Source organism: Glandiceps talaboti, chromosome 21 (genome assembly GCF_964340395.1).
Source record: "Glandiceps talaboti chromosome 21, keGlaTala1.1, whole genome shotgun sequence".
Classification (NCBI taxonomy): Eukaryota; Metazoa; Hemichordata; class Enteropneusta; family Spengelidae; genus Glandiceps; species Glandiceps talaboti.
In genome coordinates this window covers 15,193,516-15,253,518 of record NC_135569.1, presented here as the reverse complement: position 1 = coordinate 15,253,518, position 60,003 = coordinate 15,193,516, and the positions used below count along the sequence as shown (strand labels likewise).

General features: G+C 35.2%; 2 protein-coding genes across 2 annotated transcripts in view; both read left to right on the top strand.

Annotated features, from left to right (window-relative positions):
* The window catches only part of LOC144451296 (transmembrane protein 163a-like), a 7,931-nt gene extending 6,937 nt beyond the window's left edge, over positions 1 to 994 (top strand). The window contains exons 6-7 of the mRNA XM_078142099.1: positions 403 to 547; positions 893 to 994. Coding sequence (XP_077998225.1) covers positions 403 to 547; positions 893 to 935 — 188 coding nt within the window. The 3' untranslated portion in view covers positions 936 to 994. The remainder of the gene's footprint in view (positions 1 to 402; positions 548 to 892) is intronic.
* A 36,763-nt stretch (positions 995 to 37,757) lies between these two features.
* Positions 37,758 to 58,947, top strand: LOC144451295 (7SK snRNA methylphosphate capping enzyme-like). Its single transcript, XM_078142098.1, has 4 exons — positions 37,758 to 39,176; positions 54,577 to 54,795; positions 57,183 to 57,309; positions 58,286 to 58,947. The coding sequence occupies exons 1-4, from the start codon at positions 37,758 to 37,760 to the stop codon at positions 58,945 to 58,947; spliced, it is 2,427 nt and encodes an 808-aa protein (XP_077998224.1).
* Positions 58,948 to 60,003: the final 1,056 nt, after the last annotated feature.

Sequence of the window (60,003 nt, the reverse complement as noted above, 5' to 3'; positions counted from 1 at the left end):
TTCAGTGGAACACCATTGCATTAATTATGGGTCTTTGCAGATATGAATATTTATTAGATGCACGTTGAATATTCATGATTCCTAGGAGCTTACTTCCTTCAGATAAAATAGTCATGAACATAACCCCATGAACATTAGTCAATGTGCAGAGCCCCACAAATGAAATTCGAAGTGACTGAATGGTGGCATGATTTAGAAGAAGTTGTGGCATTAAATAAATACAGCAAAGTGTCTGTGGTATTCAGCAAATGGCTGGATTTTTGATAATGAAAAAAAGTGTCGTTCTATCTAAAACCTTACCTTGCCCGCCAAATGACCAGCTTTTGATCATTTTACTGTTTGTGTGATGCATAGTTTTCTGGCAAAACCTTCCTGTTTTGGCTGTATGTGTTGTTCTTTTAGCTTTCAGTTCTGCTTTAGCTGCCTTGATAAGTTACAGTATTGTCATTGGTAGTATCATCAGCTTGAATTTCAACGTGTCTAGTACTACGGTTGATTCAAGCATTGGTATTCTAATATCTCCTTTGTTGGCTGGCTGGGGCATCTGGTAAGTAATTATATTATATTATGTCAACTTCACTAGACATCGCTGAAACTGTTTGTGTGTGTGTGTGTGTGTGTGTGTGTCTTGTCTGTGTTACATATTTCTCGATACAACCGTATAAACATCAATAAATTTAAAGAATTAGTTTACCGCCAAACTAGTTTGACAACAAATTTTGTTTTCAACCCCCCCCCCCATGTCTTTAAAAATATTTAGACTTGAAAAACAATTACAATTAAAAACAACGTCAAATCAAAATTCAGATCTACAGCCGATTATTTAAATTAATTTTTAAAAGTTGATAGAACTTATCCGAGTTTGTTTGTTGTTTGTTTCCTTTAATTGTAGGATGTGGACCTCTGGAGCCAACGCGTCAACAACAGTCATGTGATTTTGTCTGCTTCGATGACGTCAGCAAGATTTACTGCAGCTGCATCTGTCCAATATATCGTTATATTTTAAACGAGTTTCCGATTCGATTTTGTAAATGTGAACAGGATAGTCGTGTGTATGTCAATAGCGGCTTGCTGGTCTAAGTTTTGAGTGTGAGCCATATGCAGGTGACTGTAAAGACATTATTGAGAGTAGTACTAGTAGCCAATGAGAAACGTCGATTCTGTAGTACACATAATGGTACATGATACGTCATCGTTGAAATGACAACGAACTACCCTTTTTTCTAGGTCATGACATTATTGTATAGGTATTTCCATGAAACTGATTTTAGCAGATTTATAGCCGATACAGACCAAACTTGTTTGACGTTTGAATCAATCAAGGTATCACTCTAGAAAACAATATCTTATAATTATGAATGATATTTACTGTAAATTTACATAAAACATTATTCTTCTATCTGTAACTTTTTGAAGTGTTTCATTTGTAAATAAAGCATCGCACTTATAAGTGCATATCAAACAGAAGACTCGTATTTGTGCTGTGCTGACACCCTGTAGATCAGCTGTGCATCACACACAGACACACATAGACACACACACACAGACACAGACACACACACATGTAGTTATACTTTCCAACGTTTTGTACGTTTTAAAAATCTCATTCGATCATTGGTGGCGCTGTTTACTGTTGCGCTGGGTAGATGGTTTTATTAACATTTGATCATTGGTGGCACTGTTTACTGTTGCTCTGCATAGATGAGACCTTTGACTTACATTTTTGTACATATGCATACAATGTATGTACTGTGAAACTGACATTTCTACTTCTGAAATTAGTCATCTTGAGAATATCATACTAAAATTGTCTGTACCCGAACTCTTAATGTCATTGGCGACCATGATTACGACAATGATAACTGTCATCACTTTCCATGATAATGGTTGCCAGTAGAAACGCCAGGTGATGGTTGCCATGACAACCACAAGGTAGTGATGACGATGGTTGTTGTCGTGACTGCTACATGGTTGCCATGACTGTCATAAGGTGATGATGATAATGGATAGATGATGACGTAGTTGATTAGGCTTTAATAGGTCTGGCCAGACAAATGGTTATTTCACTATGAAACTAGCACTCCTATTGGCCAAACTATACTATCTTTTGTTTTTCTGACAACCAGACTATGACATATTGGGAGGCACAAAAACTAGTGAAGAAGACTTGAAGTACATCAGAACACTTGTTTTATTTCAAAGATGTAAAATATTGTAAATTCACAAAATAAGACAGAAAAACTTATTCCGATAAAGAGTTGTCAATGACAAGTACAGCATATTTAATTACATGTTTAATTGGCAACTGAGAACACAGCCAAATACTTTTTTTATTTCTCTTTTTGTAAAACACAAGTACTGCAAACAAAGTTATGAAATTTAATAGCTTAAGTTATCAGAGTAAAGAGCTCATAGAATTATTGTGTATGGTTTCATGACTTGGAATAAACAGTCTCCTCCACAAGTATTTCCATCTACAAATTTGTGAAGTCAATACCTTTTTCCAGTGTCCGTTAAAATTGGTAAAAGTTTAAAGTGATGATCTTTTTTCACTTCACAAATCTTCAGGTCATGTATTTAATAAATTAGAAACAAAATATGTCAATTCAAATACAGTATAAGTGTAACAATCATGAAATTTTGTGTAAAATCTGCAAAGAGGAATTTTTGGTGAAGTCTTATCAATGAATGTAATAAAACGTCAAACACAATACAAGGTATATAAATATAAAACATCTTAATGAACATTTAATAACATAGAAATGTACCATATTTCCATTACATGTAAAGTTTCAACCTCAGAATATATCATTTAAAACAGAACTGATATATTCACTAATTTCAACAAACTGTACAAATTAAAGTATTTCATTATAGAACATACAGCGGAAATAATAATTGCGTTCAGTTTCAATGGCCAAACAGGTTTGATAAGAGTTACATTCCACCAAGAAACAGCAACAAAAAACTGAGATTGCATTAGCCTGTGTATAATTTGTGTCAATAATAAACCACCATGGGTAAGTGCTACCAGATCTTTTAAACAATGAATGCAAAATTCATGCAACCCAGCTCAAGTCGCTGTGAAAGTCAGTGGTGAGTACGATGGTGGCGAAGCTTATATTGTTCATGGTCAATAAACAAGGAAAAGTTTTATCTTGCCATAGGAAAAATGTTGAAAGTCATGGCAACCAAACTTAGAATCTTTGCTGGTTGATACTGACAATGTCTTCTCAACACAAACTGAATAAATTTACTTTTGGCATCAGCCAGAAAACAGGTACAAATTCTTACTGGTACCCACTATTACAGATGATGTCAGCTGCATCCCTACTGCTGTGTACGGTAGATATCAATGAATTGGTGTCTGTAGATAGGGTCAGTCAATCACTGTGCAAAACATTTTCAATCATACTTACAAGTATAACACAACTTCAGTGATTTCAGACATTGTATGTGAAATAGTAATCATCTTTAAGTTTAGATTCTCAACAATTTGTTGTTCTCCAGCTAAGCGTATGTTGAGAGGACTGCACAGTTACAATTTTAAAGCAAAGGGTTATAAGATGTGGCTAACCATATGCAAAGAAAGAAGAGTTGTCAAGTAATTCTAATCATACAATGTTGCATCTAGATGATGTGTTTGCCTGAACTATTCTTCAATTTCAAAAGGTTGGGAGTTATCATCATCTATTCCTTCATTTGCATCTTTACTCAACTGATCTACTAATGCCATAGCTGGCACATCAATGATATCATCAATATCAAGATCAAAATCTTGGCTATCTCTCTCATCATTTGTTACTTTGACATTTTTCTGCACGTCTTCCACATCTTGGCTATCTCTCTGAGTAGCCTCACTGGTGTCTTTCTGTCTATCTTCCTCTTTGACATTAATAACCTTCTGTTTTTTCAATTTTTGTTTTTCAGTTGCTGGCTTGTCCTTTGCGGTAGATGGTTCTTTTCTTTTGACACTAAACTTGGGTTTAGATTTAGGTTTCTTAGATGATTTTGATTTAGTGTCTTCAGATGCTGTATCACTCGTAATTGGCTGTGTCACATCACCATCTTCTGTTGGAACTTTGCTGGTTTTATTATTCTTAGCATCCTTCTTGTCATCACTGGTAGATTTACTATCTCTGTGCTTTCCCTTTCCACCATCTTCCTTGTCTATCTTATTATCGATATCAAGTTGACTTCCTAATTCCATGGTGAATATTTCAGTGTCAAACTCACTTTTGTCTGTTGATTGCTTTGGTGGCTTGACCTCTTCAGTGTTGTCATCACTTTCCTTTATTTTGGTTTTACCAGGTACTTTAAAGGAAGGTTTGGTTGTCTTGACACTTTCCTCTTTTGTCTTGGTTTTCTTGACCCCGTCATCTTTTGTCTTCTTTACTTTCTTCTTTGTAGGCTTTTCCTGAGATGCAGCGTCTGTCTTTTTCTTAGATTTACTTGCCTTCATAGTGTTCTCTGTATCTAAGCTGTTATCTAACACAGTTGATTTTAGTACACCTGTTTCCTTTTCTGTTTTTTTCTTTCTTCCTCTTTTCTCTTTAGGTTTTTCTTCTTTCTCCTCCTCCTCCTCCTCCTCTTTCTCCTCCTCCTCCTTATTTACATCTGTTTCCTTACTTCTTTTTGTTGTTTTCTTTACTACATCTGGGTTCTCATCTTTGTCATTTTCTCTACCTTCTTTCACCTTCTGTTTCTTGTTCTTCTGAGTTTCTTTATTTTCTTGATCCATCAGTAATCTTTTCTTCCCTTTTTTCTTTGTCTTTGTGCCATCTTCTTTCTCATCATCATTTTCTTTGTTTTCAACCACATCATTCTTTTTAGGGGTCTTCACCATTTTTGTCTTTTTAGCTGGAATAGTCAAAACTAACAATAATCACTATACGCAAGTCAAGTCAAATGTGTTTGAACAAACACGGTATTTATACAGTGGTTGTTCTACATCACAAGAAGATGCATACATATATTCTGGCTGCATTCTTCAGTGCCCAACTATGTCAAAATACTCGTGGCCTATGGGCTCAAGTCAAAACCAAGAAGTGAACAAGGTCCCTTAGATCTCTTATGTTTTCCTTGGCTATAAAATGAAGACTACTATTACTGTTAGGAAATACTATTTAATTATCATAACCCATTATCTCTAGATAGTATGCTCATCGAACCAGTGGAATAATATTCCGTATTACGCCCAGGACCACTTTGCCCAAAAATGGCACGCTTGTTGATATATGTTCACTTAGTAATTCAGTTTTGATTTTCTCTCAATATCTTTACATTTTTGAGCATAAAATAATGTTTCACAATCAATTATGTGGTTATACACTTTAAAATGATGCTTCCATGCCACTACATAGGGTATATGATAAAACCTTTATGGCAGTTCTGTAGACCTTGGTAGTACAGCAAACAGGCCCAGGCTTTTAAAGTCAGGCCCTTTTGCCATACAGCTTAATTGGTCTGCAAAACACATATTCGTGCTGTACAGTATAGATTATTAGTCATTGCAATATACAAAACAAGCGACCTATCGGTCAGAATAGCTCCGCTGTTTTTTTTTTAATTTAATTTTTTATTTTGGTGACATGTAGAAGTGGTTCAGGTCTTCAGCTCTTCGAGTCACTATGCAGTTTTGTTTTAGCGATGCAATAAAGTGGTTAGTGGTTTCATATGATGTCTCACTATAAAACACATTTTACACAGAAGTTGGTAATGTATTGTACTTTTATACCATAGTCACCATTTTATAACAAAAATCTACTGTTATGAAAAATTGCACAAAATCTCAGAAAAAAATGACTGGGAAATGCACACAAGAAAAAGAAAAAAAGAGGATTTTGAGGTTGGCTATAAGTAATTCCAGTGTCTTACAGCTGTAACCCTGGAAAATTTTAATGAAGAATGAAATAAACTAGGGATCTAAAATAATTTTGAGGCAATTTGAATTTCAATTTTCTAACAAATTTACAAAGTCAACAACATTCAACTTGTTCTAGTTGTGGTAGATATATATAGGGAAGAAATGTATTAATCGCCATCTTAGTTTCCGTACGGCGACAATCTCAAGTACCCGGAAGAGAGTCATTCTCAGCCATACGTTACAGTGGTAACACTCGTTCATGTTCGGTTTTATACCTTTCACAAAGAAAACACAACGAAATGGTTGAAATGATCTTTTTTTAATTTCTTTTCATCACAACAACAAAATCTGCGTGATCAAAAGTGTTGTAAACTAAACCAGAAAGAATTATCGGACTGGCTAAACTTCCCGATGAACTGGAAGGTCCTACTACTTCCAAGTAAGCCTCGATAGCACTATAGTACGTGAGAAAATCGTCTCAAACTAGCGATACAACTTTCAAAATATAACTTGACATGTCTTCATTTGTTAGAGTTATACAATTCAAGACGGGTTTTCACTCGAAAACAACAATTCTGTGAATAATGACACTCTGAACGCAGCGATTTCTCGGACGATGTTACCACTGTAACGTATGGCTGACAACGACTTGCTTCCGGGTTAGTCCCTCGTGCATACGGGTGGATTGTCGGCGATTAATACATACATGTACATCGTCTGATATTTTAATTCACAGTGTTTTTTGTGACCGGCGCCTGTCAGCAGACACTGCCATTTTTTTCATCATTCCATTGTATTTAAACCTTGTACTTGACATTTCGCAATATTTATAATTCTCAACAAAATACCTCAACATGCCTCACTTCGCTCGTACTCAAAGCAGCCCCGCACGTAGTCCTGCTTGCATACGGAGGAATTCGGGACTCGATTATGACAATTGTCCCTCCCCCTCCGGTGTTTAGAGTCAAGTCAGTAATACAGACTCGTGCACCCGAGGACTACCCCGCGCGGTATGATCACTGACACTGATGACATGATGAGAGAGAACATTTTCGGATTTACATGTAAAACGGGGAAAGATACGCAAAACATAATGCAAAGTCTGAAGCGAAATTAAAGTTGTAATTATTTTAATTATTTTTACTTGCCAAATATTTGCATTTTGGAAAGGCAAGACACGTTCATGTCGTTTAACTTTACATGTGAACTGTCGGCCATATTTAAACTTCAACCGCATGCCTGGCATGCCCTTCCTTACGCAAGCTGTCTGAATTCTGGTTCACTGTCATTCCAAATTGCACGACAATATAGAATTAACCACAAGTTACATGTTATCTGAAAACATCACACTTTTATTGTGGGTCTGAAGTGTGATTTTAGTGAGTACTAAGAACGTCCTGTGTTGATACTCAAGATACTTGCTGTGGAAAATCGCTCGGTCGAATGAGGTCACCTTCAGCTTCTGGTCGAATCAGGATAGAGTATGCAAATGAGGATGTTGCGGATTGGCTGATAATGTAGAAGGGTGCAGAATTGGATTTGAAGTTTACAACCCTGTTTCGAACAAACGCTTGTCATTTGGGCGCCCAATGCGTAGAATTATGACTATAGCACATATTACATTGCTTGTTTGACGTCAATAGTGTCTTTTGAAAAGTGGCAGTTTACTTAAAGTCTCGTCGACTGATTTCCAATATGGCGTCGGTCATTATGCTCATTAACATATTCATTTTTTTTTCAAATTACAAAAAAAAAATCATAAAAAATAAAAATGAGGATGTGCTGACTTGAAATTAACAAACCTGAGTAAGCTACCCCCCGCGCATCAACACGCCAGATATCAAAGCAATCTAATAAGAGGTTTTCAAGGAGTTGATGAAAATGACATTTTATGAAAAAAAATCATAAAAAATTGAAAATGGCACAGATCAACTTGGCATGAACAAATCTGAATAGCTTCCCCCCAGGGAACATGCACACCAAATATCGAAGAATTCCGACTGTCACTTATGGAGTAGATAGTAAAAATATAAAAGTTTGACGGACACCTATGATTCACTCTACTCTCTATACCTCAATACCCACCTATACCTAAAGCTACGCTTTCAGCTTTCGCTGACAGCGGAGCTAACAAAGCATGTGTACCTTTTTTATCTGTGATTTCTTCTAGAATGGCTTCTGCTTCATCCAGTACACTCTCAGCATTACTTAGAATATCTTCCACTGACATACACGTAGCTTGACTATTTTGCTGTGTGTTGATTTCACATTCAATCTCTGTATCATTTACGTCTTCCACACTTTCCTTCTTATGTAAGTTTCTCTCATCACCTTGTGAAGCTAAAAGAGTACAAAATATTGCTATTGAAGAAATTCCACATAAGCTTGAGGATGTAAAATTTATTACATCATGCACAAGCCAAGTTATTGTCTTTGAACAGAAAATATGGATTTTATACCCTGGTTGTTCTACGTCACGGCAACCCGTGTTTACATTGCTGGTTCTGCGATGCTCAAAATATGAGTCAAAACTTTCCAAATCGCCATTATTTTCACAAACTTTTTTTTTTTTTTTTTTTTTTTTTTAAATAAATTATGCTTGAGAAGGTAAATTATATTGTTCCTCAATATTTTTCTTCATTCAGCCATAAATAAGGGTTTGTCACAACAAAGGCCACTTAGGACATTCGTATTTTCCTCAGAATGAAGAAAAATATTGGGGAATAATTAATATCTAATAAACCTTTTGCAAACCAAGTTGAACACATTCAAACAAAAAAACATGAGCTTTATACCCTGGTCATTCTACAACATAACAAATTTCAATGATAAATTCTGAATAAGCATAATTATAAGCCAGGTTTATTTCAAATCAATAAATTTATTCACTCACAAGAGTGATTTGCCGATCAGTACAAATTAGTCAAAATTGTCTTTTCACTTAAATTTGTCTGCCAAAATAAATACAATTACAGTAGTATACATAGAAAGTTACATACCTTGAGAACAATCGTCACCCCAAGAACCCTTGTATCTCTTACTAAAACCATATGTCATGACTCTGTCCTGTAAATATATACAAACATAGAAAGTAAGAAATCTAATTAATAACTTTCTAAACATTGTGCTGAATTTTATTTACAATAAATGTTCGTTTCCTTTTGTGTGTAAGTGTTTTTAGTTTTTAGTTGCACACATATTTGCATATAACTCTATTTTTTGTCTCTTTGGAGTGAAGAAGCTGAATAGAAATTTCCTATGAGGACACTAAATTTATATTGAATTGAACTGAATTCAATTGAATTCTACTGCCATGTAATCAAACAGTTAAATTAGCCAGCTTGGATTCTGTAAGTTGTGTAAGTTTGTCACTAGAATCAGACAATTGGAATTCTCAAGCCCTGGATTGCATTTTTTCATTTCCTTTCATTTTTTCCAGTGGCCCATCAGACTAGTTGCTGTCTAAAGGAGTGATCCACCAAGAAAATTAAATGGTTCACATGGGTGGATAACTGGATTTGTTTTTCCTTGCAACGGCAGTAGTTTTAATTACCTTGATTGACAAAGACATTGCCTTTAAAGCTTCTTCCTTGGCCTTCTTTATGTATCTTTTGTACTCTTTTCCCTTCACTCTAGTCTGTAACAAAGAAATCATGGGAACATCGTCAGTTCTTTTGTAGATACAAGTTACTGGAATGGGCAAATGTTTCATAAACATCGCCCTCTAGTGGCACAAGTCAAAATGATGCAAATGTGTCAGGTAAGGTTATGAACCAGACTCTCAATAAACACTTGTTATGTATTTGCTGATTTTCAAGCTAAAAACTTGCCAACTGTTTACTTATGCTAGAAAAACATAAGTTATTACTTTTGAAAAGTGTTTTAAAATTATTTAAATTTAATTATTTTGTTTTCTTTTGTTTGTCTGTACATCTTACACAACAGGGAGTTTAAGGTTACTTTTGCACTGATAATTCTCTGTCTATGAAAGACACATAAGTAAATAGTAAAAAAAGGTAACTCACAGAACCAAAGTCTGCAATGTTTTCATCTCCAGTGAAGGCTTCCACAGCATTAGAACGAACCCATGCCCTGGACACTTTATCAGCAAAGAATACCACATGGTATTTGACCTAAAATCAAGTACAGGAAATTAATCAAAACCATACCATGGACACTTTATCAGCAAAGAATACCACATGGTATTTGACCTAAAATAAAGTAGAAGAAATTAATCAAAACCATACCCTGGACACTTTATCAGCAAAGAATATCACATGGTATTTGACCTAAAATCAAGTACAGGAAATTAATCAAAACCATACCCTGGACACTTTATCAGCAAAGAATACCACATGGTATTTGACCTAAAATCAAGTACAGCAATGGCATCCATCTTTGTAGAAACTATCAATCTCCACTGATAGATTAATGCAAAAATACTCAGTATTAGTTTAGTTTGTGCTTGTTTTAGCTTGTGGATAGTGATCTCACCACTGTAGTACAGCTCATTTCAAGTTACAATTCACCAGCTCTATTTGATGTAATGGCCACAAAGAAACAAATTAAAGAAACTTGCATCAAGATAGCAAGATCACAATTTCCTGCTACATTTAGTCTAAATGAAATAAACAATTCAAATGTATTGCAACTAGAAGAAGACACATGGGTGCCAATGTCTTGACATCTACATTCAATGTCTGCATGGTGGAAATTTACTTCATTTCATTTAGACAAAATGTAGCAAGAAACTGTATTCATCAAATCATGGTATCTTAAAGTATAGTATGTGTGCTGTTCTTACTGATTTCTGCATGGTTGTATTACACAGAGCCAGTAAACATTAACTTGAAATGGGCTATGCACAGTATATAGTATTGAAAATACTGGCTGTATAGCTAGCTTATAACATTCCCTTGCAATTAGTCACTACAGCCATCTCTAGTAAAGTACATAATTATCATTTAATGCATTAAATCTGAAGACTTACAGGATAACCAGATACACCATCAGTTTCATAATAGCTATCAGTATCAGGATCTTCTTCCAGCATTCCAGGCCACCTAAGAATACAATTACATGTCAATCTATGCCACTAACAGAACACATATAAAAATTATACAGTATATATACAATATACGGCTATTCAATAAGACTTCACTTCAAAGTTTAATTGTTTTGAATGTCTACATAATTCTCTCTTAAAATACATTTTTGTTCTTATCTCTTAGTTTTGAAAAAATATATTTTGTTATTAGCAACTTATTCTTGGTTATATTTATTATTTTTGGTGATATTTGTTATTTTCATTTATTATTTCTCGGGATAGCTTATGTGTACTAAATAAATAAAGGAGTAACATACTCAGTTACAGTAGTTGAATACACCATATGCTGGGTATCAGAAAAAAACAAAAGATTGTAGAGTTTGACCACTAGGAGTGCTATTCAGAAGCAGAAGTGAGGGCAACCATAGTTGAGTCCTGTCTGTCTGTCTGTCTGTCTAGCTTTCTTTAAAAACATATTTTCCAGTGTTTTATGGCAGAGTTGGTGGATTTCAGAACCAAGATAAAAAAAATTTTGCTAACTACAATTGTCGACATCAGACCGTGGACAAACGGAACCTGTTACAAACAGGGAAAGTAAACAAATGAATTATAATAACACTTGGCTCAGTCTGTTGGAACAGCAGAGACTTGGTTTGATAAGTACAGTTTTATGGCCTCTTAATGTGTTCATGAAATGCCAGGGGAACTGGAATTTGTTTGTGAACATGAAAATAAACTATTATGTAAAGTGCCATAAAAATGTTCTCATCAAATGATAAGAGTGTAATACATGTCTCTGTACTTCCAACAACATGCTGTGCCACGTGTAATCCAATTCAGTTGATTACTTTCTTTGTTTGTAACAGCTTCCATTCGTCCACGGTCTGATGTCGACAGTTGTAGTTTCAAATCAAGTAATTTCCAAGAACTTGAGTCATTCAGGCTAAATTTTGGCCGCTGGATGTCCATGGCAAGTTTGTCAAAACAACCTACTATAGTATATGCGCAGTACACAGGGTGCAGTATAATCAGTGTCAATAAAACACATGATTTTAATGATGTTATAGAGTGGTCAATAAAAATATACAATTCACCTGTTACCATAACTACATAATCTGTTTTGTTGATGTTGATTAGATATTATGTTACCATGGCTACAGTAAGTTTTGTTGATTAGATATTGTCTGTTACCAAGACTACAGTATATGTTTTGTTGATGTTGATTAGCTATTATGTTACCATGGCTACAGTATTTGTTTTGTTGATCAGATATTGTCTGTTACCAAGAAAACAGTATCTGTTTTGTTGATGCTGATTAGATATTGTCTGTTACCATGGCTACAGTATGTTTTGTTGATTAGATATTGTCTATTACCAAGTATACAATATATGTTTTGTTGATGCTGATTAAATTATGTTACCATGGCTACAGTATGTTTTTTGATTAGATATTGTCTATTCCCAAGTCTGCATGTTTTGTGATGCTGATTAGATATTATTGTCTCTTACCATGGTTATATAGTATCTGTTCTGTTGATGCTGATAGATATTTAAACAATATGCCCTCCCAGCCCATAATGGACGAAAGCAAACTTTGAACGACTGCAAAGTTTGCTTGAGTACATTAGTGTTATTATTTTATAGTTTTGCCAATTCCGGTGAATTTGTAGACCGAGAAACTCAAAACAATGTATAATATACACAGCGCTGAACATCGTCTGCCATGTTCGGCCCGGAAGCTGAATACTAATCATAGCGACACACGTACGTACACGTACACACACATATACACTTTAATGAACTGCGCATGCTGTGAACACAAATTTGTTTCATTTTAATTTCAATCTTTTTATAAAAAATTCTTATGGTGTTTATACCCCATAATTTCCCTGTTCTTAAATACCCACACCTTTATTGCCTTACTGACATAAGCTTGTATTGTTATGCTCGTTCCGGGGCCGCGATGCCCAATAATGGAGTACATTATCAGTAATAATGTACAGCGATGACGTCACAAAATTCACTGGAATTGGTAATGCTATAATATAATGTCTGATAAACTCACCATGGAAATCCAGGCATCCGTGCCCAAACTAATGAACCAATACAATATCTGGTGAAGACAAACTCATGATCTGCATCCAATTCACCAATCTCCTGTTGTGCAATGAAACATGAATTATGGCGTTCATCTATAGGAAAAAATAAACACAGAAAAGACATTAATACACATTGGCCCTTCAGGTTACAACACTGGTTGTCAAAAAAGCCAGGGTTTTTACAGACTGTATGTAAGATATGTTGTGTTGTTCAGCCCTATCAGACGTCTAAACCACTGTAAGATATGTCATGTTGTTCAGCCCTATCAGACTTCTAAATCACTGTAAGATATGTTGTGTTGTTCAGTCCTATCAGACTTCTAAATCACTGTAAGATATGTTGTGTTGTTCAGTCCTATCAGACTTCTAAACCACTGTAAGATATGTTGTGTTGTTTAATCCTATCAGACGTCTAAACCACTGTAAGATATATTGTCATGTTGTTCAGCCCTATCAGACTTCTAAACCACTGTAAGATATGTTGTGTTGTTTAGCCCTATCAGGCCTCTAAACCACTGTAAGATATGTCATGTTGTTCAGCCCTATCAGACTTCTAAACCACTGTGAGATATGTTGTGTTGTTCAGCCCTATCAGACTTCTAAACCACTGTAAGATATGTTGTGTTGTTCAGCCCTATCAGACTTCTAAACAAAGTAAGATACGTCACGTTGTTCAGCCCTATCAGACTTCTAACCCAAGTAAGGTATGTCATGTTGTTCTAGCAGGCTTTCAAACCACTGTAAGATATTACATCATATTGTTCAGCCCTATCAGGTTTTCAAACCCTGTGAATGCAGGTTCATACTAGCATAGCAAGGCATAAATGTTGTATTTTACATACTAGGGATTTTATAAACACTTTTTGGACTCCAAGAACAAAGAGATGGAATACAGTAAAACTTACAAAGTGTCCTATAAATGTTTTCACTAAGTTTGTAAAACCTCTGACTCAGAGTCAGTAGCTGACTGGGGATCTAGTAACTTGACTACAGATTTCCAGATGTGGACCGCGTGATCTTAATGGTAAACCTGGAGAGCTAACTGACAGTGACAGGAAGAATCTCACCTACTTAACATCTCTAACAAAACCCTGTAATTCAATTGTAATGGAGAATTGCAGTGAATGGCCTTGAGCTCGGGTGGTCTAAATAAAAACACTGTAAGTGGAAGCACAAAAATAATCTTAAAAATGTCGTTGCAAATTCTGTTTGAGGTACAGTGTATATTAAAAATCTGACCTACCTAAATTCATGCTACATTCCCACTTTTCTGGTACAGTAGAAGGATCTTTCACATTATTTAACTTCCTCCATTTCAAACAGTAAGTGTTAGAACACTGTACCCAAATGTCATTCTCCTCTATTTCTCTCTCTGCAAACATTTCTTTCTTACTTTTTCTCTTTTTCTTTCTGTTTTCCTGCTTTTCTATCTCTTTCACTTTTGGCACTGTTGAAAAAAATATGTGATTTTGTTTTACATTACATCTGCACTACAGAAAACTCATACAGATTGAACAGGGATAGGAAAACATTTATCACAATCTAAAGACAAAGAAATTATAAATGTGATGTCTTTTCCTGCAGGGTTTTCCACATAACCTCTCAGGGAATCCCCAAAATGGCAGAACACATGTAAGTGAAGCCAGGCTTCTTAATTCATAAGATTTCAAAGTTGAGGAAGTCACCCAGGTGTTATTTTATCACAGAAAAATCATATTTAAGTAGACAGCAGAAATAAGTCTGACGACTTTTCTTTTAATTTATATTCACCTCTCTTTTCCTTTCCTTTACTTTGAAAATCTAGTTTTCTCGGTGTTCTTTCTTTAGCAGGTTGTCCAACTGTTGTTTTCTCTTGCGATGCTCTCTTCTTTTTCTTGGATGGTAGTTTGGAAGGTCTTGGTGGTGTTTTCTGTGAGATATCACTCATGCAGGGAGTTTCCAGATCACCAGTTCTACAGAACATGTCATATATAGCATCAGAAAAACAAAAGATTATATGGTTTGACCACTAGGAGTGCTATTTAGAATTCACCTCTAGCGCATGTACCAAGAAGTGAGCATCATGGTTGAGTACTATAGCTTCTGTTAAAAAATATCCTTTCCTAATGTGTGAGTAAATCTAACAATTATCAACTAGTCCAAAAAAGTCTGTTTACACTAATTTTAGGAACTCACAGGGCTGTTTTAACCACATTGTGTTAACTGCTGTACTGCTATGCGATGTTAGTCATTTCTTCTCATCTGTGGCGACTTCCAGCATTACTCTTTTGAAAGTGTTTTGAAGTTCAAGGTGGTAACTGGAATATGGCTTTTTGAAAGTATAATCATAATCTCATATGGAACACAAACTTGTGATATGTATTGTACATATAGGCACATATCACAGAAACTGATGACGTATGAGTGCCATAGTGGCATATTCAGGTCCAATGATCGTGTACTTATCATTTTGGTGTTATCTGTAGTCATACTTTAATGAGTGAAGCAAGAAAGAGGCAGAAAATTTCACAAGCATGAATGCATGCATGCACATACCCTGTGTACCTACATCAAGCATTCACACATCATGAGGTTCAATACAGTGCCCCATTACATAACAGTTTAGAGGCTATTGGTGACCTCAAAATGAGATCTCATTTCACAAAGTCTGGCTCAATGCAAAATACTGAACCAAAGGTTGTTCATGCAAATGAATACCTTCCCAACAGTTACAATGATGTAAACAATGTAAAAGCAGCATGCTAATATCACAAAATTTAATGTAAATCTTATTTGGACATTATGAAACTGCCCCCCACCCCACCCCAACACTAAGGACAGAATTCTTTTATTGATTAACAGTCATGATGTTAATGACTATGTGGGGCTTCATTTGAGTTTGAAATTACATCATCCCTGTCAGCTCCTCATTGAGCTAGAGGTGAGAAGAGATTCTAAGCCAAAGCTGTCCTTTAAAAATAGTTGGCATTATAGCAGTAATGAGACATACATCATATCCTCTTCAGGGAGTTGTACATCGTCACCATTATTTTGTTCCTCAACAACTCTATTGTCTGTTGGCTCTCTTTCCTCTCCATCCATGTTGTCATGGTGATCAGCCACATCATTATTTTCCTCTCGGTCTTCTCTACCAGTATGCATGCTGTTCTCTTCATTATCTATCCTAACACCCACTTCACTATCATCTACAACACCTGAAAACAGCAATAATTAATGTACCTGTTATTTGCACATCAAAAAAATGTTTCAAAAATTGTGTAACACCAATTAGCTAATCTAATATTAAGCAAAATAACATTTTCTATGAGTTAGCATGAAAGATAAAAAGACTTTCATTCAAATTTAGTCATTGTCAGAAATCATATTTTTCATAAAATAATGTGACAACTTATTACAGCCTGGACTAGGACCATCAGGCCAAGAAAAAAAAAAATCATTTCTGGCCAGGACAGTTTGTCTAAAATGGTGCAAAGATGCGTTCTGTTGTTGTTTTTTTTTTTAAATTCTCAGCAAACTTGTCACTCAATTTACTATTTATGGGAGTTACAGTTCTTTGTATTTAGTACTTTAGAGCAAGTGTGTATGTTGGGGCAGATGTCATTTGCTTGTTCATGATTGGCTCTGCAGTTATCTTCCCTGAAGTAGGGAGGGTTACTTTTGTGTTTCCCAATGGATCTGCAGAGTGCATGGGCTGGACAAACACACACACAAAATTGACCAACACTGGGGTACTTAAGTAATGCGCGCACTGACCAGAAACAATTTTTTTTTTTGCCTTATCAGGATATACACTTCATCTTTGTTCATAAAGTCTGTCTGTGTCATAGAAGAATTACAGCAGTCACTACTTACATCAGCACACACACACATATATACTAACTGTATTTATATTACAGTGCACTGCGATGAACATATTTACATGTACACAGAATCATTCAAATGCACACTAGCACTTTTGCAAAATTGCAGTTTCATATGATGATCGGATACACTAACAGAACAGCCATGTGAGTGACAGTGTGTATATACTCAGGGTATTTACACTGTCTTGTACTTGCAGTGTTTTCTGCTAAACTTTCATGAGTGAATTCAGCTGCAGAGAACACCAAAAAACAGTGCACATACTCAGAGTGTGCGACACTAAGCACCAACAAATCATTTGGTTCTGCGGCTTCTGCCATAGTATTCAGTCAAAAATTTGTAATTAGTTTGTTTTGGGGCACTAAGACCACTGAGTCCATGCAACTACAACTAGATGAGTTGTATTATATAAACACTTAGCTGTCAGAGTACATGATGAAGCAGAGTTTGAAGTTAGACAACTAAATTGGTGAAAAGCAATTTAAGTCAGTTTGATTGCAGGTGGTGATGAATAAAACTCTGTCCTACCTGTATCCTGTTCCATTCGCTTCAACACAGCATTGAAAATATCGTCATACTCACTATCAGTAAGTGATCTGACAGGAAGTGCACCCTTGTCTTTGTTTGCTTTCTCTGTTTTAGATTTCTTTAAAAAAAAAAAAAACAGAACGGGAAATTATTGATCCACACAAGACTGTGATTACAATAATTTGAGTTGTACAAGAATCCATAATGTGTGAATTCATATAACCAGGCTATCTGTCTATCGCTCGCTCGCTCTATCTATCTACCCACCTATCCATCTATCCATCCATCTATCTGTCTGTCTGTCTGTCTGTCTGTCTGTCTGTCTGTCTGTCTGTCTGTCTATCTATCTATCTATCTATCTAGATAATCTGTCTGTTTATTTACTGGATAATTAAAGAATCAAAATCTTCAATATTCAATTTCAGAATTAGTTTTTGCTATTTTCTATTATTTCTTTTCCAGTAATTCCTGGGCACCAAAATAGAATTTATACAAGACTTAAGAACCTATCTAATTTAAGAGAGAGTGGAAAATCACACAAAATTATTTGTTTCAACTATTAAATTATGAGTTGTATTAATTACTTCTTAAGAAATTGTATTTCTTAAGAAAATTGCATCTTGCAAGAATTAATGACAAGCTGGACATCTATCTCAGTAGTGATCTCTCCACTTATTAATATATTAACTTTATGGTAAACTGAGTTTATTTTGGTCAAAATTGATTCACCAACAAATTATTTGTATGCATGTATTCTGCATTATATCTATATCTTTTGTTGAGTTGCCTTTGTATTTACAGCACTAAACATTTAAAAAAAAAAATGAAAATAAAAAAACCCACATAAGGCCAAAAAAAAGAAAAGAAATGTTTCTGGTCAGCGCGCGCGTCACTTCAACACCAGCGCGTCACTCCTTTTTTTTCCCGATCTGGCGGCAAGCTAGCTTTTTGAGCTTGTTCAAAAATTGAAAATGGCCACTGGTGGCGGGCTTCATACCCCTTTCTCATAACATTCTACCCACAGTTCATCACTCATCAAGATGAATGCACACACATCGCGCACGGGTGTTAGGGAATGTTTAATATTGCAGGGTACAAGTATTACCCAAAATGGCTGTCAGACCTAATTCACGTACCTATTGACATGTTAATCTCAGTTCAGATTACGTTTGGCCTTGTCGACGCATCGCCAAATGTGACCTTACTAAGGCTGTTCCATAATGAGCAGGGGTGTTCTGAATACTGGAGATAGAATTGTACTGGAGCCAGCGTATGCTGACTTTCCCGTGGAAAGTAGCGTGAGTACGTCAATCACCAGCCAGTTTCAAACGATACCATTATCAGTGACAATGTCTGCGGTCATCGAGTTTGGAAAGTTTATCACCTTTAATTTAACTGGTGATGTTCAGAAAGAGTCGAGACCAGTACCAGTGCAGAATGCATTTCAACTGTTGATGGGTGGTGCTAGAAAAAAAAACGTGGCCAAAACAACGACAGCTTGACCGACCAAACGCACGTTTTAAACTGCACAATGATATGATACGATGGTTGCAGGGACAGAACCCCGGATGGGATTTTAACAGCAGATCACTTGGCGACCAATTTGTCAACATTTTAGGAGATGCTCTTTGGTTGATCGACCCCCATCGTTCCAAATTATCCTTACAACATCTACCCAACCTGCAGTGGTTGCTATGCAACCAAACCAAAACGACTCAGAAGAAAGAGAAAATTCTCCAGGGCCCAGGCCCATGATCACTGACTGAACACTATATGTGATATGTGAACACTGAATAGTGTGTGATGTATATATATTAACATTGAAGGGGAGGGGAAAAAAAAAAAAAAATCGCGTCGTCGCACCGTTTTTGGAAAAAAGACATGACCAGAAACATTTCTTTTTTTTTTTTTGGCCTAATGCATCATTTACATACAACAATATTTGTGAAAAGTTACCTGAGTGAATGTATGCATATATATGTGAAGAACTCATCTTGAGTACATTTCCTTAGTACTAAATTACTGCCCTCAATTAGCAAAACCATCTGAACATGTTAGTTATTTATAGAAGCGTGACATGAAATGGTTGGTACATAGCAATCATGCAATCAATTAGCAAGACAGATTAGAATAACCTTAATTACTGTCCTGTCTAAAGCCTGGATGTGGCAGACATAAATTGAATATGGATTCCTGGCTAGACATAGTATACAGTCATGCAACATCTAAATTACCATGTGTACATGTGGTAGCTACTAGCTCACCTGAATGAAAAATTGTATTGGGGTGCCTACCGTTATTAAAAATAAAATATTCTCCCTGAACAAGCTAAGGAGGATGTAAATTTTTGCACTATTGTAATTTCTTAGCACCACCCCCTCCTCTTCCCATCCACTGCACCCCCATCCCGCCTCCACCCTTGTGACATCTCCTGCTCTGAACTACAGAACTTTGTTTTTCTGTCTCTGAGTATAGCTCTCTTGTAAAAACATTCCAAGGTACACCTTTCAAAAATGATTGAAATCCAGTCATTTATACCCATGACAGTTATACAGTCTTTTATGCTATATAGCTGATAAGCATTAAACTGTACAGCTGGAACTGTCAGTGACAAATGAGTCAAGACCTGCTATGTATCCCCTGGATGTACAGTTGATTTAGAGCGTTATTACAGTCACACATATTGCACTCAAGAGTGACATGATGTCAGAGAGTGCATACGTGGAAATATTACCCAAATTCCATGGACTTTCATTAGTTCCTAGGGAACTATTTCCATGAACCTTACTAGAAATGTTTTTCCTTTCACAGGCTGTGTATATATATTTCTTTTCTGGTGAAATAAATTTCAGTTTATACTGTAATTAAAGTGATGACTGACAATAATTCTGAACATTGCTCACAAATAAATGAGATCCAGGGAATGAAAATAGAAGGTTAAATATGATGTACTGAGTACACAACACGTCTAGCAACTATAATTATTGACGATACAACAAACAAACAAACAAACAAACAAACGAATATGTAAATGAAAATGAATTGATAAACCAATAAATAAATGAATGAATAAATAAATAAACTAATTAATCAATCGATCAATCAGTCTATCAATCAATAAACCAACCAATCAATCAAATAAATAATAAATAAATAAACTAATTAATCAATCAATCAATCAATCAATCAATCAATCAATCAATCGATAAACCAATCAATCAATCAATCAATCAATCAATCAATCAATCAATCAATCAATCAATCAATCAATCAATCGATCAATTAAATAAATAAATATTAACTTAAGAAGCATGCATTATGGACTGTCACATAAAATCTTCAGATATGTGACGTGTTTATTTCTAAATATTCAAACTGACTACTGGTCAAATTGCACTGCTATTCATGGCAGCTGACAAATACAAAAAAAAAGGTTCAATAGGAAATACTCCCTCAGTGGTAGAGTTAATTGCATGTATTTTTTTAAATTTCAAAGAGATAACCAAAAGCTTCCTGAGTGAAATATGTAGTAAAATTTGTCACGTAGACAGACTGACACAGATACACCCACTTTCATCAGTACATTTCCCCTCCCATTAGCCCCCACTATTCTAAACAAATTGAACACCCTAATCACTTCTTCTTCTTCTTCTTTTTCTTTGGGTGTGTGGGTGTGTGTGTGTGGGGGGGGGACAAAATGGCAGACAACGAATAATGCAATTTAAAAGTGAGTCACTACAAGTCTGTAGCGTTACCCACTGGCAAGCACTCACTCAAATGATTTCAAGTATTTGCAAGCCTAGTGAGGCTTATCTGACTTAATTGTTTTCTAGAAAAGTAGGTCTGTTTCAATGACTACAGTACATCAGTGACAGGAAAACATTTACAAACAGAGCTTGTTTACAAACAAGGAAAATAAATAAATAAATGAATTTGATTAAAACACTTGGCACAGCACAACATTGGAACTAAAGAGATTTTTAATTTTGTAGTGCATTTTATAATTTGATTAGAACAGTTTTATGGCTTTTTTTTTTTTTACATATAGCTAAAATGATGTAGGTGTGGAGTTTCCCCTCATGGGACAATATGTTTTCTAACACAAGACAAAGAAAGACATATTTCAACTCAAGACTACCAATAACAGAGACACATAATAAACACAGCAGGACACTATAGTGCCCAATCACATTGAACACTGATAAACATTACTATTCTTTCACAGTGCAGTAGAAACATGCTTTTAATGAAAACATTACACACGCATGGACTTGATGATTTTAACGACTGCAATTGTTTATTTTCTAACTGATAATCAACATTGCAACTTGACTGCTTCTACATCCCACTGTGCACAGCACCTATGTAATTGTTTCTTTTGCATTAGAAGTTGTCTCAGGGTGTGTAATAAATATACTGCATGAGTGAAACCAAGCATACATCATTTCAACTGTAGTAGTTCACATCCACAAACAAATTTCAAGTTCCCTGGCATTTCGTGTATATGTAAAGAGGACACAAAACTGTTCTTATCAAAACATCTGTACTTTCAACATGCTACATGTCAATTGTTATTAATCCAATTCATTTATTTACTTTCCCTGTTTGTAACAGGTTCCACTTGTTAATGCTTGCCTGTCTTTGGGTGTAATTGATGTTGAGTTTAAGATTTATTCATCAAATGAGGTACTAAGTAAATCTCATCCATTATTTAAGTATCTGATATTACGTCTATTTGTCCAAATAATCACGCTCCTCAGACATCCTTTTATAATCTGTATAACAATCTTATCTTTTCAATACAATTTTCTCATTTTTTGAAGTGGTATATTTGAAGGTGCCACAAGCTGAGTTGAAAAGACCTTTGCTCAAGTGGAAATACTTGCCTTGATAAAACTATATTAGATATCATAATTATCATAATTTCTAATACTAAAATATTAATGTTGATGCATACCTTCTATGACAATTAATTTACACAATTCTAAGATTTACAATTATCTTCTAACATTTATAGAGTAGTTGAAAGCATAATATACAGTATGAATATACTCAATATTTATTTAAACGTATCATTACCAAATTATGTCACTGAATTATATCATTCTGGTAATCTGGTAATTGGCGCTTCAATTTAAGACATAATACTAGTAAAACTTTGTGGTGTTGTATGTGGTAGATTACACTAATGAAAGTGGTTTTTCTATAGTGCAAATTTAGTGATCATGTGATCAAGATAGTGTAAACATCAGAAGTCCTAAAACAGTAAACTGCAGGTTTATCGAACTATAGCAGTTTCAGAGAACCACCCTACTGAGACAATTAATTAAACTAATATACCAGCACATTCAATATAGCTTATCACTGTTGTATCAACATGTCATGTCTATCTTTTAATTTAAGAGCTTCATTTGCGAGAGTAATAAGTCATGTTTTGATACCTTGTTTGAGTTCAGCCAATTGAAAGTGATGATAAAAGTATACTTCATTCAAACAGTCGAATACTAGACAGAACCCCATGCCACAAGAATGCAAGTATGGTGTATTCAGGGTATTTGCTTTCATGAGCATGGCGAGTGGAAGTGTAGCAGAAAATGCTGTCAGCACAGATGCAACGGTATCCCTGGAACACACATGGCATGGGGTTCTGTTATTATTACATAGACTTCTCTGAAAAAGCACAATTGTGTAAAAATGATATTGTGCGATCAGGTGATTTTGTATATAAAACAAACGATTGTGCCCTCATTTGCATATCATTTGCATGCAGGTATGCAATAATTGTTTGGGTATCGCACTACATATGCAGTACAAATAACACTAGCATGTATATGCACTGGTGCAACTAATGTTTGGTACCTATTTAATACTGAGAGTACCCATAAGCAGCAAAATTACACCCAAAATTGTACCTTAGCTTAATTTGTGCTAGCCCCCCCCCCCTTTTTTTTACTAACCATTGATTTTTTTTTTTTTTTTTTTTTTTTTTTTTACAATTGTTGCTATAATATGTGTTAATTTTTAGGTAAAATTGTTAATTTCTTCACTTGTTACTCTCTCTAGGCATATGTTATATCTTAAATTAAAAAAATGAAATTGTTAGCAATAAATAACTACAAAAAATTGGCTATACCTGTCAAAAATAAAATTGTAGCCTAATTAGTGGTGGTAATGTTATACTTTTTAAATTTCTTTCACAGCAGAAGACATCACAAGCACGAATGCAGATACCTACACTGGCACTCGCACAGCATGTGGTTCTGTTATTACATGTATTTGAAATTAAATGTCGTAAAAATCAGCATACTCATTTACATACAGGTATGCAATACTGTAAATTCGTTATTGCACAGCATTGCCAATATCTAGTACAAATATATACATGCAAATCAATGCAAATATAATCATTGGTACATATAAAATATTAATTCTAAGTCTAAATACATTTGGGACATTAGAAAATTTAATGAATGGTTACCACTGAGGAAAATCTAATTAATATATGATGTTGTGACATATTTATATTTACATACTGATTCATTTCAATAATGATAGTCTTGGCTAAGTTGCCATGGTTGAAGGGACTGCACACTGTGATCGACAATTAGACAAGAGTTTTCAATCCGTTACCATCAGCTTTGACACATTATCAATGTACTAACGACAAGCGGGAGAATGTGAGAACTAGGAGGTATGACCAGATACGATGTATTTTGACAGTGTAGTAAACTGGCTAGGTTACTAATTAACAACTCCAGATATAAACTTTCAACTTTGACAACATTAAAGCTAAGCAATGGGGCTATTCACAATAAGTATCAACCATTAGCACTTATTAGTTGTAATCATGTGTTGACCTTATACCTTAGCTGACAGAGAAATCAGATTAACATTATTAATTGGTATACATGCAGTGAGCAGTACCAGGTACGTGTGACATGTCCTTTTTAGACAGCATGTCACTATAAAGTATAACAATTTATTGTGACAAATTAAAATTGGTGTTTCTTTTACTCTTAAATGTGGTGATTCATTCTTTTATCATTTCGATATACAACAAAAAATTTACTATAAGCCCCTCCCCCCCCCCCCCCCCCCCCTCCAAAAAAAAAATGGTTCTGGATACCTGACCTCACCCAGTCACCTAGTTTTTCACTGCTAAGCCTAAACTTTTTTTTTTTTTTTTACATATTCGAGTAATAAAATAACTAAGATTGTGAAGTCTCACGAGAAATAGTGAATGTGGAAACTGACATAAATATAAAAAAGACAATATAAAAATGTGCTTCCAATCTGTAATGGCTGTACACCAGGGATGAAACTAATAACACAGGGACCATATGGAAAACAATGGAAAACATAACTACCTGAACTTGACACTCACACATGAATGAAAAACAAAACAAAAAACAAAACCAAAAAAACTACCTTCCCCACCTACTCTAAAATTGAGTTTAATCGGAACCACACAATTTTTTTAGGCCTTAGAGGCATGTACAATGAGAATCATAACAATTTTTTTATTTGGCCTAAAGAGCCAGATGAGCCTCACAATGTACACAAGTCATAAACTTAAAAATTATCAATGAACAATTAAGGTATGGACATTCACTTGGTATATACTTATATTTTATCAGCTCTATTTTTTTAATTCTTGAATGTTCAATTTCCAAAATTTGAAGCTAAAGAAACAACAAGATTTAGCTTATTTTGTATTCTTATATCAGCAGATCGGTGACAATATAACTAGGTTATATCTCCAAACCATAACAGAACTGACACCTAAAACTTAAGTATACAGTATCAAAAATTCATCATGTGTAACATCACCCATGGCAAGTTATAGTAAGCATCAGAACATTGGCATTCTTTCTGTGTTTTGGTGTACATAAACATAATAAAACATTAGAATTGACACCTAGATCATTATTAAGTGTACAGTATCAAAAGTTCATCCATTGCCAGATACGTTGTAGTTAGCATCATAGCATTTCCAGATTGGCATGCATTCTGTTCTATATTATACGAGCCATCATAAAATATTTTTTAGAATTGACACCTAGATCATTATTAATTATACACTATCAAAGGAGCATCATGTGTAACATCATGGCAATTAAGATATGGAATCATTATAACATCAGCATACATTTTTTACTAATGGTTTACATAAATTAAACATCAAACAACCATGGAATTTAAAACTTAGATAATTATTAATCATATTGCACAATATCAAAAGTTCATCATGTATAACATCATCCATGATGGCCAGATAAGTTATAGTCATAACATTTGGCATTCTTTCTGTGTTTTGGTTTATATAAACATAATAAAACATTGGAAATTTACACCTAGTAGGCTAAATAATTATTATAATCATTGCACAGTATCAAAAAATCAAGTATAACATCATCCATGGCTAGATCCCAGGTCAGATAAGTTGCAGTATTAAAAGTAGTTGCTAAGTATATGTAAAATCTTCTGGGGTTGAGTCATTTTACCTGGAATCCCAAACAAAATTCACCATAGACTCTATGGGGAAACACTGCCATTTTTACTCTTGTCTCCCTTTCTGTTACTGGGTTTCCAAACCTTGGCAAAAACACTGAGTAAAAGTTACCATGATCATCATACCATCACATGTATTGTGTTGGTTTACATAAAAATATAAGTACGCTAAATCAATCATAAAACATTGGAATTTTAAACGTATGTAATGTAATTCTTAATTTCTACTGTAACACGATATCAAAAGTTCATCATATCATCCATGGCCAGATATGTTGCAGTAAACATCATCATTACATAACATTTGCATTCTGTATTTTTGTTTACATCAACTGTATCAATCATACAGCCATGGGTGCCATGGAGCTCTAATAGTCTCTGCTATTAATGGAGTGTACTGGCATTCTAATTTCTACCCATGAATGCATTTTACAGTCAGAGGTTTCGAGAGACTGAAAGATTTCTCATTGTGTAGACTCCTCACGCTAACAGCAATCATGAATTGAGTTTATGTCTGAGTTTTGCATTGGATACTTAAAGTGCAAGACTTAATAGGCCTAACAAAAAATTAAGTGGTTCTGATTACACTCAATTTTAGAATAGGTGGGGTAGGTATAGATTTTTTATTTTATTTTTTGATATATATTTTTCCACATGTGAGTGTCTAGTTCAGGTAGTTATGTTTTCCATTGTTTTCCATATGGGCTTTGTGTTATTGGTTTCTTCCCATCAGATATACAGCCATTACAATTTACAGATTGGAAGAACAGTTTTATGTTGTCGTTTTAAGTTGATGTCAGTTTCCACATCCATTATTTCTTGCAAGACTTCACAATTTTTTTTCCCCTAAAATACTTTTAAAAAAGTTTAGGGTCGGTGTGAAAAACTATGTGGGGTCTGGTAACTGGAACCAAACAATTTTTTTTTAGGTCTTACAACGTATGTACTTGAGGTAAATTTATAAACCTGATTAGGGTACTTTAAGTTCACAACTACTGAAATAAAAAAATCAATAATTGGAGATGAATTCATTGTCAGTATGAGGTCACAACTTTTGTATCAACAATTATTAATTATGGAACTTCAAGAACACGAATAACACAAGATTGGCGATAATAATATCTTTAGTATTTTCAATCAAATACATGTTATCAAACAAACTTTACATTTTACCAATTTCCTTGGAATTTTTTCAAATTCATGTTATTCATAAATTGAAAGAAAATGAGCTCAACCTTAGGTTATAATTTACATTACATTTTACACTTAGTGTGCCCTCTAAGTTAACTTGACATACTGATGCAGCAATAATTCATGTGAAGCACTACCAAAATTTGGTGTTCACAAGAAGTTAGAAAACCCACTTTTTCTTCTTCTTTTTTTTGACCCATAGCATACATTTTTTTTGCATTACTAATACTAGACAGCACCACATACTGCTTTCCTAAATAGTAACTGTTCACTTACAGGTATTTTATACTCAATGCATTACTGGTATTTGGTTATTTTATTAAATTTCAGTCAGTTTTACTTGATTTCAAATTTCACTATAAAAGCAAGGACAGAAATAAACCATTTTTGTCTGTAACAACTTTTTTCTTTTTCATTTTTGGCTTATGGCATATTTGTTAGTTTAATCCAGATGTCACCATAAGAGGGGAGGGGCAGAATCAACTAGTAGAGAACACTCAATATAGGGGAATATATCATGATATGCCAATGCTGATCAATTCCACTAATAAGCCAATTCTATTACTGTATTCATCATTTTATTATTGATACTGAAATGGAATTTTTCAACATTTCTCCTTCATTACTGATTAATTTTTCACTAATTCATCTCCCGATGATAAAGAATCCTTCAAAATATTCTTGGAACACTTGAAGATCTGGAATCTGATTTCAACAACAATCTAAGCAATTAGTCATTGCCTTGTAAGTAATCTTTCCACATAGTTCAACCTAGAATATTTTTAGATATTTTATTCTGCTAACAAACAGACAGATACAGATTAGAGTGAAAACACAGTCTGAATTTAAACATGGTCAGAAATAATAATTGTTACAGAGATATTAACTTAATTAAGGTCAGTGATGAGATATACACTCAATTGATGAATTCAGTACTATTACTCTCGCATCATCATCGTCATCATCATCATCGTCATCATCATCATTACAGCCAAATACTGTCATCATTACGCAACAAAAAATTGTGTGGTTCTGATTATGCTCAATTTTAGAATAGGTGGGGTAGGTAGATTTTTAATTTAATTTTCTTTTTTCATGTATAGTGTACAGTTCAGGTAGTTATGTTTTCCATTGTTTTCTATATGGTCTTTGTGTTATTGGTTTCTTCTCATCAGATATACAGCCATTACAAATTGGAAGAACAGTTTTATGATATCTTTTTAAGTTGATGTCAGTTTCTGCATGTGTGTTTCCGATAACCTGCTCGATCTTAGTATTCCTAGTTTAAGCTGCTGACCCTAAACATTTGTTTTAAACATTTAAAACAAAAAGATAAGAAATTCTTTGTCTTCTTGACCTTCATGCAGGTCAGTTTTCTTTCCCCAATGATGTTTGTACAATTCATAAAACTATCACAGATGAGGTATTCTGATTGACACTTTGTTTGATTTTGAGTTGAAGCAATCTATTTCAATAATAAATACACTTAAAAAGGAAATATAAAATAAAATCAACTCAAATCAAATCAAATACAATAAAATCAAATCCCAACCTACCTAACCTATATTCTGGGGGCCATGTTATCGGAAACAAACAATTTTTTTTCACCCGCCTTAATTTATAGTATGGCTTTCAAAAGCACAGAAAAGTCATCAACCCTGCATCACATGGCCTCTAAAACAGCGCTACAAAAACAGGCAATTATCATGGCTCAAAATAGCCCTCTTGTAAAGTGGACTGAGGCATCATGGGAAGTAAACAAAGTTAGGACCTTCAAACCTTTTGAACCCTTGCCCAAACAATCCTGAGGTTATATTGTTTATAGAGGTGTGAAGCTTTTGTGTACTTCCTACAATTTGCTTTAGATGTATAGTTTTATAGAGATTAATGCAGGATTAGTGCAAAATACTTTTGTGTGTCCCCTATAAATGCAGCTCAGATGTCATGGTCTTTGTTCCTCTTCAATCAAATACAAGCACCCTGGCTTCTATGAAAGTTTGGGTAGCTTAAATTTGAACAAAAGAGATTTCTATCTAAAGTTTATTTCAAAGTATAGTGAATCTACAATATGTAGCGCTTGGAGGGTTGCATGGAATTTTGTTGGAGGTAGTATCTTACCAAAATTGATGTTTGTAGTCAAATAAAAAGTGTTTACGCTGAATCAGAATATTTATCGCATCCACTGTACGAAAAGTCAAATTAACCCACCTTTACCCTACATGCATGTGACCCACCTAACTACCATCTCTGTCAAGAGGTAGTTCAAGATGAAGTGACACTTTTCACTGTTTACAGCCCCCCCCCCCTATTTTTTTACTTTTTCAGCAAATGCTACCTGTATATTACAGCTGCACTAGCTGCAACTGCAAAGTTTTAAAAAAACAAACTTTTTTGTCAAATATATTGACTTATCATAACTTATGTACATCATGAAAAATATTGAATCACCTGCCAATAAACATATATGTAACAGTACACATATATGTAGTATGCAGTGGTAGTATGATGCACTATATCATCCATTGGCAATTAAATTCATTTTTGGGTCCGCACCCAAAAATCAGCACCTGTGGATCACAATTTTAACTTATTACTATAATACTACTTATAGATAAAATAGATCTCTATTTGACATATACGATGTCTAATTATTGGTTTTTAACAATTTTAAGGCTATATATTGGAGGTTGTCTGATCAAATGAATAATACCCCAGTTACAGCTAGTACAGATTTAAGTTTTTGTACATGTCCCAAACTTTTCCGGTCAGAGATTTTTAGATTCCCTCTAGTGTTTATCATTCTTCTTCATTATCTTTACACCAGTACTGCTAAATATTTTTTTCATTACAATGTTTTCATTTCAGTACCCTGTTGCAGATTTTTATACAATCTTTTTAGCAGACTTTTTATCCTTTGACTTTTACTCTTATAGCAGTACTTTTTATTTCCACTATTATTTTATTCTTTTTGAAAACACAAGTGAAGACTTAAGCCTGTGTACAATCAAAACTGTTGGTAGAATTTAAAATGAATATTTTATTTGAAACCAGCCTTTGCTTCTTGTCTAACATAAATTGTACATAAAACATGAATCAAACACAACCTTCACACCTTTTGTTACAATATTCCTGAAACCCTAGTAACACATTGCAAATAACCCTAGAATTTTGAAAGCAAACATCAAGCCCCTTGCTCAGTAATGCATTTATCTGGTCTGATCTCACTCAATTTCCTAGGAATTCCGACAGAAATTAATTGAAAGTGAATTTCATCAATCGTGAGTTATTGCCCATGACCATATGTGTTACTGAACAGTGTTTTTGTTAAGGGCTGGGAACCCCAGTAACAGGAAGTGGGAAATCTGGTAATACTAGCATATTTCCCATACATTATACCATAATTTGGGAGGGAAACCCCGATCAAATGACAGGGGAACGCAGGTAGATTTTACCTACTAATTACCACCCTTAACAAAAACACTGGTAAAGAACCCTGCACAAATGACGGTAACTCAGGTAGATTTTACCTACTTACCACGTGCACTGCAGAGCTATACCAGGTTTGTGAGGTCACAGACATTGACATTTATAATGTACTGATTCAGTATTTTCAGTTATGAATTATAAGAAGGTAAAATCTACCAGGGTTTCCTACCAGTGTTTTATCTGTTAGATGGTAAAATCACCCAGGGTTTCCTACCAGTGTTTTATCTGTTAGATGGTAAAATCTACCAGGGTTTCCTACCAGTGTTTTATCTGTTAGATGGTAAAATCTACCAGGGTTTCCTACCAGTGTTTTATCTGTTAGATGGTAAAATCTACCAGGGTTTCCTACCAGTGTTTTATCTGTTAGATGGTAAAATCTACCAGGGTTTCCTACCAGTGTTTTATCTGTTAGATGGTAAAATCTACCAGGGTTTCCTACCAGTGTTTTATCTGTTAGATGGTAAAATCTACCAGGGTTTCCTACCAGTGTTTTATCTGTTAGATGGTAAAATCACCTAGGGTTTCCTACCAGTGTTTTTATGTTAGATGGTAAAATCTACCAGGGTTTCCTACCAGTGTTTTTATGTTAGATGGTAAAATCTACCAGGGTTTCCTACCAGTGTTTTATCTGTTAGATGGTAAAATCTACCAGGGTTTCCTACCAGTGTTTTTATGTTAGATGGTAAAATCTACCAGGGTTTCCTACCAGTGTTTTCTGTTAGATGGTAAAATCTACCAGGGTTTCCTACCAGTGTTTTTATGTTAGATGGTAAAATCACCCAGGGTTTCCTACCAGTGTTTTCTGTTAGATGGTAAAATCACCCAGGGTTTCCTACCAGTGTTTTCTGTTAGATTGTAAAATCACCCAGGGTTTCCTACCAGTGTTTTCTGTTAGATGGTAAAATCACCCAGGGTTTCCTACCAGTGTTTTCTGTTAGATGGTAAAATCTACCAGGGTTTCCTACCAGTGTTTTCTGTTAGATGGTAAAATCTACCAGGGTTTCCTACCAGTGTTTTCTGTTAGATGGTAAAATCTACCTAGTTCCCCAGTTATTTTACCAGGGTTCTCCAACTAAATTATAGTATTGAAACTACACAAGTGACAATATGCCAATATTACCATATTTCCCTATATTCCCTATTACCATATTTCCCTATATTCCCTATTACCATATTTCCCTATATTCCCTTACCATATTTTCCTATATTCCCTATTACCATATTTCCCTATATTCCCTATTACCATATTTCCCTATATTCCCTATTACCATATTTCCCTATATTCCCTATTACCATATTTCCCTATATTCCCTATTACCATATTTCCCTATATTCCCTATTACCATATATTCCCTATTACCATATTTCCCTATATTCCCTATTACCATATTTCCCTATATTCCCTATTACCATATTTCCCTATATTCCCTAGTACCATATTTCCCTATATTCCCTATTACCATATTTCCCTATATTCCCTAGTACCATATTTCCCTATATTCCCTATTACCATATTTCCCTATATTCCCTATTACCATATTTCCCTATATTCCCTATTACCATATTTCCCTATATTCCCTAGTACCATATTTCCCTATATTCCCTATTACCATATTTCCCTATATTCCCTATTACCATATTTCCCTATATTCCCTATTACCATATTTCCCTATATTCCCTATTACCATATTTCCCTATATTCCCTTACCATATTTTCCTATATTCCCTATTACCATATTTCCCTATATTCCCTTACCATATTTCCCTATATTCCCTAGTACCATATTTCCCTATATTCCCTATTACCATATTTCCCTATATTCCCTATTACCATATTTCCCTATATTCCCTATTACCATATTTCCCTATATTCCCTATTACCATATATTCCCTATTACCATATTTCCCTATATTCCCTATTACCATATTTCCCTATATTCCCTATTACCATATTTCCCTATATTCCCTAGTACCATATTTCCCTATATTCCCTATTACCATATTTCCCTATATTCCCTAGTACCATATTTCCCTATATTCCCTATTACCATATTTCCCTATATTCCCTATTACCATATTTCCCTATATTCCCTATTACCATATTTCCCTATATTCCCTAGTACCATATTTCCCTATATTCCCTATTACCATATTTCCCTATATTCCCTATTACCATATTTCCCTATATTCCCTAGTACCATATTTCCCTATATTCCCTAGTACCATATTTCCCTATATTCCCTATTACCATATTTCCCTATATTCCCTAGTACCATATTTCCCTATATTCCCTAGTACCATATTTCCCTATATTCCCTATTACCATATTTCCCTATATTCCCTATTACCATATTTCCCTATATTCCCTATTACCATATTTCCCTATATTCCCTATTACCATATTTCCCTATATTCCCTAGTACCATATTTCCCTATATTCCCTATTACCATATTTCCCTATATTCCCTAGTACCATATTTCCCTATATTCCCTATTACCATATTTCCCTATTCCCGCTTCTATTACCAGGGTTCATAAACCTTAACAAAAACACAGCTGACTTGACAAAATGTCATTTTTTAGTCCCTGAGAATTAAAATTATGTCATTAGCAATAACATATGAAAGGGTGATTGTCTTCCATGTAAGTGCAATAATTGACTATTAAAACAGATGACATTTATGAGTTTGGCATCCTGACAGTTGGTTTTTTTTCGGGGAAACTGTGGATTTGAACTTCATGTTTTAGTAAAAAAAATAGTAAAAATTCAAGGACTAGTATAAAGGAAGTACAAATTAAGGAATGTAGAGGCAATGAATAAACAAATTACTATATTATTATAAATATTATTTTTGAGAATGATTACATTTGATGACCATTAGCCTGACCTATGAAATAGATGGCCATCCCTATCATTATCCACAATTAGCGTTTTACATTTTAAATGTCAAACTACAGCAATTTTCTGACTCGACTGTCCAGGGAAATACAGGAAGTGTTAGTCAAAATAATATCACTAAAGAGAAATTAATATGTGACAATGGAAACAAACCCAGCAACCCTCAATGTTTTCACATTTCTGTATTCATTCATGAGAGGAATATTATAACTGTCAGAAAAAAAAGTGCTGAATTGACAGAATTCAAAAAACCAATCCTAATGAAGCCTATTTTGATCAATAACCTGGTTGGATGTTAGTAGCAATCATTTGCCATACTCATTTACTGATGAAGACTTGACAGAGTTTGACACCCTTGGCTTCACTTTCTCAATGTCAGTACATTAATAAATACTAAACTCTCATTTTCATCATATATCATTAGTCAATCTTCATCTAATATCCTTGGAAAGTCAAGGGCTTGAATTTCTCTATTTATTTCGAGAAGAATATTGTTACTGACAAAAAATGCTGACTTGACATATTGCTACAACCTTGGTTAATTAATTCAATATTGGTATTATCAAATATTTCATTTTCAATCATAATGAATCTTTCTTTGTCTAATACCCTTGGAATTTCTAAATATTTTTAAAAAAGTACTGAAATTTAAAATATTTACTATATAAATTACCAGCTTTACTATTTTAGTTTCAAGTTTGACACTTATTTCACCTAGTGGTACAACCATTTTCTTCCACTCTTCCCAGATCCCAAACTAAACATGGTATAATTGGGATATTAGTAGATTATTTAGATTATTCCATTCTCCATTTCTGGAATTTTAAAACAGCTAATAATAATAAGATGGTGTACACCTTTATAAAGCTCCTAACAGCAATATATAATTATTATTCCTTTTTCAGACCTGTTTATTGGCACAACGGATGTATAGACCTTCAACACCTGAGGACCACACAATCCACTGCAGCCTCATTTAAAGCACACACAAATTAATTCCAACATCAGATCGTGGATAAATGAAACCTTTTACAAACAGGGAAAGTAAACAAATGAATTGGGTTAGTAACACTTGTCCCAGCATGTTGGAAGTACAGAGACTTTTATAATACATTCCATCATTTGATAAGAATAGTTTTATGGCCACTTTAATATAATGGTTCACAGTCACAAACAAATTTCCAGTTCCCCTGCCATATTTCATATACAAGAAACTGTTCTTATCAAACCTTAACCATACTGTGTAATACAAGACTCTGCTGTTCCAATATGCTAAGCCATGTGTTATTAATCCAATTCATTTGTTTATTTTTCCTGTGTGTTACAGGTTCTGTTTGTTCACGGTCTGATGTCGACAGTTGTAGGATTAAAACATTCAGTTACCAACCTCTCTGTCCTACCAATCAAGTCCCAAATTATATAGCTGGGCTGACTGCTATATCTCGCCAAGAATACAATACATAAATAGTGATTGAAAGGACAGAGTATATGCCATACCTTTGATTTTGGTTCTTTCAAAGAACTCCTTGTCTTCTTGGGTTCATCTATATTTACATCACTTTTGTCCTGTGATGTCACTGTACCTTCACCATCTAACATATTCTGTATATCATCAGATTGTATATCTTCTGAATATTTAGAAAAAGAAATAATCTGCAAGATGTGCTGAATTTATATCCATCCATCCATCCCAGCATTCATTCATTCACCCATTCATATATGAATCCATCATTCCATCCATCCATCCATCCATCCATCCATCCATCCATTCATTCGTTCATGCATCACATTCCATCCATCCATCCATCCATCCATCCATTCATCCAATCATCCGTCCAAGTCACAATTTATGCATTTTTTCTTCAATTGCTCTTTTTGATTTTCTCATTCACTCATTCAGTAATGGGTTTTAAATTAAATTTGAATTAAATTTCACTTTTATACAAGGCTACGGTACATTTACAGTGCATTGAATTTTCTGTCATGACAGGATGTTACTAAATGTCACTTTTCTATGTGCAATTTTTTTCTTTTTAATTCCAGAAATTAAACATGAATTGTGAATTGTGGTGAATATACTGTTAACTCAAGCAAAGAGTGACATCAAAATAAATTCACTGCTTTTATAACAATCACAACATTATACTGTTATATGGTCAAGAAGGACTTGGCTGGGGGTGGGGTAAAAATGATAGGTCACGGCACATTGTATTGCATTATTCTTATTAGGTCTAAAAAAAATTTGTGTGGTTCCGATTATGCTCAATTTTAGAATAGATGGGGTAGGTTCATTTTAAAAATATCTTTTTATATGTTAGCATCTAGTTCAGGTAATTATGTTTTCTGTTGTTTGCCATACGGTCTCTGTATTATTGATTTCTTCCCATCAGATGTACTGCCATTACAGATTGGAAGAACAGTTTTATGAATTGTCTTGATGTCAGTTTCCACATCCACTATTTCTGGCGATTTTCGTGATTTTATTCATTTTTTTCTCAAATACGTCAAAAAATGTTTAGGACCAACAGAGAAAAACTAGGAGGGGCCAGTAACTGGAATCAACACTGAGGATATCGGACCTATTCACAATAAAGATCAAGAAAATAACATGACATTATGTACAAATAACAAAACAAAGATGAGCAGAAAAAAGACACCCAAGCAAGGAGTCAAAAATGGCTTAGGAATATTTGTGCATTTGTTTTCACGTTTGTAACAACGTTTCCTTACCTGTAGTTTCCTCCGTGATTTGCTCGCTCTGTACTTTTCCTGGCATTATATACTTTAGTTTTCATCAACAAACTGCGACAAAAACTTGATTTCTTTATTTCCTAGCCTGTTAAAAGAAGGGCAGTTTCGAAGTATTTAGTTATGTGTTCTTTGCATTTACGATATGTCAGTAATTTGAGTAAACTCGATCAACATTTATTTCACTTTTATAAGTTACCTACCAATAACATCGAAGTTCGAACATTTATCTTTTCAAAAAAAATTACAACATTTTTACACTTGTATCTAATTTGTTTTAGATACTATTTATTAATCTAGTATTTCTTTGGTCTCAACTTCACTGATCTTGGATTTCAAAAGTATCATTACTATCAACATAATGAATGCTACGGTGAGTCAAGACAAGACATTTTATCACAAATTTCAGGTACCATAATTTACATAATTTTGAAGTTGAACGATTGCTATAACTACTCACCTAGCTTTTACATAAATGTTCCAACATTCAGTTTTAAAGGGTAAACTGGTTTGGTCATAGAAATTGGAAGACGAACACAAACGCATACAGTAAACTTTTTTTGTGCCGCTTTTACGTTACGTAGGTAGGATCGATGGTGACTGCCGTCTGCAACTGATGATGACGTATTCGTAAGCTGTCGTCTGCTTCATTTTGGCGCCCTTTCTGACAAATGAACCTATGTGTGTTTCATGACTTCATGTTTGAAATAAACAAAGTTAAAAATGGTTTATGAACTTTTCCATTGGATGAAACGTTCAAATTTATTAACCTTTTCCTTTCAAAAGCATTAATCATTCGTCGAGAAATACTGATTTGAGAAGAAGAGATTTGAACAATATTTTGACACATAATTTGGTTAATTTGTTGCAAAGAGCTTTTCTCCACATTGGCGGAGTAATAAACCAAAGCGGAATGCCACAGGAAGTCGTAATTTTTTAAACGTCTTGCTTTACGAAAATTTAGCTTATGTCGAGTATGGCTCAAAATAACGATGATTTGTTATGCATACACGAAAATATGATCGAAACTTGAACTCTGTTGTGACTGCCATTTTGAATGCATAATAGGATCTAGAAAGAGGTGGACCCAGAGTTCCAAGCACAGTCGACGCAAGCGCCGTAAAAATCATTCGTAACTTGCACGTTGACGTGTGAGGAAGACCTCCAAAACTTTGCCTAATATTTGAATACCTTCTTGTTATATCACATCTATTTACAGCAAACAGGTTCATCTTGACTAGATTCGACAGTATTTGGAGGCAAACTGGAATTATTGCTTCAGAGAAGACGTAAATTAAGACGAAAACGGACCTGAGCCTTGTGTACAAACGAGGGCATTGCTGGTGGTCGTTCATGAATTATGCATATTTATGCTAATCACATGAGAGTTGGAGCCGTGACCCCGTTTACTGGACTTGTTGCGCTATTGTTTACATTCCGATAATACCACGTTTCGCGAACGTCGCTAGACATTTGCGGTTTTTATGGACGTTGGTTTGAGGTGGTAGTGGTTGTACAAGTATGGCATCGGACGTACAGCCAGGACCGGAAACTACAAATCTAGTAATAAGGACAGGAGTAAGTCCACATGAAAAAGTTGGATTTCCGATTCAAGATTGTGGCGCTGCTACTAGTACCAGGTCATTCGAGATGAAACGTGAACAGCATGAAGAAGAGCATGGTGATGATGTTACAGACAATAAGGACCTGAACTCAAATGCCCAAAAGAATTCCAGTGATACAGCTCAGCTGAAAATTTCCCCGCTAACTACTAGTATGCGGCCGCCAAGGAAGCGTCGCCATAGCACCAGTCTGCCGCCTCCCAGTGATCACAGCAACACAGTTCCGAAGTTTAGCAGTCCGCAACAGGTGAGAAAGAGGCGGAGAACTGCGGCAGGAAGTTTTCAAAATATGAAATTTTTATTAGGGGGGAATATTTCCGACCCTTTGAATCTGAACAGCTTGGTGACTGGCGACCCTAATGCGCCGATAGTGTCTCCGTATTGCTCGCCAGCACCGTCTCGTAATAAAGATTCTGTACCAGTAATAATACCACAGGATATCACAGATCCGTTGAACTTAAAATGTGGAGAAGGTGACGATTCTGTTCTGATAGTACCGTCTTTTACGGAACCATCCAAAATTGGAACCAAAAGAAAGAAAAGGCACTTCAGTCACAGGCGGAAGACCGATGCCCAAAAGAAAGATGGAAGTTCTGATTTCACAAGTGACAGTAGTGAAATTGAGAAAAGTGATCAAAATGAAAGAGAAGTTCCCACTCACTTGGAATTGAACAAACAAAATAATCGTCAAGATCAAGTACAAACCCAGCGAGCAGACAAAATTGTGTCACCAGTTTTAGATGCATTCGATGATACATCACCAAGAGGTAGACAGCGGAAAAGAAAACTCGACCCCAGCTCAAAAGTGAGTCGTTCTTTACTCAGGACAGATTCACTGCAACCGAAAGAGGACCAGCAGGCTCCAAAACATGTCCGGAGACAAACCAGTAATGAACAAAAAATACTGCCAAAACACAAAGGAAGAGAAAGAGAAAAACTTTTCAAATATGGCAATTACAATCAATATTATGGGAAAAGAATCGTCGAAAGTGAAAGAGATGAGCGATTGAGATGTTTTAGCAGGGACTGGTTCAAAAATAAAGATGTACTCGACATTGGATGTAATATTGGGCATGTAACAATAACAGTAGCAAGAGACTTTGAACCAAACCGTATCATGGGAATTGATATTGACGGAAATCTAATAAGCATTGCCAGGAAAAACGTTAGACATTATCTATCACCATCCAGATCCTTCCTTGGTGAGAAATTTCCAGTGTCTGCAGACAGGTGCCAGGGACCGATATCTGCCCCACCTATACAACGAAGTGGAACAGACCAATCTTCAAGGTTTCCGCACAATGTGTCATTCAAATGTGTAAGTATGATTAAAGTTAGGGGGGGGGGGGGCAGGGATGTCTTGTGACATATCAAGTTTTCAATATTACATATGTAATGAACCGTTAAATCTTTCATCTTTTTTTCTCACCCAAATTTTAGCAGGAAATGTGTTCTAAAACTTAAAAGCTGTATTTTTGTGCAAGTTTATCAACTTTTAAGAGGTGGGAGGGGCATCAGCTATCAGGCAAGGACTGATGGATGCAGTCATCTGTGCATTGATAAACATGTTGACAATAATAGCCATGATGAAATCAGGTAATGGAATGAAGCCATGGATGATCGGATCGGGGGAAGACCCAGTCTGGCAAATGTCCAAATTTCTGATATAAGTACCCACATCTTATAGTTATAGTTAATCCATTTCAATGATGTTTTCACCAGCCCTGGACAAAAGTTCTTTGGCGTGTTTATGGTGTGAACAATTTTTGTTGATTCATTTGAAGACATTGAATGAAAGATTTCAGTATAGAATTGATTCATTTGTTTATTCATTTAAAATGGCTAAACTAAACAATGACGATTGGTAACATATACATCACATCTCAGTACAGCTTTGTGTACGGACAGTACCAGTGATTCATGAAAGCATCATGGGTGTACAATACACTGTGTGTGAATCAGTCTTTAATATAAATATGTGTGATTATTATTATATACATTGGTACTTGTGTGGGTGTTGGAATGAGAAAAGTAGGTGTATTATCAGTGGTGAATTTCTTTCATTTATAGCAAACCCAGAAAGGTATATGTTTACATGCGTGTCTGAAATACACAACTTGGGGAGACCACATGTGATCTCACTAAGTTGTGTTAATTATAATTTTGTCATTTCTATAAACAACTGAACCTAAAGTGCTAGTCTTGTGGCTGTTTGTGGCTTTGAATTCAAAGCCATAGATAGCCTGTCAAGTACAAAACTGCCAGATGTACATGTATGTATTTGCACACTTGTATTATACATTTAGATGTATACATAAAATTAAATTAACTTTTCATCGCAAGTCAATGTATATAATTAAATATTGAAAGGTAACAATTGTGTAATTACCGAACCAAATTAGAAAATGTCAGTAAAATGAATCCTTTGTTTCAAAATATTTCAAAATGTCCTTACAGATGAAGTGTAGTGATTCTCCTGGAAAATATTGGTCTCCGAAAATTTTGTTTTGATTGTTTCTTTGATGTACATGTAGCTGCAATAATTGTAGTGTTTGTTGTGATTTTGAGGGCTTTTTCTTCTGTTTTTGTGCTTTTTTCATTTCGATGTTTAACTGGAAGCAAATGCTACAATTCTTGTAACGTAAATGCAAATAGACGGAAGCAATTCAGATCTAAACCTCAAAGTTGGGTAGATTTTTCTGCTAAATTACACCTTACCTGGCGAAAAATAGGAAATTTCCTAACTCCAACATTAATGACAGAGCCTTCAAGACCTGAGAAGTGCCTATGCCAACGCTAGGTAAATGTATTATTATACAATCTTCAGTTTGCCTACGTAGTGGTAAATAGTCTGTAGTGTGTTCCACCTTCTCAAAATGAAAACTAACTGCAATAATAGTAGAGTTTGCTGTAATTTTGAGGGGGTTTTCTTCTGTTTTTTTTGTTTTTTTTTGTTCCAATGTTTAACAGGAAGCAAACGCTACAATTCCTGTAATGTTAACACAAATAGACGAGATCATGCTGAAAATGTGAACAAGATGTCAGCATATTACCCATTTCAAAATGCTGATTTTGATTTGATTGGGGTACCTCAGAACATTTAGTACACTCTCATCTAACATTTGGCTATTACAGTGTATATTTGCATACTTACCATTGACATTAGTGCTAGTAATGGGCAAAATGGAAAAACACATTTAGTGGAAAATAAGTTCAAACGTTGAATATCCAAATGAACTTCGGAAGCTAAACACAGCTGAGTTTCTATTTATAGTATTACAAGTTAAATGTGTACAGTTACCCACATGATTGTCATGCAAATATAGTTTACTATTCACAGTAATCATTTGTAAATAATCTCCTTGGGTTCACTCCCTGCTGTGCATATCAAATTTTATATTGTTTTGTATACAAACATAATGGTGTCATTTTAAGACCAGTGAAAAGTTTCCAACGCAAAAAAATATTCCCCCCCCCCCCCTCCATAACAAATGTAATATGACTGATGCATTGTATTGTCAGTATCATGGATTTATCGTCATGGATATTGCTGTCTAGATAATTGACAATTATGGTTGTGAAATTGTGTTAAGGAATGTGGGTCATCTATTATGATATTTGAATAGCTTACTAAGGTTTGTTGATTCAGTGACTGTTGATATAATCAATAAAAGTGTACATTTGTACATTGATAACAACCTTGAGAAACCCATTCTTGTGGATATGCCAACAAGGATATTGTCATGGTAAATATGTTTAAGGGCTCTTTTAAATTCAGGCTTATTTGTCATTTTTACAACAATGTATATGTAAGTAACAGAACTGTTAGCCTTGTAGTGGTATTACACATTTACAGGCACTGAGGAAAGCCTGGCAGCTGTCACTTTGAATTCTAAGCATCAAGTGCTCATGATTTATTCCATGTTATTTACACATACAGTACAGTTTATATAAAAATGTAGGTTTTTTAGTGTATGGCTAAAAGTTGTAAAGGAACCCATGCCACATTGTCAGGGAAATCAAAATTATCATTCCAAATGAAAATTCGAACTCGCAGAGTAATATGTTCTTGGGACTAAATTCTAAATTTTCACATGTCTTGTCGGCATCATCAGCAGTATATTACAACGTCAGCAAAACAGTAAGGGTTGCTGTTGAGAATTTTGACTCAGTGAGTAAAAATTTCCATTTAGAACTCTGAATCCAGAGTCTTTGAACATTTAGTTCTTGCTGAAATTATCACCTTATTCACAGGTTTACCTGAAAGTGTTTGCTGAGATTTAAAAAGTCCATTTACACAGCGAGAGTAGGAGGAAATGGATGGAAATTTGTCTGGTTTCTTCCATTTTAAATGTCATATTGTGTGTCACAATTTTCAAAGCTATCCAAAAATATAAAATGACTACTCAGACTAGAGAATGTGAGGTATACATGTTGATAGTAGTTTGTACCTTTGCCCTTAACAAAATACAGTAAGTGCATTGTTGCCGTAAGTTTTGAGATATGGGTTGACCATATGGCAGCATTTATTTTGTCCCAAAATACATGTATCACAGTAATTTGTGCAAACACACTGTGCTATTCACAAAGCTGAAAAGGAAGACAAAAGAATGCATGTATTTATGATACCGTTTCTATTAAAGAAAATGATGCACTATGTAAACATAAGGCCAAAAAAAAAATATCTGGTTCTGGTCAGGGTAAGCTTTCTAAAGTGGTGCGACGATGCGAATTTTTTTTTTTCCTAATTTTTTTTTTTTGCAAATAAGTAAATACACATTTTTTTGCCAATTTACATACTCTGTTCTATCATATTTATCTCTTGAAAAACTTCCTTTTTCTTCGAAGCAGTTTAGGCTTTGCATTTAAGCTGTCTTGGCATGTAGGGTAGATTTCAGCTGCTTGTTCTCCTGATATCAGGAATAAATAAGGAACGGGAAAGCAAAAATTATCGGGGAAAAAGGATCAACGCGAGGGTATTCAGGGCACACGCACGTGCTGACCAGAACCAGATATATTTTTTTTTGGCCTAACATGACCACATTATGAAATGTTTGATATGATATGATATGATTTTATTTGGGTAAAAATTTATACAAGTACATATTAAAATACAAGGATAAAAAATCACCGAGGATAACACATAAAATAACACATAAAAGTGGTCCTCATAGGGGTATTCAAAACGCCATTGACAATAAACTTGTTCAGGATTGTGAAACTGTCAGATTAAAAGTCATACAGTGACACAGTGAAGTCATATGACAGAGGCTCATGACACATGACTACAACTAAAAGTGTGCCATACACTTGTGTACTTTGGGGGATTTGCATGAGTGCTTGTACCTATGTCTGGCTGTACTTTCATAAGCAAAGAGTGTACAAGTGCAAATATCATTGAGTACCCACACTTGAACTTGTACTGAATGGAGGCCTGTTATTATTACATCATGTTTATCTGAAATGGCATATTTCCACACAAAAAAACTAGTGTACATGTACAATCGTTTTCAGTGTGTACAACAGTTGTGTGTACCCTCATTTGCATATCATTTACATATCATTTGCATGCATGTATGCATGAAGTGCAAATACCACTAGTATGTATGCTCAGTGGTGCAAGTAAAAAATAGTGTACATGTAAGATCATTTTCAGTGTACAACAATCATGTGTGCCCTTATTTGCATATCATTTGCATGCATGTATGCATGAAGTGCAAATACCACTAGTACAATGTATGTATGCTCAGTGGTGCAAGTAATTTCTGATACATACATATGATATAGTTGTATGTAATTATGACAATAAATTACATGTACGTATTATTAGTGAAGTACAATGTAGTTTTGAAAGGGTTTTAGAACTCCAAAGGATGACAATTCTGAAACTTGTACTTTCTCATATTTCATTAAAACTACCATTAATTCTCTGACTAACTCCAGTATATTCTGACATACAGTACCCTATTATCTGTCAGTAACAAGTACTGACTGTGGTTGTGTTGTTCATGTGACTTCTTGAAATCTTATGTAGTAATTTTCTCCACAGGAGGATTTGTTAGCTGCTGAGAATTGCCCGGAGTACTAGATATAATACTCATTTCTACCTGTGTTGTTTCACATTTTACTAAAAGAAATTGGAAAAATTGTACTCATTTACTAAGATTTTGTAACCTTTAGAATGTCAGATACATTGTAATGGTACAAATCTGATGAGATGATTGGAAGTTAATGCATGATCCCCACTGCACTCACCGCTTCATGACCTGTGATCAGGTCACTGCCCCACTTTATATTCCTGATATTGATCAGACAGCATTTTAAAGGCCAATGTTTCAATCCCTTGTTTTTGTATTAGTGATTATTCTTTTGTTCTGGATTGACTTTCTGTAGCTCTGTCAGAGAACTGTTTTTCACCTAAATTTAATCTTAATCTGAACTGGCCGTTGCCTTGGTTACACACAGGTTATGTTAGACATTCTCAAAGAAACTGCAAATTTGCAAAGTACGTGTACATGCATTTTAATTTATTCATCTATCATGTATTTTTAACACTAGTCCGATGTTTTTATGCACTAGATTTATTTTTAGCTGAATATGTTTAAGCATTTTCCAAGGAAATTATTAAGTTCTGTTCTCATACATGTACTTTATGGATTGGCCAGGTCAGTGTACTTTCTGATGATAGCCAAATTTTGTTGTTGTGTGTCAAAATGAGAAAAACTGGTATTTCTTGTGAGTCATCACATAGTAAGAGATATGGGAAGACCAAATATTTGTGCGCCACTTGAAATTGCGTGTGTCAGTGGCGCATCAAATTGGCTTAGAGGGTACACTGATCGTCTTCTTTCTGTATTTACATGTGAAATGTGCCACCAGCCAGATATGTTATTTACAAATATTCAAATTTATCCTGTTTTTCCCAAACTTGTAGTCTTTCGTGTACAGACAAATACCTCCTGGGTAGAAAGAGGATTAATTAAACTGTGCCTGACAAGTTGTTTAATTGCCATTCCACCAAATTAAGCCAAAATAAATGCATTTACAGTAGTTATTTGTTGTTGATACTAATAGGAGGGTGTTTAGAATCACAACAACAATTTTTTTCACATGTATTAAAATTCATCAGGTGTGATCATCATGAATCAATAGATATTCAAAATAATATATGCAAAGTGAAATGTCTTGTAAGTTGCAGGCAATATCATTCTAGGGTTTTGTAAGGCCATAAACATCTCTCTAAATTTTGTAATGAAAGCACAGCGTGACAGTAATGGTATGTCAATTACAATGACAAAGCTATCGTATAGGTTTTACTTTGCTGTATCAGTGTATGGAACACTTTAAGTCTTCAGTTGGACTAGAAGTTTGTCCTTCGCACATCAAACACATTTAATACCCATTCAATAAACAATTATCACCAAATAGTGGAGGCCCAGTACTTACTGAGATTATGGAACTCAAAGTGACAGAGTGATACACAGTTTTAGTTTCCCTACTCATTTCAACATGATACTTAAAAGTCAATTGTGAAATTACCTGACCTTGGTTAAGTTTGTGTGTTATAATTTTTGCCCTGCAATACAAAAAGTTGAGTTTTCTTAGCTTTTGTAATTCCTGTGATCAAATATTTATCAGACCTGTACTAAAGTGATCACATCATGGACATACAGTGGTAAGTAATTGGGGGAGATACATGTAGGGTTTATAAAATTGTTGATAAGATGCATCATTTTACATGTGTGACAAGTTCCCTACATCGTTGTACTGGTATTTGACCCCCTCCCCACCCCATAATAAAGATACAATGTGCAGAAATGTATGTATAAAGTGTTAGCCCCCTCCCCCTGATACCAGTGTTCCCCACCAAAATAAGGTTACAAGACTATGCAAGTGTTACAGATTAACCACCTTGAACTAATATGTAATGTGTATCATTATTTGTATACAGCCAGGGTCTAAAGGTCAAAGTTCAATCTGAATCCTGCACCAGTGTTATTACTCTGATGATGATGACCCTTCATTTTCAATTTTGTTTGTCACTGAATATGACAAGGAATGATTTACAATCTTGTCTAAGTGGGGAAACCCATTTTTTTAAAACAACATACCTATGATTTCTTAAAAATGACCTGTTTGACCCAGTGATATGCATAAGCTTACTCCATACCACTTCCCTTTCATGCAATGGTACATATGCATACAATGTATACGTGTACATTATCAAAACTGCCACCAGAACCTAGATATTCTCTCTTCCTTGGTTCTAACCAGCAACTACATTGTATAGGTGTTGTCAATCATCTAAGCCCTCTGGTACTATGTGAACGTTATGACAGCACCCCCATGATGAGTGAGTGCAAGTGTACATGTACTTGGGGTACATGTATGTGTACAAGTGCATGCAGTATTCTCTGCGGCCGTACTTTCATTAGTAAAGTGAGGGAAAATGCAGCAGAAAACACAAAACAAATGAGTGCATATTATTATACCCCTTGTGATCATGGTTTTGAGTACTATGAATATTCAGGTACTCATTTGCATATCATTTGCATACACATGCAATCGTGTTTTCGGTTTTGCACTGCAGTGCAAATACGGCTAGTATGCACGTGCAACAATGCAAGTCACCTCTGGTACATACACACATATATATAATGTAATGATATTTAGTATATACTACAGTATAGGAATGTTTGCCTTACATGTCATAAAACTTATCAATCATTCGACCTACATATGAACTATTCAGCTCCTTTGGCATGTATTATTATTGAGCCCCATAGGACAGGAACAATTTGTTTGAGACAGACCATTAATGCAATAATCATGAGACTGGAATTTGATTTATGTGTTTCAGGAAGGGGTTTCATTAGAATAAGCATGAAATATTACAAGGTGCTGTATGATTAATAATGTAAGGTACTAGATGATTAATGTAATTATGCTGATAAAAAGACATTTCCTGAACAAACTCAAAGCAGTTTTATCTTATTTTCTCTTTGTTCTCAAGAACACACCTGCTAACCGTATTGCTTCACTGAACGTATGTTTAGATCTTTTTCAGTGCTATTTACAAAATATACTTTATAAATTATCATTCATTATTTCAGAATGCAAAATTTATTTGTTTTAGTAGCCACGAAGTGGTGGCATGATTAATTTACATTTATTGCGCATTTACAAAAATGTTGGAAATGTTGTTTCTTGGATTTGGTTTTAAAGAATTCAACCTTTACCATTTTCTTAGCCGAGAGACTTGGTTACCTGGCTCGACATACATGTACTGTTCTAGCAACCTATTCGCATCAAGCCAGATACAATGTAGACACGTATGCTACTAACAATGTATCTAGACTACCAAATTAGCAGTAGTCCCCAGGACACATACATGTAGACTACTAATCACTGTATCTAGACTACGAAATTAGCAGTAGTCCAGGACACATAGACTACTAAACATTGTATCTAGACTACCAAATTAGCAGTAGTCTAGGACACATAGACTACTAAACATCATATCTAGACTACCAAATTAGTTGTAGTCCAGGACACATAGACTACTAAACACTGTATTTAGACTACCAAATTAGCAGTAGTCCAGGACACATACATGTAGACTACTAAATATTGTATCTAGAGTACCAAATTAGCAGTAGTCCAGGACACATAGACTACTAAACATTGTATCTAGACCACCAAATTAGCAGTAGTCCAGGACACATAGACTACTAAACACTGTATTTAGACTACCAAATTAGCAGTAGTCCAGGACACATAGACTACTAAACATTGTATCTAGACTACCAAATTAGCAGTAGTCCAGGACACATAGACTACTAAACACTATATTTAGACTACCAAATTAGCAGTGGTCTAGGACACATACATGTATGCTGTCATAATGCTACGAGCGCCATAAACACCTACATGTAGAAGCATGTTATGAACACCTACATGTACTGTAGGAACAACGTACAGACATCTAGGAGCATGGAACGGACACCTAGGACCCTGCTAAAAACATGCTACATTTTGTACAAACACCTACATGTACATGTACATGTACATACATGTAGTAACAAGGGGTGCTCAACAACACACTTTGCATCATTTACACGATTATTGAAGACTTTTCCAAAGGTGAACTGTGGTGTCCTATACATTGTAAATACACCAGATGCAATGTGATGGCAAGAACCTGGTATAGGCATTAGCGCCTGCATACATGTACAAACTGTACATTTTGTAGTACTAGCGATGCAACATACATTGTATTATGTTTATCAAAAGAGGGAAATCAGTTCATCCAGAATGTGTATCAGGTACTGCGTAACCAGCTATTGGTGCCGATTTTATCATGTTCACTTCTCAGATGAAAACAATACACTATCAGTTTCATGCTTCAGTGATTGTTCATGTGCATGCATACTAATATGTATATGCTTTAAGAATTATATCAGATGGCAGCTTATTTCATGGAAGTCAGACCTGCTGATAAATCTATAACATCAGAACCTAGACCATGTTTCTAATACATTCCATAAGAATAGATTGAACTTTATCAATCAATGCAGTCTTGCATTGTGCCATCTGTTTCCTGGATCGATGGCTGAAAAATTGCAGGTTCCTTTACAGTGTGTTCACCCATAGATGTAACTACAGGAAGAGTGCTTAGAAGAAGCTGCTGCCAATGACACTGACGCTTGCCTGACAACATTTTAATACCTTCCATTCAGTGTGCCCTGTAATGATAGCCTAATTTTGTTGTTGTGAGTCAAAATGAGAAAAGCTGTCTTTTCTTGTGAGTCACCACATATATTTTTTGTACATGTAGTAAGAGGGGAACACCAAATTTGGTGCGTCACTTAAAATTAGTCAATGAAAGACTGGCTTAGACTTAGAGGGCACACTGCTTCCATTCACAAATGTACCAGGTTTGATTGAAATTGATGAGTGTCTGAGATATGGCTGTCCACAGACCAGTGGGTAGTAAGTAGGTAAAATCTAGTGGGGTTCCCATGTCATTTTACCTTGGTTCCCAAACAAAATTACCATAGACTATAGGGAAATAGTGCCATTTCTACCTCATTCTCCTTCTCCGTTACTGCAGTTCACCAATCTTAGCAAAAACACTGACAGACAGATAGAGAGAAGCATATAAAAATGAAAGGACAGGCCATTCCTATAGCCCCCTCCTATCACAGCCTGTTAAGGGCTTTATTGTATGTCAAACTGATAAAAGTGAGGGTTTTTGCAAGTCACCACACAGCAAGGGATAGAAGAATACCAAATTTTGGTCAGGTGCATCACAAGAAATTGTTTTGTGTTAATGGAAAATACAATTATACAGAAGTGTATGTTTTTTAGATAATTTTTTTTAGATACCAGTATATTTATAAAGTATTATTCTTCTTTGTGAGTGTAATACAATAGTAATATATATTTTATAAACTGAGTCATGAAGGGCATTTTAATACCTCAGGTCCTGATGTTATCAAACATATTTTGTCCTTTTGTGTAACCAGAGTTCAGGTGACTGACATTTTATGGGTGAAATTAGAACAATCTTAGAACTGTACATTTTTGTATCTCTTAACCTGTCTCAAGCTGCCTAACTACTGTAAACAAACTTTTGTAAGTCGGCTCACATTTTTCCGCTGACGTAGCGATAAAGGAAGATCTGTAGAGGAGCATCTGTTATAGTGTTAAGCATTGTCACTAAGACTCGAGGCTAAGAGGTTTACAATGATGCATAGTACATTGTACAATATAATTTGTAACCAATATCCAATACAGATTATGTATGAGATTAATGATATAAACAGGAAATTGTTAGAATGATATAAATTAGAAAATTAATAGCACCTAATTATCAATCATAATTGTGCTTACTGGTATTTTACAAATACAAATGTACATGTAGCAGTTCACTGGTATTTTACAAATAACAGTAAAGTCTGTGGAAAAAAAGTACAGATTTTGATAGCGTATTAGTGTAGAACAGATAACAAATGGTAATTGATTCAAAGAGCATAGGAAATTACACAGTAGAATTCAAGTGTAGTTCTAGGCATTTTAAGTACAAGTTCATCTCTTGAGGCACAGACATCTTTCTGGGTTTGTAGTGAATAAACTGAGAAGAGTAATATTTACATGTAGGTATTTTAGGTAAAACTGTGTTGATTTGTAGGCAGATTGTCTACATTTGATAGACACGGGTCTATTTATACATTGACTTCATCAGTGTTAAACTTTTTACAGTTACAAAAGTTTACCGATTGAACGTTTGAATTTGCATGTTTTCTGATTGAACCTTTGAATTTGCATGTTTTCTGATTGAACCTTTGAATTTGCATGTTTTCTGATTGAACCTTTGAATTTGTATGTTTTCTGATTGAACCTTTGAATTTGCATGTTTTCTGATTGAATCTTTGAATTTGCATGTTTTCTGATTGAACTTTTGAATTTGCATGTTTTCTGATTGAACGTTTGAATTTACATGTTTCCTGATTGACCCTTTGAATTTGCACGGTTTCCAATTGAATCTTTGAATTTGCGTGTTTTCTGATTGAACCTTTGAATTTGCATGTTTTCTGATTGAACTTTTGAATTTGCATGGTTTCTGATTGAGCCTTTGAATTTGCATGTTTTCTGAGTAAACTTTGATTAAAATTAGCAGGGGTCTGGAGTCCAGTAATCATTCAATTTTCATTTGGGGCCACCAAATTCACTTTTCAGTAGTCTTACGTCTGTCTTCAAACTGTATCAGAATTGAGCTGTAGTTTATAAAAAAAATATGAAGATTTATTGATTCACGATCACTGTGTACGTGTACATGTATGTTATTTACTGGTTAGGCATCCATTAATTGGATTTGTCACATTCTACATGTATGTTGCCAGGAAAGCTTGTCGAAAATTGTAATTTTGAAGATCTCACTAAGATTAAGAAAAAATACACATGAAGACAAAAATTATATGAAGATCGTGAATCTCACAGTGATAATGACTAAAATATTGACCTACAAGACCTAAAACCAGTGATCCATGATGGACTAAATAACTTACTAAAAAAATGAAATATCAAAACAGGTTTAAGTTTTAAAAAAATTGTGTGGTTCCAATTACGCTGAATTTTAGAACAGAAGAATCAAAAAAAAAATTTCATGTGTGAGTGTCTAGTTCAGGTAGTTATGTTTTCCGTTGTTTTCCATATGGTATCTGTGTTATTGGTTTCTTCCCATCAGATGTACAGCCATTACAGATTGGAAGAACAGTTTTATATTGTCTTTTTAAGTTGATGTCAGTTTATGCATCCACTATTTCTCGCGAGACTTCACAATTTTCGCGAGTTTATTATTTTTTCTCTTGAATACGTAAAAAAAAGTTTAGGGCCAGCAGTGAAAAACTGGGTGGGGGTCAGGTAACTGGAACCAAACAATGTTTTTAGGCCTTAGAAATAGAAGTATATTTATACTACTCTGTAGTGTAGTGCTACAGTATCGGTGACTTCGAATCTCGTAAAGAGATGATTTGATACCACGCTTAGATCTAGACTACCTACTCTCACTCACTCACTCATTCACTAAAAGGGAGCAGCAGCATATGTTAGTAAAAACATACTGATATATCGACACCCACACATTAATATAATCTTTCCAAAAAATTTCTCTTACCAATTAGAGCATTTTACAATATCAGACTTTGATGTGATATTTATTGTAGACAGAGTTACGTACACACAGATAATCTTTCCAGCAACTCTTAATAGTCTAGCCATGTAGTAATCTTCTTACGATATCAGGTAGTATTTGTAAGTAGATGTGAATTGTCTGTGTGGAAAGGACAGAGGTTATTACTGTGTGTGAATGCTTTAATCCTATGTGCCTACATAGACAGCAATGGAATGTATAGAAATGTGTACACCCCAGGGAGTTGAGAATGTTGTAGGTTGTGTGTGTGTGTGTGTGTGTGTGTGTGTGCGTGCGTGTGCGTGCATGTGCGTATGTATGTTTGTAATTCATCTCCAAGAAGATTAAGTAATGTAATGGGTTTCCTGTGAGATCTTGAATACAATACGAATTGATCAACATGATATATGTAGTAATGCATACTTTTCTTACAAATTTTTTCACTGATCTTATCAGTATTTTGAGGAGGAAAGGAGGGGGGGATTGCGTGAGTTTATTTGGAATGTTTACAATATTATACCATGCATAAGCCAAATTATTGTCTTTGAACAGAAAATATGGATTATATACCCTGGTCATTCTACGTCACAGCAATGTAAGTCTATGTCACTGGTTCTGCAGTGCTAGAAATACGAGTCAAAACATTTATAATCGCCATTTTTACCTAAATTATGACTGAGGAGGTACATGGCCCCTTAGTTCACTCATATTTTCCTTGGCGGACCGAAGAAAAATGTTTGGAATAATCTCTAGATGTCAGACTGTACAATGTAGGAAATTTGCTCTTTAGAATGATGAATGGGGAGAGCAGTGTACTTGTAGTATACAGGATACAACAATAATAAGACTCAAGTAACAGTCACACCAACAGCTCAAAAGATCATTTCCTTAAATTTGTCATCAATCACAGATCTGTACATTCTCAGTAATATGATGATGTTGTGTACAAGTTTGGTGAGATTTCATGTACTGTACTGTGTTGGTCTGGTTCCAATATTCACTCAATTGTGCATACATGTACAGTGTTCTCCCCAGGATTTGTTGAAAGGATATCGGCTCATTAGCATAAATTAGCATCAATTTACATATAATTATATTCCCAAAAAATCAAAGTACATCATAATAAAATTAATATCAAACAAGTAGTACATGTACATGTGACCAAAGGAAAGTTGAAGGCCAATTTATTAATTCAAAATATTAGCACCAAAAAGAAACTCATAAAGCAGTGTTATTGATTATTATTGTTAGGAAAGCTGAAATTATTTAAATCTTAATGTCCACAGATAAATTAGACTTTCGAAACACGAAAAGTTTGTGTACAGCAACCAGCAGACATCGTGTTAGTCCGAAATATCGTGATACACGAGACTTACTATACTTCCCTATGGAGGACTTCCAAAACTCGCGATAGTTTGTGACGTCATGGCCGCCATATTGGAAAATCCATGCGTAGTCGTACGATGTATCAGTCTACAAATTACAATGTCAAACTTCAAACTAAACGTGTTTTCAGGGTAAAATTGAACATGAAGCTGATAATCGGAGATAACATTGCCACTTTATCGAAAGGTACATTAGTCTGTTCAACTCTTTTCACGACATTGAAGAATGCACATGCTCATGCTCTTGGGTTGAGACATACGGTGTTATCACTGTTACTCTGTCACTCATAGAAAATTAACTAGACACTGAATGTCAACTTCATGCGTTTGTCGAACTTTTATACTTTATAGCAAAATGGCACGGCATCGTTTGATTTTATAGTTGTCAAAATCTGGCAGTTCCGACATGCTTCTACGGTCGAACCAACGTTACGGATGGGCCGGTTTTGCCTTTGATTTACCGAAAGCTGTTGTACCGAGTGTGAATCACACTACCATTAGCGGGTTTACGCATTTTATTCCTATCGAAAACAATACTGATGGCAAACTTCAATGAAATCTGTCTGGTAATCATTACCATATCATAAACAAGGATGTCGGGCAAGATCTAAAGCGTCACGGCACATTGTCAAGCATCACGGCCTGCCGTCCAAGCGTCACGGTGCCGTGCCGCTTCAAGGGCCTAGGGAGAACACTGCATGTATGTTCCCATACCATGGAGTACATGTAGGCTTGCCAATGTCTGTCTGTGTTTTTACCAAGGTTTTAGAATCATCATCAGGTAGTAGTTGGCCCAGACTTTCTCACAGTCCTCGGAGCTTCACATCGCAGGGCTGTTTTGTGTGTATAGATATCTAGTGCATAATTGTACTTGAATATCTTTGTACTGTGCATTCGCTTTGACCACATAGGGCTAACCAATTGTTGACGTGTTACTGCAATACTCTGTATTATCACAAAGCTCAGGTGCGGTACCAGGAATATGTCAATGAATGGTTAGCCCTATAAAGTCAATGAGGGTGCTCAGTACAAGGATATTTTAATACATTGTATAATTATATGGTAGATATCGGTACATATACATATACATACAAAACATCCCTTTCTCTGCTAGTGATGATCCCAAGACTAGAGAGTCTATACATTGTAGTTGGCCCATCAATGTCTGTAAGTGTTTGAGGTTTTAAATTGATCAGGTAGTAGTTGGCCCACCTAGGCTGGCCGATGTCTGTAAGTGTTTGAGGTTTTAAAATGATCAGTTAGTAGATGGCCTACCTAGGCTGACCGATATCTGTAAGTTTGAGGTTTTAAAATGATCAGGTAGTAGTTGGCCCACCTAGGCTGGCTGATGTCTGTAAGTGTTTGAGGTTTTAAATTGATCAGGTAGTAGATGGCCCACCTAGGCTGGCTGATGTCTGTAAATTTGAGGTTTTAAATTGATCAGGTAATAGTTGGCCCACCTAGGGTGTCCTGTAAGTGTTTGAGTTTTTAAAATGATCAGTTAGTAGTTGGCCTACCTAGGCTGTCCAATGTACATGTATGTCTGGTAACTACATACATGTATGTCCATTTCCAAAAATTGCTAGTTATATTTGAATTAATAATAAAGTGAGTATTCTTTTGTTTATTTATCATTTCAGTGTAACTATGTCCTTGAAAAAGATGACCTGCTAGCTTTGCAGAAACCAGAGTATGACGTGATCCTGTGTCTCAGTGTTACCAAATGGATTCACCTAAACTGGGGTGATGCCGGAATGAAGCGAATGTTCAAGAGAATGTATCGACAACTCAGACCAGGAGGTCGACTTATATTGGAACCACAATCATGGCAATCATACGCCAAGAAGAAGAAACTCACTGTAAGTTCAAAGGTCATCTCTAGATCTAAGGTTACAGGTAGGACAGTTTATGTCATCTACCCTGGCTTTAAGGTCAGAGGTCAACTATGCAATAGTTTTCAGTCTCGAAATGCTATACATGCAAGCTGATCTAAAGTTTAGGTTAGAAGTCAAATGTGCAAACTTTCTTGTATGTTATACTTCCCAACTCACCCTGCTGTAGAGTCAGTGATGAAATACAGGACAGTTTTCAGTCTTGTATTCTTGTGACTGAATGAAGAAAAATAATGGAGAATAATACAAGTATACCAGCACCAGTTACAGTGTTCTCCACAATTTAGAAAAATACAGGGGTGCCCTAATTTGCATATTTATTTGCATATCATTAGCATATTTCCAGATCATAATATTAGGAAGTGAAAAAAGTTTCCAAAAGCAAAAACTCCTATTTTATTCATTCAGCAAACTAAAATGTACTGAAATGTATTGTAATCACCAATTTCCAAACCTTTCACATAATTCACAATGTCAAAATTTCAGGAAGGAGGTTGACAGTTACACAAACGATGTTATAGTAATGGTTGGCAAGCATGTTTTACACACAGGAGTGACAACACATGGCATTGTTGATGTACATGTATGCACCTCTAGGCTAGCTATCACTTAGTTTTGAGTTGTTGGTTTCACCTTGTAAATGTGCATGTCATTCATAAAAATTAATTGAAAACAATTCATTTTCCTTTATTTCTCTAAAATTTGATATCCTTTTAATTTTCATGAATGGAAAATGATTTTTCATCCAAATTTGCCGGAAATACGTACATTTTTAATGTGACGAATTTGGGCTAAGAATAACCGAATGCGTTCAGTGCAAATGTACAGTAACATTTACAACATGGCTGCCACATCGGAGCTACCTCGTGGTACTACGATCGCGATTCACATCCAAACGTGATCATTTAGGACATAAATTTTACCATGGAACCGTACCGGAGTAGTTATTTCTAAAGAACATGTATAAATTTTAGGATTTTGTTCGTATTTATCGATACAATACGAAAATTGCCGTGACATCGTACATCGTATGCGTACTGTATTACGTATACGGGAAGGCTTGGAAATTACCGGCTTGATATACCCGGCCATAGAAACTACCAACGTACCGTCTTCTACTTTACGACGGTACTACATTTACTGTTTTTGTTTCGGCTACCATTGTTATAATCAAGGCGATAAATAAGTTCATAAATGATGATAGACGCAGTGTCGCTGTTCACTTCCTTCATTAACGGCATTGAATAGAATCTCTTGAAGACGTTCACACCAAAACAAAGGGGCGCTGAATGCAAACAGAGGGGCGGTTCTGTAAACAGAGGGGCGGTCCATGAAAACAGAGGGGCGGTGCGCCCCTCAAAAACCCCTCGTGGAGAACACTGAGTTATATCTTACACATGCAATCTGTCCTGTCTGTAAGGTCATAGGTCAAATATTAAAAAATTTAAGTCTTTCATATTTGTACGTGCATTCCAATTGACCTGGCCTATATTTTATCTTACCGATTACAATGGTAACAATCCAATGAGAGTTGAACGCAAGGTCTAACCACTACTATGTACAGATAACTACCAAATGTAGCTGGTATAATGAGATGTTATTCCCCGATATTTTTCTTCATTCAGCCAAGGAAAATACAAGTGACCTAACGGGGCTTTGTCATTACGAGTTGATAGATGAGTTGTAACAACCCTTATGTCATGAGTATTTTCCAGCTGAATGAAGAAAAATATTGGAGAATAATATAATTATACCAGCAGCAGTAATATCAAAGAAAAATTGGGAAAAGTAATGGCAATTTTGAACGTTTTGACATATATTTCAAACACAGCAGAACCAGTGATGTAGACACATGTTGTCGTGACATAGATGTGCATTGTTGTGATGTAGAATGACCAGGGGATAAATTCCATATATTTTGTTATAATGTCAAGTATCTGACAGGGACTAATTTTGCTGTCAACATGGTATGAAGTGTACAATATCTATTAGGGTGTTACAAACCTATATTTTAAACCAGGATGGGGATGGTTTTCTACTTTCACACTTGTGGGATTCCATTCCTTATGTCACATGATTCCAATAATGAGTCGTGTGACTAACAAAGAACATAAAACTGTTTCCTAATTGTAGATTCAGTTTTACATTCACAGAATACCAACTGTGTGTATACTGTAACTGCTATACTCTCTCTAGCAGTTCTAGTAATGTTATAACAGGTCACAAAGCATCAGGGGAATTTCAATATTATGCTTTGATTATATTCTATCTATGGGAGTTTTTGATCTACCTTACACTGTAACAGCATTCAGTAAAACAACTCAATCTAATAATTAATGTCTGTCCATTCACAGGAAACTATCCGTCGTAACTATGACGCGATAAGGTTGAAGCCGGAACAGTTCACGGAATATCTGCTGTCCAAGGAAGTAGGCTTTACAACTTGTGAAATGTTAGATACTCCAGTACATCAAGCCAAAGGTAGGTTTTACATACATGACATTAGAATTAAGTACTTACTCAGACTGGTTGACACTAGTAGGTAGGTTTTACATACATACATACATACATACATACATACATACATACATACATACATACATACATACATACATACATACATACATGATATTAGAATTTAGCACTTACTCAGACTGGTTCATATTGTCACAGTTTGAGATGTCTGAGTGATGAAGAGTGTATCATTGTATATTCATGTTCAGTACTGGTGGTTATTATGTTGCTATCTGATGACTTGTCAGTGGCCAAGTAGTTAGCTTGTACGTCTCTTTATCACTGCAGTCTTGATTCAAACCTGTCAAGAGCTGACTGGCTTTGATTTAAAAAGTAACTAGATCTGTATGTAAGAAGGGTGATGCTTGGTTTGACCTTACTGAACAACGCAGGTTTTCTTTGGGTTCTGCAGTTTTCCTTGGGTTTTGTTGACCCAAGATTGTACAACAGAATGGCCAAACTTTAGAAGGGCCCGTAAGCACAAGGCTTGAAATGAACATTTTCTGAAATTGGTAGCCCGCTAGGACTGTCCAAAAAAGAAGTTAATTTCAAGCCCTGAAGCCATACTGACAAAGTCAGCAAAACAGAGCTATAAAGGCATTCCCTGTGTAGTGGCAGGGAAACTTAACATAACCATGTATAAATTAACGGTGAAACATTATTTAATGCTCAAAATTGTCAAGATATTGTGAAAAAATTAAAACCAAATCACTTAGGGAACGAATATTGATGAGTGTGCTACTACCATATTTGGGCAAAGTGTGCCAGGGGGTGATATTAAAAATTATCGGACAGGTTTAATGTTTGCATTCTCTATTGAATTACAGAGAAAGAGATACTGTGTATATAGACTGTAAGATACGCTGTGACGCTCTGTCCCTACCAGCCTACTCTCACTCTCTGATATTAACTAAGTACCGTAATTCTTTTTTGACGTTGATAGGTTTCCGACGTCCTATTCTGATGTTTAGGAAGAGCCACAAAGCAAGATCTCAGACAGAATCTAACACCAGCCAACACAATGCTGCCAACAAACATGAAATACATCGCCAGACTAGGGAGCATCATTTAGAGTCGAAGAAAGATGAGAAACATAAGGACCATCATTCAGATGTGAAAAAAGGAGAGAAAGATAAGGAGCACCATTCAGTGTTGAAGAAAGATGAGAAACATAAGGACCATCATTCAGATGTGAAAAAAGGAGAGAAAGATAAGGAGCATCGTTCAGAATTGAAGAAAGATGAGAAACATAAGGACCATCATTCAGATGTGAAAAAAGGAGAGAAAGATAAGGAGCATCGTTCAGAATTGAAGAAAGATGAGAAACATAAGGACCATCATTCAGATGTGAAAAGAGAGAAAGATAAGGAGCACCGTTCAGAATTGAAGAAAGATGAGAGACATAGGGAGCATCATTCAGAGGTGAAAAAAGGAGATAAAGATAAGGAGCACCATTCAGTGTTGAAGAAAGATGAGAAACATAAGGAGTATCATTTAGAGATGAAAAGAGTAAACAAAGAGAAGGAGATGATGTGTGAACAAAAGACGAAAACAAAAACAAATGACAAAGAACTTCCACAAACTGAGATGAAAGAATGTTCCTGATTGGCCATGAAAGGTTTAGGCCTTTGCTGAGAACAAATCAGAATGTGTGACACAAAGTTATCACACAGAACATACACTTGTTAGATAACAGTATAACAGGTTACATCCCACCTAGAAGCCAGTTCCTGATTGGTTGCTGGAAAGGATAATAGACAGAAGTAAACCAATCAGGACAGTGATAGTTATTTACGTATGTTGATGTAAGACAAGAATCTCAATGACTAGACAAATTGTGAACATTATTTGTTGAAATTGTTACTTCCAAGCGATGGCATGATAGTCCAACTTAATCACAGCGTGACTAAGATAACAGTATTGCAGTAAGACAGCACTGAGAATTGTAAAATAATCTCAGAGGATTGAGAGAGATAGAATCCAGTGTGGTGTAGTGACCTGGTCATGTAAAGAGGCATAAAGCTGAGTTTCTAAATGTTTTGTTGGGTTTTAAAGTTTACTACATATTAAAAAGGTACCTATAGCATTCTACTTACAGAATCATACTTTGCCATTCCATGCTGTACACCATATTCCAGGTAAAGGAAAGACAAAAGATTTCATTATTTGGCCACTAGGGGTGCTATTCACATGTTTTTTATGAGAAGTGAAGGCCAGGATGGTTTGCATAAAGACAGCAGACACAGATAGTCGCATTGTTCCTGCACTAATTCATTAGGTACTACCAGTAATCAAAACATACCTTATCACTACTATACTGCTCTTTGTTAGACATACAGAGTTCATTGCTTCATGAGTTGACATACAGTTGGTGGCCACGACAAAAATTTCAGCCTTCACTTTGCCAAATCTGAGGTGTCTCCTTGCGATGCTTAAATTCTAAATGACTGGAACTTCTGTTACTTGAATATTGTGTATTGACAGGACCCAACTCTGGTATTTGGGTATAATACATAAACAATTTGATGACATCAAATATTACACTAGTAAATATTTACTGAAATTACAAGGACAGCCATGTTATGCGGTATAGTTTGCCAGAAGACAACTTTTAATGTCATCAAAGGTGTCGGGGATGTAGATGAGGGCTAGTAGCCGGCA

Bases quoted from the DNA above. Each gene is read 5' to 3' on its own strand.
- LOC144451295 (XM_078142098.1), top strand. From the start codon at position 37,758: ATGGCATCGGACGTACAGCCAGGACCGGAAACTACAAATCTAGTAATA. The intron at 39,177-54,576 runs GTAAGTATGATT...TTATCATTTCAG, and splicing joins ACAATGTGTCATTCAAATGT to TGTAACTATGTCCTTGAAAA. The intron at 57,310-58,285 runs GTAGGTTTTACA...TGACGTTGATAG, and splicing joins TCCAGTACATCAAGCCAAAG to GTTTCCGACGTCCTATTCTG.